This window comes from Budorcas taxicolor, chromosome 15, assembly GCF_023091745.1.
Source record: "Budorcas taxicolor isolate Tak-1 chromosome 15, Takin1.1, whole genome shotgun sequence".
Lineage (NCBI taxonomy): Eukaryota > Metazoa > Chordata > Mammalia > Artiodactyla > Bovidae > Budorcas > Budorcas taxicolor.
This window is the reverse complement of record NC_068924.1, coordinates 47,263,003-47,335,091: the sequence shown is the minus strand read 5'-3', so window position 1 is coordinate 47,335,091 and position 72,089 is coordinate 47,263,003. Positions and strand designations below refer to the sequence as shown.

Below are 72,089 nucleotides of genomic sequence, written 5' to 3'. Positions count from 1 at the left end.
TGCACGGGGATGATGCAGAGAGATGATATGGGGTGGGAGGTGGGAGGGGGGTTCATGTTTGGGAACTCATGTACACCCATGGTGGATTTATGTCAATGTATGCCAAAACCAATACAGTATTGTAAAGTAAAATTAAAATTAAAATTAAAAAAAAAAAAGAAACTTACAGAAAAAGAAAAAGAAACTAAGATAGGTAGTAACAGAGTGGCATTTTGAGCAAAACTAATATGAGTTTCTTTATATAAAATAACTAAAATATATTGTGGAAAGTTATAAGGAGGCACATTTTTAGATCAATATAGGAAAGACTTTTCAACAATCAGAGCTGTACACAAAGGGAACAGACTATCTCGAAGATTGCCCAGTGCTAAAAATATCTGAAAAAAAGCAACACATCTATTTACTAGCATTTTAAATATCCAGGTAAAATGCAGATGATTGTATAAAGCCTCTAAATGTTCTATGAACTTTGAAATTCTCAAATCGTTCATTACTTAACTTGCAACGTTTTTATATATTAGCATATGTTGTACTCCAGTCAGAAATCTCTGTACATTACTGGGAACTTCCCTTTAGTGACTTAATTCTTTCTGGAACCAAGAAGATTTTTAGATAATGCTAAATGCTAGTGACCAGTGTGGCAGAGACAGTGTGCTGCTGCTGCTGCTGCTGCTGCTAAGTCGCTTCAGTCGTGTCTGACTCTGTGCGACCCCATAGACGGCAGCCCACCAGGCTCCCCCGTCCCTGGGATTCTCCAGGCAAGAACACTGGAGTGGGTTGCCTTTTCCTTCAGGGTCCTGAAATCTATGTGCTCTCTATCAGATCCATCAGCCCTTTGATTAAGCTGGCCCTGTGACTGGTTTGGATAAAGGAATATGAAGGTAATAGTGTGTTCCTGGCAAAATCAGGGGTGTCATCACATCATTTGTCCCCATACCTCTCTCCTCCCATTGGGAGGAATAAAGGAATTCTGAGGTAGAGAATTCAAATACTGTGTCTCTGCTTGGAGGTGAGCACCCAGGAGAACTACCTAATAATCAGTATCTGCCTGTGACATAAGCAATGAATAAACACTAATTTATGAGAAACTGCCCAAAATTATTGAGGCAAATTGTGTGCCAGATATTGTGCATTTGTATTTGTTTATGCCTTTTTTGTTTGCTTTTACTGCAATCCTACTTTTTATTACAATGCCATTTAAAGTTCTCACTTAGGATAAAATGACCATCACTTCCAGACCTCCAAAAATGAAAAAAATTTTCTTAGTTTCTTAGTTTTCCCCCACATTTGCCCATTTTCTCAAGTTCACCTAAATTGATCAACATTCATAGAATGTAAGGAACCAATGAGCTTTATCTAAATCCATTGTTCCATTCTTATGCATCTGAGATTTGAACTATGGCCCAGATTTCTGAGTGACTTTAAGGCAAAGGCCTCTGTGGTTCCTTTACCAGTCACATCCACAGTGACTAACACTAAGAAGCTCCTAGTCAGTCTCACAGGCATACTTAGCCCTCTCTGCCAGCATCTCTATCTCATTCTGTTAGCTCATTCTGTTACATGTCCCAGTGGGCAGTGCTGCAGTTTTGGCCAACATCAGGAAACACTTTTTTAGTGAGCCTATATTTCTCTCCATGTGAGATAGATGCATCTGGTCATTATCTTCACCTGAGAAAATTATATGAGAATCAATAAGTAACAGTTAGAACCTTATGTGGAACAACTTAATGATTCACAATTGGGAAAGAAGTATGACAAGGCCGTATATTGGCACCCTGCCCTTTTAATGTATATGCAGAGTACATCTTGTGAAATACCAGGCTGGATGAATCACAAGCTGGAATTGAGATTGCCAGGAGAAATATCAGCAACTTCAGATATGCAAATGATACTGCTCTAATGGGAGAAAATTACGAGGAACTTAAGCTCTTGATGAGGGTGAAAGAGGAGAATGAAAAAGCTAGCTTAAAACTCAACATTCAAAAAACTAAAATCATGGCATCCACTCCCATCTCTTCATGGCAAATAGAAGGGGGCAGGGGGGAAGTAGAAGCAGTGAGAAATTTTATTTCTCCAAAATCATTGTTGATGTTGACTACAGCCATGAAGTTAAAAGGTGCTATCCCCTTGGAAGGAAAGCTATGACATATCCAGACAATGTATTAAAAAGCAGAGACATCACTCTGCCAACAAAGGTCCATATAGTAAAAGCTATGGTTTGTCCAGTAGTCATTTAGGGATGTGAGAGTTGGATCTTAAAGAAAGCTGAGCATTGAAGAATTGATGCTTTTGAATTGTGATGCTGGAGAAGGCTCTTGAGAGTCCCTGGGACTGCAAGGATATCAAACTACTCAGTCCTAAAGGAAATCAGCCCTGGATATTCACTAAAGGACTGATGCTGAAGCTGAAGCTCCAATACTTTGGCCACCTGATGTGAAGAGTCAACTCATTGGAAAAGACCCTGGTTCTGGGAAAGATTGAAGGCAAAGGAGAAGAGGGTTGCAGAAGATGAGATGGTTGGATAGCATCACCAACTCAATGGACATGAATTTGAGTAAACTCTGGGAGATAGTGAAGGACAGGTAACCCTGGTATGCTTTAGTCCCTGGGGTTGCAAAGAGTAGGGCATGGCTTAGCGACTGAAAAACAGCTTAACCTAACCATCCTCCCCACAGTCATGGAATCCTGTGTTTTAATGCCTCTGAGTTTATCTTCTAAGCCTAAGTCTAATATTGCTCCATCCTTAGATTACTCTTTATGGGATCCTTTTCCTGACGGCCAAGTCCTTTGACTACCACGTGGTTGTCTGCTACTCCCTGCCTTAGGCCTCCATCTCTTTACCAGGATCTCCTTTGCACTGTTAGCTCACAATCAGCTGTTGTTATGTTCTTCTCTACTATTCCAGATCAAACGGCTTTTTGTTTCTTGCTCCCATCAATTCTCCCCTCTTGCCTCCATGACATGATCCACATAGCCTGTCTTTGTGTCTGGACTAAAAATTGGTGTAGGTTTATGCTAGAGTTGCTTATCCTAATATGGGGTCCACTGTCCACTATTCTTCTCTATGCACTAATTTGGAGAAGACTTATTTCACACTTTCTGAAAAATATTTGTAAGAGATGGGAGTGGATGCCATGATTTTAATTCACTCTGCTTAACTGTTTCAGCTTAAATCTGTAAGCATGAGGTTACCTTTTCTCTGATTTAATGTTTCACAGCTGATGACCTTCAGTGTAACCAGAGTGACCACAAGAAAGACAGAATATCTGTGGTAATCATGATGATAAAAAAGGACAAACGATATATTTTTATCTCATCAGGGTGTTAATACTCTCCAATATATATCTGGAAGATTTGTTTAGAAAAGTAGGCTGCTGCTGTTGCTATGGCCATCAGAGGGACGGACATACTGACGTAGTTACCAGGTTATGATGGGTGGAGCCTCCTATGAAGCAACTGTTGAAGAGGTCTCTTGACTGGAGGTAGGTGCCCCCACCTTGCAGAGACAAGGTATTTGAGTGCCTCTTTCAGCTTCCTTTTGCCCGGTAATGTCCCCTGAGGAAATGGCTACACTCTCTTTCCCATTTCTAATAGTAAAGCAAAGGATAGTAAAATATCAAATTACATTTTCACAATGTCACAGACTCTCAAATGATTTTAGATATTAATCTGTCTCTATTTATTCCAGATTTCAAAAAGGAAATATTACCTTCAATTTAACATAATAGGAAGAGCTTTTTCAAGAGATAAACAAATATTGAATCTCTTTCCTAACCCCTCTGTTCCTCTTTCTCTCTCTCTCCCTCTCTCCCACACCCATCCCCATGAATCAGAAATACATTCTGGAAGGATTCACACCAGACTGCTAAGGCTGGTTTCCTGTAGGAAGAGGAATGAGATTAGGACTGTAGGAGAAGAACTATCAATTTTCAGTTTCTGAGTGTTTGTATTGTTGGAGTATTCTATAAATAAAATTATTTTCTAGCTATATAATGTTTAAATATTTTCTTACATATTTTGATTTATACTTTAGTCACTTAGAAAATGGGGATAAATGATTTCTGCATAGTGTATTAATGACTAAGAGAAATATTGCGTGTAAAACTCAAATCATTAAAATGACATACTCAGTTGTGTCTGACGCTTTGCAGTCCCATGGACTGTAGCCTGCCAAGTCCTCTGTCCATGGAATTCTCCAGGCATGCCCTTCTCAAGGGGATCCTCTTGACCCAGGGGACAAACCTGGATCTTCTGCTTTGCAGGCAGGTTCTTTACCATTTGAGCCACCAGGGAAGCCCAAATAATATGCTAAAGGTGCTTAAAATATATATATTAAAAGATAATATTTATAGGGGTCTTAGTTTATGCTAGGAACTACAGGAAGTATGTAAATGCATCAGAAATTAAGATTTAATTTGTATAATAGGATCTCCCAAGATCCTATTATACAAATCTCATCCTGAAGACTTCTGGACTCATACATGTTAATTAAATTTCTATGTGCCATAAATTTGTTTCAAAGACTGAACTCAAACTGAAGTTCATCTAATTTTTTAAAATTCCCTCCTACATATGATATGATTATTCTATTTTGAAAGTTATTATCCTGAGGAAATTTAAACACAGAGACGGCAGGTTTTACCTAGCATCTCAAAATCAAGCTAAGCAGTTGGCAGAGACTTGCAGGATAGTTTGAAGACCACAGGGGGGCAGCAGAGTTGTACTTTCACCTAAGTTAAACCCAGACACAAAAGCACACACACACAAGGACCTGAGCACTTTCATACTATCTGCTAAGTGTTTTGCTTACATTTATGAATGAATGAATATTATAGATAGATAGGTGGCGAATAGATGAATAGATAGATGAATTAAATCTTCCCTTCATGATTGTCTCCTTACCCTGTTTGAAAAGTCCCAGCGTTATATTTACCTGGCAGGAGATATACCATGATCACTGAGGTGGTTTTCCAAGGGCAAGCCTTATCCATCGCACTCTGGATGCAATGTGGGAAACTAGACTGCATAGTCTGTGGTAGTGGGGACAGGGATGAAGGGAGGGGACTGAAAGACTAGGTCTCAGATCTGAGATATTGGGCCTTAATTCATTAGTGCCTAGGTTAAATTCTGGTGTCAAAGGAAGCCAAAATATTTTTTTTTTAATTTGATTTGCTGTGTGACTCAGGGAACTCAAACAGAGGCTCTATGACAGACTGAAGGGTGGGATGGGGAGGGAGATGGGAGGAAGGTCTGGGAGGGAGGGACATGGGTGTACCTATGGCTGATTCTTGTTGATGCATGACAGAAAGAACACAAAATTCTGTAAGTCAATTACGCTTCAATTAAAAAATTAGAAACAATTTCTGACCCAAAACTCATACTTCCAAGATAATTGGACTAAAAAGTTTCAGGAGCATGTTAATAATGTCAATAGGGAATGAATGACTGGTATGAGATCACTTATATGTGAAATATAAAATGTAATACAAATGAGTACATATACAAGAAAGAAACAGACTCACAGATACAGAAAGGGAAGGTAACTCACAGGTTACCAAAGGGAAGAGGGAAGGGAGGGATGAATTAAGGAAGTAGGATTATGAGATAACTGCATTAGCAAAAACTTACTTTGGGTTTTTCCATTAGATTTTATAGCAAAACATGAACAAACTTTTAGTCAACCCAATATAAACTATTTTGTATAAAATAGACAAGCAGCAAGGACATATAGTATAGCACAGGGAAATATAGCCACTCTCTTGCAATAATTTTGAATAGACATGACTTGTAACAATACTGAATCACTATGCTCTACACCTGAAAGTGATATAATACTGTAAATCAATTAGTTCAATTTTTAAAAAAGAAGAAATAGGGAATGAACACTAATATCTCCTCTTTCCTACATCTGAGATCCCAGGATCTCAGCACTTTCAGTCTCTCACCTACTGTGTTAGCTGTGGAAGTAGACAGGAGTGTTAAACTTGTTGGACAAAGAAGATTGTGAACCCCCAAAGTCACCATCTCAAACCCCTCAAATCTTCCCTTTCCCTGAAGGTGGGCCAGAGTCATTGTCTGCTGATTTCAGGAAATAGGAAAAGGACTTGCTTGGACGTTTTGCATAAGGAAAAATATTATCTTAGGGCACGGTTTGGGGGACCACTAGTTCTCTGCAGAGATTTCTACCTGAGGGTAGCTAAACAGGAAATACAAGGCCTCAGATGACTCATTCTAGTCCAGTGCCAACTGTCAGAAAACTTGAAGTCTTAATCTTTAAGTTCCTTTTGATTTGTTGTTATTATTCAGCCACTCAGTCATGTTTGACTCTTTGTGACCCCGCAGATTGCAACACAGCAGCCCTGTGCTCATAGTCTCCCAGAGCTTGCTCAAACTCACTGAGTTGGTGATGCCATCCAACTGTCTGATCCTCTGTCATCCCCTTCCCCTCCTTCCTTCAATTTTTCCTAGTATCAAGGTCTTTTCCAATGGGTCAGCTCTTTGCATCAGGTGTCCAAACTGTTGGAGCTTCAGTTCCAGCATCAGGCCTTCCAGTGAATATCCAGGGTTGATTTCCTTTAGGATTGACTCGTTTGATCTCCTCGCTGTCCAGGGGACTCTTAGGAGTCTTCTCCAAAATCACAATTCAAAAGGATCAGTTCTTCGGTGCTCAGCCTTCTTTATGTCTCCAACTCTCACATCCATACATGACTACTGGAAAAGTCATAACTTTGATTATATGGACCTTTGTTGGCAAAGTAGTGTCTCTGCTTTTTAATATTTTCATAGCTTTTCTCCAAGAAGCAAGCATCTTCAAATGTCATGGCTGCAGTCATCATCAGCAGTGATTTTGGAGCCCAAGAAAGAAAAACCTATCTTTTTATTATTGAAAATTAAATTCTGACCTTCATCCTAAGGCTGCATCCATCACTTTTGTTGGATTGGAAAGTGTTAGTGGTATCTGACTCTTTGGGACTTCATGGCCTGTAGCCTGCCAGGCTCCTCTGTCCATGGGCTGTCCCAGGCAAGAATGCTGGAGTGGTAGCCATTCCCTTCTCCAGGGGATCTTCTCCACTCAGGGGTCAAATCTGGGCCTCCTGCACTGAAGGCAGATTCTTTACCATCTGAGTCACCAGGGAAGATTAACTATATATTGTCTATATTTACTATCCTACAGTCAGGGTCCGCATGTTGTCATTGAAATAGTCTGCAAACTACCGCACAGTTGTACTCATCTCACACGCTGGAAAAGTAATGCTCAAAATCCTCCAAACCAGGCTTAAACAGTATGTGAACTGTGAACTTCTGGATGTTCAAGCCGGATTTACAAAAAGCAGAGGAACCAGAGATCAAATTGCCAACATCCGCAATCATTGAAAAAGCAAGAGTTACAGAAAAACATCTACTTTTGTTTTATTTTTACACCAAAGCCTTTGACTGTGTGGATCACAACAAACTGTGGAATATTCTGAAAGAGATGGAAATGCCAGACCACCTGACCTGCCTCTTGATAAATCTGTATGCAGGTCAGGAAGCAACAGTTAGAACTGGACATGGAACAAGACTGGTTCCAGATTGGGAAAGGAGTATGTAAAGGCTGTATATTGTCACCCTGCTTATTTAACTTACATGCAGAGTACGTTATGAGAAACGCTGGGCGGGAGGAAGCACAAGCTGGAATCAAGACTGCCAGGAGAAATAACAATAACCTCAGATATGCAGATGACACCACCCTTATGGCAGAAAGAAAGAGGAGCTAAAGAGCCTCTTGATGAAAGTAAAAGAGGAGAGTGAGAAGGTTGGCTTAAAGCTCAACATACAGAAAAGTAAGGTCATGGCATCAGGTCCCATCACTTCATGGCAAATAGATGAGGAAACAATGGAAACAGTGAGAGATTTTATTTTGGGGCTCCAAAATTACTGTAGATGGTTACTGCAGTGATGAAACTAAAAGACCCTTTCTCCTTGGAAAAAAAGCTGTGACCAACATAGACAGCACATTAAAAAGAAGAGACATTACTTTACCAACAATGGTCCATCTAGTCAAAGCTATGGCTCTTCCTGTAGTCATGTATGGATGTGAGAGTTGGACTATAAAGAAAGCTCAGCATTGAAGAACTGATCCTTTTGAACTGTGCTGTTTGAGAAGACTCTTGAGAGTCCCTTACCCTGCAAGGAGATCCAACTAGTCAATCCTGAAGGAAACCAGTCCTAAATATTCATTGGAAGGACTGATGCTGAAGCTGAAACTCCAATATTTTGGCCACCTGATGCAGAGTCAACTTGTTGGAAAAGACTCTGATGATGGAAAAGATTGAAAGCAGGAGAAGAAGAGGACAATGGAGGATGAGATGGTTGGAGGGTATCACCGACGCAATGGACATGATTTTGTGCAGGCTCCGGGAGTTGGTGATGGACAGAGAAGTCTGGCGTGCTGCAGTCCGTGGGGTCTCAAAGAGTTGAACACAAATGGGCAACTGAACTGAACTGAACCACTGATCCCACACAGCCTGGCTGTAGCATGGAAGCTACCCTAAGATGAGGCTTGATCACACCTTTGCGTATGCCAAGCCTCCTTCCTCAGGAACTCCGCCCATGGCACTAAACTACCCTAAGATATTTTAGGTTCCATTTATTCCTTCTCTCAGAAAGAGAACAGTTCAAGGCCAAGGACCTTAGGGAAAATGCCCTGGAGAGCAAGTCAGGAGCTTTGATTCCTAGCCTGGGCAATTCCATGACAAATTACATCACACTGAGAAAGTCCTCATCTTTCCCTGTGCTTCAGATTTCTCTTTTGGACACGGACAAAGTCACTTAGTGCACAGTGCAGATAAAATTGTTATTCTACCAACAGAGAATTTCTGCTGGTTAAATTTGTAAGTTCCCTCAACACTTTAACCAGGAGTGTTATTGAACCCTATACTTCTCAACTAGCAAGACTCCCTCAGGTCCTCTCATTCAGCTAGGAAATTCTCCTAAGCAAACCCTCTGGTACTAGTGTGTGTGTGCTGGTTGCTGAGGGGAGAAGAGAGCATGCTCTTCTTCCATTCTCTGCTCACACATCTAGGAAAGAACTTGACACCCTCCCCACTTAGCTGCCTCCACTAACTCACTTCAGAGATTGAACCATTTACTTCAAGGAAGTCTTAGAGGGTAGAGAGCTGTGATTAAGAGCACGGATTATCGAGTCAGGTGGTCTGAGTGGCTGAACTCAGCACCAGTTACTAGCTGTATGACCCAATCCTCACACCTGTAAAATGGGGTTTTAACATCCTCAGAAGATTGTTGTGACATTGAGAGAGTAAATATGTTCAAAGTTTGTGGCTTATATATGCTAAGTGCTCTAGAGTCTTTTGCTGTCTTTATTGAGCCAGCCACTGTTTTATTCTGCACTTCACACCAGTGCATTTGTAACAGTAATAATAAGACAACTGGCATTTATTGAAAGCTTACTAATGTGCCAGACATTTCAGCAAGGATTTTGTGTAACTTACATCATTTAACGTATTTCCCTGAGTATACTAAGAGAGAAGGAAGAGTATACTAGAAAGAAGAGTATACAAGTGGAGGAAGGGTGGTGGTTATGATTATTGTCTTCATTTAAGTAGCTGGCTTTGTGAAGTCAAGGACTGTGACTCTCTGGGTCACTGGTATGTCACCATATTGCAATGCATGCAATTTTGGTTTAAAAATATTGACTAATATTTTTGACAATAGTAAAAAATGACTATTCCAATATGGGAAGGTTATCTTCTGAAACAGGGATTTGAGTATTATTATGTGACACGGGATTGAAGAATTTTCATTTGCATAAGAACTTTGTAAATATTATGTTTTTTAACAAAAACAAGGGCTCAGTGGAAAAGCCATGAGTGCCTCTCCCTGTAAGAGGAAGTGCTTCACCATGACTGTATGAAACAGGGTAAGCTGAAGATTGTCCTTGATGAATTCTTAGAGTCGCATAGCTCTATGAAGGTCTGGGCTGTTATATTTTATTCTCTTCTTCCCTATCATACACACAGTGATGGACACACATGAGAGAAGGCTTTCCCCTCACTTCTTCATTGGATGAATCAAATTATCAAGTGGATATGCTGAGGAAAAGAGGGAACCAGAGCAAAAAATGACTTCCAAGTGAAAACCAGAATATTTTCTTCCGGTTCAGGGGTCCAGCTGATGGGAAGTTACGGCTTTGTGAAGCCTGACCTAAAATCAGGAGCCCCATAGGATATGCACAGGAAAGAGACAAGTGCCCACAAGGAGCAGGTTTTCTTAGTGTGACAAGGATCCCTTTGCTCCAAACCTCTAGAGACCCTCTCTTGAGTCAGTCCTATCAAAATGTCCTTATCTCCAGTCTGAAACTACTTTTCTCAGTCTGTGTCCCATTTCCCTAAAGCAGTTTCCTACGAGCCCAGCATCCAGAGACTGGTCCTGAGCTTCCTACTCTCAGTTCCTTGAGTACAGCTGCCTGGGGTTCCCTCCTGGGCTCCTGCTATTGACTTTCATCCCCTCTCCTCCCCTTGAATGCTGCTGAGATGACCCATTTGATGAGTATGGATCCTTCAAGAAATAATTCACTTGTTAATGGCTTATCCCCAAAATCCCATTTTAAACATCTGAAATCACTATAAGTAAGAGAGAATGAAGAGGAATGTGGGGAAATAAGGAGATGGGGAATGAGTAGGAGAGTTGTACAAGAAGGTAGACAGGATTAATGGATGATAAAGGCTACTATTTTTTGAGAACTTCTATATTCTAAAGTCTAATTAAATAAGCTGCTGCTTCAGAGTGTGTCATATTTTATTCTAATCCCACATAAACTCTGTAAAATGGATAAGATCATCATCTTTATTTTGAGATGAGGAGACTAAGACTAACCTAAGAGGAGTCAAGGCATGTTGCCTGAAGTCAGACATGTAAGATGCATCACTAGTTCTAGGACCCAAATCAGACTTTGAATCCACTGCTCACAAGCCCTTTGCTGCACTGCTGAGGAGCGTGAGATGGATAGGCCTAGAAGAGCAGAGGAATGGGGCTCTGGATGCAGGAGGAAGGCCTGGAGAAGTCTGGGACTATAACTCTGGGAGCAGGAACTGCTCTGGGTTTGAACTTCAGCAAACTTTACTCAGCAAACCTGAGGTCTCCGCAGGGACTCTGGGAGCTGGGATGCAAGATGTGTCTATCAGAGGTCACAGAGAGGGCAGGGCCAGGACTAGTTGCTGGCTATCATAGCCCAGAAGGGCTACAGGTCTGTTGGGTCAGATAGGTGGTCAGGTCAGGTTGGCGGCTCTGGGTGGAGTTGCGAGTCTCAGGGCAGATAGACCGTGAGAACAGAAGTGAGCAGGGGAAAGGGGAGTGAGGCCCAGCACCACAGCATTTTACTTTTTACCACCATGTGAGACACTCCAGCCAAATAAGGGGGCCTTGGTGCCTCTGAACACAGTCTTGAAATCTGTAAAATAAGGATAATAATTATATCTATCTTATGGGGTTATTGAAGACACAGTGTCAGGACCAATGACAGCAGTTCAGGCTAGAGCTATGGGCTCACTAGGGACCAGACGTCTCAAAGCAACAGGTAAGTTCTTGAAAATAACACCAACCACATGTAAAGATGCGCAGACTGTCTCAAGGCCCAAGACATCATTGAACAATGGCCTGAGATTCTGTATAAGCAGAGACTTCCCCTTCCCCAGTCAGGCCATCTTCCCAGGTACTGTGGTCAAAGTCCAGAGCTTAGCTTTCAGGCTGAAACTCCTGAAGGCATAGGTGCGGACGAAGGCAGCTAACAGCAACTTTGCTCTTTAAGAAAGTAATTAGCCTCCAATTAAAATAAATAAATTTATATTAAAAATAAATAAAATAAAGCATACCTGTATAATAGCAAAAAAAAAAAAAGAAAGAATATCTCACTTCACATGGAGCATATACAGCCCTAGATCCTGAAGCATAAGAGGTCCACTAAGAATCTGACCAGAAGCTGAACAGGAAACAGGATGATTAAGGAAGTAGAGACCACAGGAAGAAACAGAAGAGGTTTAGACTAGGGGAAAATTAAAAGAGGATGGGAGTTAACACTTACTGAAATCTTTCTACAAGTCAGGTACTATTCTAGGTATTTAAATAGTCTCATTTAATATGGTACTTCTGTAAAGTATATATCCTGAAATATGTTGTCATTGTTCAGTTGCTAAGTCATGTCTGACTCTTCACGACCCCATAATTCATGCTAATGATAAGTGATACTTCTTGAGTTTTTCATATATGCTAAGATATAACTTCAGTTCATTATATGAATTAACTTAGTTTATCCTCTACCAATATTCAGAAGTGCACTAATGTTTCTCAGCTGATGAGGAAACCAAGGCACAGAAAATGTAAGAAACTGTCTTGAATAAGTAGCCAATTTTTAATCTGAACCCAGGTGTTCTGGGCTCACCTATTGTCTATATGACATTGTCTTTTTTAAAGTGTGGGTGACTTGAAGATCAAAGAGATGAAATAAACTGTCCAAGCTCATAGAGCTGGTAAGTAGTGAGGTTAAGATGCAGGCCCAGTTCTCTTGCTGCTAAAGACTCTGCTCTTTCTACAATGAAACATCAACGTGGACATCCACTGTGGACCCAAGGAATAGAAGCAGGCTAAACTGACCCTATTCCCTACCATTTTTACCATGGAGACTGAAGATTAGGGTTCAAGCCATAGTTGCAGACCATATCTTCTCCACATGGGTGTATCTCTCTGTAGGAAAGTTTGAAAGGAAAGAAGAAAAAGAATTGGAAACAGGTTCAATTTAAAAAGAGGCCCTAGCTTGGACTGCAGAGATTATTGGATTGTAGGTTAAGTCCATACGCGTCCAAATGACCTCTTGACCCCTTGGCCAAGCAGCAAGTTTGGTTAAGGATGAGAGTGTATTAAAGTCAATGAACCTAAAAGACAGGCATGTCTATTTATTCAGGTCTTTGTGACATCTTAATTAGTGCCAAGCACTCAGGACACTAAACCACACCAGGGGCAGCACTGTGGTGATGAGCTAAGAGAACAAAAAGTGAGGAGGTCTGCAAGCTCCCTGAAACTCCCTTTGCAGAGCTCTGACAAGGAGTCCTCACAAATGTTACCAGGGCAGGACCCTGCTTTATATGTAACTTCTCCAAGGTCAGTTTGGGCTTCATGCTGTCTTTATTTTGGGAGAGTAAATAATGTACCAAAAGATCTTACAGGATTAAAAAAATGTAAGGTGAGCATTGAGAGATGAATGGGTTTCTCGTAATGGAGAATACCCATTCTCCATCATGCTTCATGCATGATACATAGAACCTGCTACCATGCAGCATTGTTGTTTATGACTAAGTCATGTCCCACTCCTTGTGACTCCATGGACTATAGCCTGCCAGGCTCCTCTGTCCATGGAATTTTCCAAACAAGAATACTGGAATGGGTTGTCATTTCCTTCTTCAGGGGATCTTCCTGACCCAGGGATCAAGCTCACATTTCTTGCATTGGCAGGCATTACCACTGAGCCACCAGGGAAGCCCATACATATACATAGCAAAATGATAACAACAGAAAAGTTAATTAACTATTATTCTGCTTGCAGAGAAGAAAATTAGAGAGTCATAATTTTCCCCTCCCACATATATCTCTCTTGAATACATAAAATATTGTAATATTATATACTATTTCTGACCAGGACTCCTGGAAAGCAAGATACATGTCTTCCTTATTATTCAAGCACTGAAAATAGTTTCTACCACATAACAGCTTCGCTGAAAACGTTTACTAAATGACTCTTCTGCCTACAAGCCCAGGCCCCTCTATCCCCTCCAACTGTCTCATCTCCAATAAGCTCCAATTTCCCTTTAATTCATAATTCATTTTATCTAAACCTCCACTGCTGCCTTCCCATAGGCATTCATGCTCGGGGCCACCTCTAGATCTGAGTCAATGCCCTGCTCCCTATCTTCTCAGTCTGCTTAGCCTTAAGGGCGAGGGTCTACTCCTGCCTCTAACACAGCCATCTGAGTCATGCTGAGTCATGCTGAGGCTTAGGGTGTGTGGCCAGATGTTCTCAACCCTGCCTGTTGACTGCTATCTGTGTTCCCAGCAGGAGGCTTACAGAACAGATGACAAAAAAGGAGAAGTACACTGCCTGACTGTAACGCCACCCGAGACAGCATCAGGGGGAAAGAGGGATACTGAGGCAGAATGTGAGGTGTCCTGGAATATGTTCCCTTTGGATTTAAAGTGTATTTCTGGTTGTCCAACAGATGCCATTGAATGATCAGTCATTGTTCATCAAATATTCATCTTGCAGATAGTCTCCCAAAGCCAGAAGCAGAAAAAGAAAAGAAAAAAAAAAAAAAAAAAAACACACGAAAGTAAACCTTAAAAGTTCATGCATATGGATTTATAATTTACAAAATAAATCAAATGTGATCAGAGTAATTTAAAGCATGAAGCCTTTGCTAGTGAAGTCCTGATTCTTTCTCATGTACTGTACAACCCAGGACAGAGCCTTTCTAAACCGTTGCCTCCAGTATATAAAGATGTGGCAGGGCTGGATGACTAAATAATTTTTCCAGATCTCACCTTTTAAAATTTTCTTAAATTTTTCTTGTGGTTGCACTAGGATCTTCTCACTGCCTGGGGGTTTTCTCTAGTTGCAGTGAGTGGGGCCACTCTTCACTGCAGTGTGCTGGCTTCTCATTGTGTGGCCTCTCTTGGTGGTGGAGTGCACCCTCTAGGGACACGGGTTTCAGGAGCAGCAGCGTGCAGGCTCAGTAGTAGCGGTGTGTGGGCTTCATTAGTTGCGGCGCAGGCTCAGTAGCTGCAGAACAGAGGCTTAGTTGCTTTGCAGCATGCGGAATCTTCCCAGACAAGGGATCAAACCCATGTCCTCTGCATTGGAAGATGAATTCTTACCCACTGTACCACCAGAGGAGTCCTAGGTCTCACGTTTTTAAGATTCCACATACTGCGCATCCACTTTGCAGGGTTCTGTGGTTATAACTGAGATATGAGGATGAAAGAGAGGGGCATGAAACAGGAAAAGGAAAACATTGTTCACCATTTTAGGGCACCACGAATCTGCTGACAAAGGGCCTGTGACATGCTGGGCAGATCTGACTGGGGATGACACCAGGGAACGCCCGACTTTAGGACATCTCAGGCCCGTCTTGGCGCTGCTGCTCTCAGGGGAAATGGTCTTACCTTCTAGGCCTCTGATCAGCAGCCGCGAAGTGCTGTCACTCTCATGTCTCTTTGGCTAAAATTTGGATGTGTGAACATGCTCCAGAGGTATTTTCTGATTTTCCTACCTACCCATCCACCATCTTCATTTAATTTTATCTGTTTAACTTTGGTTGCCCTAGTCCTTCATTGATGCATGTGGGCTTTCTCTAGTAGCAAGCAAGGACTACTTTCCAGCTGTGGTGCTTAGGCCTCTCACTGTGATTTCTCTTGCTGTGGAGCACGGACTCCAGAGTACATAGACTTCAGCAGCTGTGATGCTCAGCAGTCGTGGCCCATGGACTTAATTGCTCAGTGGCATGGAATCTTCCTGGATTTATCATGGATTAAACCTGTATCCCTTACATTGGCATGTGCTTTCTTAACCACAGGACCACCAGGGAAGTACCACTATCCTCATTTTAATGGAAGAATTCTGAGGCAGTTAGTGTGATGAACAAAGGATTGACAAAACTCAACATAAAGACTCTCCTTGTCCAGTTTTCACATGCTCCCACACAGATACTCACACTCAGAAATTAGCAAGTACAAGAGCATGTGCAGGCATGCATGCACACACACATACAAACACCTCACAAATTCCACATCCAGTTCGAAAATCCACTTGATGTTACTTTAAATATTTATTCACAGGTTGGCCCCTTGCTACCACCTCCCTGGTGTAAGGCAATATAATCTCCACCTGGATGCTTACTGCACACTCCTAACTGATCTTTCTTCTAACAGTGGCTTCCCAATATGGCAGTCAAAGCACAATGGTAAAAATGGAAATCGTGTATGGTAATCTCTTTGCCTAAAGTTCCCTGATAGTTTCCTGCATCACTCATAATAAAGCCTAATTTCCTAAAATAACAATTGCTAATATTTATATTGGCACCTACAGACTTCCTTGATGGCTCAGTGGTAAAGAATTTACCTTCAATGCAGGAGTCACAGGAGAATCTGGTACGATCCCTAGGTCAGGAAGATCCCCTGGAGGAGGGCATGGCAACCCACTCCAGTAGTCTTGTCTGGAGAATCTCATGGAAAGAGGAGCTTGGCAGGCTACAGTCCAGGTTGCAAAGAGTTGGACACAACTGAAGCAACTTAGCATGCATGAACGCAGACATATGCAGCCACCACTACGTGCATACCAAGACATCAGTGGAGTAATGCCAAAATAGTTAATGCCAACCAGCACTGTTTAGACCTCAGCAAACAGGACCTTGATTGAATTAGTTTCAGAATGTGGCCCATTTGTTTGTAGGTTGAGGTTGACTCTTGAAGACTTATTCTGGTCAAAATAAAAGGCACACAAACCTAAAAATAGAAATCAATGTACTTATTTATTAATTTACATTGGGATTTATAACTTGAATTTTCACTTCTTTGTGAGTAATACATGCTTTCCTTTTATCAATCAAGTAAATGTAGAGGAAGCAAACTGTTGCAAGGCAAGTAGCTGGATTCCGCCATGCCAAGAAAGCATGTTGACACGAAGTTTAGCCATGACTTATTCATCCTCTTCATGGGAAAGATAGATATGGACTGAACATAAATGTTAAGTGATCAACATCTCTAGATTCTAAGCCAACAGAGCAACCTTCTTTTACCTATACTTCCCTTGTTGGTCAGTTCTCTAATGATTAACAAACTTTTACACATCAGAACATTCCATAGATTATAGTTAAGAGTTTCTGGCCTGGGAAGCATTCTTTTTCTTTCAGGTGATTTTGCATCTGTCTTTTGTATTCAAATTAGTTTTCATCACTTTTTAAATTAAATTTAGTTTTAATTGAAATTAAAATTAGAGTGAAATTTTCCCCCTGGCTTTCAAGGTCTTGCATGCTATCTAGTCACTGCAGCCTTCGTATTTTGAAGTACTCACATATTTATAAACATGCACACATACATATATTTTACACAGGGCATACTGACCAGGCGTTTCTGAACAGTTAACCATGCAAGACCCCCAAGCACAAACCCATAATCTCTTTCACTTATCTACTTGTATGGAAACGAAAGACAGAGTCTTTGAAAGAAGTAAGAGAAGCACCCTGGCTTTCATTGTCTTTAGCTGGTCCTCTCTTTGTGTACTCCTGAGCCCTTATCTATGTTCACAGTTTCTGACCCATCCAGCTATCACCAGCCCAAGACCCCAGAAGGAGAAAGACACTGGATCTCCCTACCTCTGTTAATTGAAAACAAAACAAAATAAAATAAATGCCACCCCCCACCAAAGTCCCAGAAAACAAGTGAACACATGGAAGGAGAAGGAGATGGAGGAGGAGAAGGAGATAGAAGAGAAGGAGAAGGAGGAGAGGGGTAGAGGAGGGAAAAGAAGAAGGGGAAGAAAGGAAGGGAAAGAAAAAAAAAAAAAAACAAAACAGGTGCAAGAAATAATTGGTGACACTAATGCCTGAATGGGGCTAGAGTAGAGTGAAGGGCTACAGCAGCTTGTTGGTCTAGGGACCTAAGAAATTTTCCTTTCCCTCACAGACTCAGTAAGACAGGGGTTGTGATAATTTGGTTTCAGAAAGAGCCCTTCTGGGGCTAGAATTAGCAAACGTTGAAAGGGGCTTGGGGCTTCCCATGTGGTACTAGAGGTAAAAGAACCCACCTTCAATGCAGGAGACTTAAGAGATACGCATTCTGTCCCTGGGTTGGGAAGATTCCCCCGGAGGAGGGCATGGCAACTCAGTCAAGTATTCTTGCCTGGAGAATCCCATGGACAGAGGAGCCTGGCAGGCTACAGTCCATAGAGTCTCATAGGCTCAGACATGACTAAAGCAACTTAGCAAGGCACAGCACAGTATGGAAAGGGACTTGGGAGAGCAGCAATCACTAACGGCCCTCACTAGACCATATAGTACAAAGGATCCTAGTTTCTCACAATTCCTCATAGTAGATGATCTTGTTAATGGGTGGGATATAACCATAGTCATCACTGCTTCCATTTAAGCCCTGCTGAGTTTCAAAACCTCAAGTCTATCCTGTTTCAGATATGTGTAGATTTCTTATTCAAGAGACATGCTGGGCTATAGATTCAGTACCAAGTATCTGAAATATTGAAGATAATGTGACTAGGAAAAAACTTTAGTCATTAATCTTTTAGAATTCAAAGTCACCAAGTCAAGGACTTTCCAATCTTAGGACATAGAATTCTAAACCCTATACCTAGAAGAATCCCACATGAATCAACTCTAGATAGAAATTTAAATTTTGATTTTATGTATGCTTCAAAGCTACTATCAATACATTTGAACAAAGCTGGAAAATTAGTACTTGGCTAAAACCTTGAGTAATATCCATGAGATATGAGACCAATGAGTTATGTTAGTGCAGCAGCAAAAAGGAAGATTAGCAAGTACTGGCTCCATTGAGGGTTTCCCTTGTGGTTCTGATGGTAAAGAATCTGCCTGCAATGCAGGAGACCAGGGTTCGATTTCTGGGTTGGGAAGATACCCTGAAGAAAGGAATGGCTACCCACTCCATTATTCTTGCCTGGAGAATTACATGGACAGAGGAGCCTAGAAAGCTACAATTCATTGGTTCCAGTGATAGTCTCATTCCTTCTAACTATTCAGAGTTGCTTAGTTAATCGAATACATTAGGTAATAATATTTAAATTGGACATAAAAACCCTGGAATTTCTCAAAAATTTAATCATAAATGTAAATGAAGGCAATTTTGCATAAGGTCAAAAAAACATTAGTGGAGCCAAGAAAGTAACATTATAAAATGGGAAAATGAGAGGTTTGTGATTTTTATAAGTTGTCGGATTCCAGCTCTTTACCTTCAAAGTTCATTGCATAGACAAGTGTGTAATAACTTGCTGGTTCTGCTTTCCATTCCCTCTTCCTAGTAAAGTTTCCTCTTGCTTAAGTAACATACACAGGCTTCTCTGGCTATGCCTTAGTCACAGTGTTCCCAGAGGTCCATCAAACCATCAATGCCTGTGCTGTCAGCCACCAACATAAAGGAATCCCTCTAGGAATGGACCCAGCTGGGGTTCAGAGTCACCCTCAATCTTTGTGGGAGCTGATGCAGAGCCCCTGTGTTTACAAAGCAGGAGTGTTGCCTGGCTAGGAGTTGTGCCTATTCTCTCCTTCATCGCAATTATTACTATAGCAGAAGGTATACATTGGCTTGCTGTCTGGCAGCCATTAGAATTTCCAGCTATTATTGGTACCCAATTTATTTTAGGCTAATGCATCACTTAATAGGAACTTGGATCCTATGTATTTCTACTATAATAAGATAAATTCAGATTATAATGAAAGCAGACTAATTTATAGCCTCTCTAATCAAGAATACTAAGCAGCTTTTTTTGTATCTTCAATGGTTTATAAACTGTGTTCATAATTTTCCAATTTTAAAACTGAAAATTAAAAAAACACATTTGTGATGAATAGTAACTTCTGCAGTATTTTTTTCTCAGCTAATACTATGAACAAATTTACTGGAATCAAAGATCTATTTTTATCTATTAAAATTTATAGTTTACATAATTCTCCATACTAATAGCACCTAAAGATAATACATAATTTGACTTACAGGATTAGTATATATGTCATAGTTAGCTAGAAAGTTTTAATAAAATATTTTACTTTTCCTTGGTTAAAACCAGTGTCTTATATTTCTTAGCATCCTGCAAAGAGTTTACCAAAGTACAAGTGCTACAAAATTCCCTAAGAGGCAAGAGCTGCTGCTGCTGCTACTGCTGCTAAGTCGCTTCAGTCATGTCTGACTCTGTGCGATCCCATGGACGGCAGCCCATCAGGCTCCCCCATCCCTGGGATTCTCCAGGCAAGAACACTGGAGTGGGTTGCCATTTCTTTCTCCAATGCGTGAAAGTGAAGTCGTTCAGTCGTGTACGACTCTTAGCAACCCCATGGACTGCAGCCTACCAGGCTCCTCTGCCCATGGGATTTTCCAGGCAAGAATACTGGAGTGGGGTGCCATTGCCTTCTCCAAAGAGGCAAGAGCTAGTCTTTATCAAATTTTGGAATTTCTTTTAAAATGTCCTTTTAATTTAAATATCTTTAGAAATAACATTTTTATTTTATTAATTTTAATTTATAGCCAATAAATGAATAATCTTAGTTTTTTCTGACCATTTATTCTTCCTGATGTATCATGGATAATCACATCACTTATCTCTCTAAACTTTGGGTTTTTCATCTGGGAGAAAGAGACAATTATCATGGTATTTCATAGGAGAAATAAATAAAATATTTAAAAATCTGCAGCTGAGATAATGGAGCTTGAATGAACAAGCACCTAAGTAAAAATGAAACTCTATTCAGGCTACCTACTTCAGAATCAGAATTCATAAACCTTGTACTAAGCTACAGACATGCCGTCTTTCAACCCTATAACCTTTCCGAGAAAATTTTTCAACAATGTTTAGTAATAAGAAGGCAAGAGATGGGCCAGATCCCTGGAGGGAGGCCAGGTCTGTTCTGCAAGGTGTTTCTAGAGAAGGATGTACCTGAAGTGGGTATGAGGGAGAAGAAGAGGGCCCAACTCTACATTCTGAAATTAAGGGAAGACTGGTGTCCACACTCTGGAAGGAGAATGGGAAGTACTCATACTATCTGCTGCAGGTGGGATTTGTTTCCTAAACTTTTGGTCTAATGGGGCCTGGTTCTTACTCCCTGGACTTCGACAATGTCTGATCCTCATACCCAAGGTCTAAGGAAAGAGTCACTGTCCTCACAGTGTATATCTATAGAAATTTGCCTTGGAAATCAAGAGCCCTAAGTCTACTGATTAATATAACAAACATAATTCAAAAAGATACATGCACCCCTATGTTTGAAGTAGCACTATTTACAATAGACAAGACATGTAAGCAATCTAAATGTCCATCAACAGATGAATGGATAAAGAAGATGTGTGTGTGTGTGTGTGTGTGTTGTTGTTGTTTACTCACTAAGTTGTCCGATTCTTTTGCAACCCTATGGACTGTAGCCACCAGGCTCCTCTGTCCATGGGATTTCCCAGGCAAGAACACTGGAGTGAGTAGTCATCTCCTTCTCCAGGGGATCTTCCCGATCCACTCATGTCTCCTGCACTGGCAGGTGGATTCTTTACTACTGAGCCACCAGGGAAGCCCCCAAAAGATCATACAAATGAGCTGATATGCAAAACAGTAATAGACCCACAGATATAATAAACATATGGTTATCAAAGGGGAAAAGTAGGGGAGGGATAAATTAGAAGGTTGGGATTAGCATAAACACACTGCTGCTGCTGTTGCTGCTAAGTCGCTTCAGTCGTGTCCGACTCTGTGCAACCCCAGAGACGGCAGCCCACCAGGCTCCCCCAACCGTGGGATTCTCCAGGCAAGAACACTGGAGTGGGTTGCCATTTCCTTCTCCAATGCAGGAAAGTGAAAAGTGAAAGGGAAGTTTCTCAGTTGTGTCCAACTTTTAGCAACCCCATGGACTCCAGCCAACCAGGCTCCTCGGTACGTGGGATTTTCCAGGCAAGAGTACTGGAGTGGGTTGCCATTGCCTTCTCTGAGCATAAACACACTAGTATATATTAAATAGATAAACTTACTGTATAGCACAAGGAATTATGCTCAATATTTTGTAATAGACTACAAGAGAAAACAATCTGAAAAAAAAAATATATATATATATACATTAAGTTCCATACATATGAATGAGTTCAATTCTGAGAGCATGTATAAGTCTAATTTGTTCCTAGGTCCAACAAAGTTAGCCTAGTTAACCAACTAATGAGGCTTCCCTTATGGTTCAAGCAGTAAAGAATTCACCTGCAATGTAGGAGATGCAGGAGACATGGGTTTAGTCCCTGGGTTCAGAAGATTCCTGGAGAAGGAAATGGCAACCCACTCCAGTATTCTTGCCTGGAAAATCTCATGGACAGAGGAGCCTGGTAGGTTACAGTCCGTAGGGTCACAGAGAGTTGGGCATGACTGAGCACACACTCAGTCAACTGACATAAGCAGCTATAAAGTACTGTACTACAATATGTTTACAATAGTTTTTACACAGATAACACACAAAAAGCAAATACAAAAAATAAAGAAAACCTTTTAAATCTTAAAGCATACTATCTTGAAAACTACAGTAGTACAGCACAGCAGCTGGCATCCAGGGGCTGGCATCGAGTGAACAGGCAAGAGGAGTTACTGGCTGGAGGAAGAAGAGGTGGGAGATGGTAGAGCTGGAGGATCATCAGCAATAGGAGATGGAGAGCAAGCCACAATTTCACTCACATCTGAAGTCGATGGAACACAAATTCACATCTTTGAAAGTCTGCAACTTGAAAGTTCATATATGGGGGCTTACTGTATAACTGAATCAATTTGCTGAACACCTGAAACTAAATATAGAAATACAGAATTTGCTGAACACTTACAAACCAAATATAGATAAAAAGATGTTCTTATTCACTCAAGGGCTATTTCTTCACAGTGTAGCCAGACATTTCTTGTCCTTTCATTGGTCTTCTACTTTAGTGATAAAATATCTGCTCTCTTAAGCTTAAATTGTGTCATCCTAGGTTATGTAGTCTAGCCCAGGGAGTCTTTTCTTATTTTTCTTAAGGTGGGGGATGGAGGGGGGGAGGGGGAGGGGAAGCTAAGAAATACTTGTGAAGGTCACAGCCCAGGAAAACTGATCCACTAAAGGCTGATTTTTTAATTATGCAATTAAAGGCTGCTTCTCCTCCACCATTCCTTACCATCATATAACAGGACTCCAGTATAATAACAGCAGATTGCAGCTGAAAAAGTTGCCTACTTCATTTCATGATGATGTGTTCTTAGGGAAGCCTACAGACAACAGGGACATCAAAATTCAAAACAAAAAAAGAGCACTAGAGAAACCTGAAGTCTCCATCACTGATGGCATCAACAAACATTAAACATATTCCAACTCCTAGCCTCTCTTATCAATTCATGTATTCTTCAGTGTGATCACAAATCATGGTTTTAAATAATTTCAGACTTCTTATCTGCCTCTCTGGTATAAATAAGTAGAGAAAATCAAGAAGAACACTCAGGGCAATGTATCCAGAGTAGACAGTTTCCCTTGTTGTCACAGAGAAATGGACAGAGTTCCCTGGAAGCACAAGATGCAAGCTTATTCTGCCTGTTCTCTCTATGAAATAACCTTTGGATATTTTAATTTGGATTGAGCTCTTATTTCTGTTGCAGATCCCTTGCATTTCCATTCAGCTTCCTGAAGTAATCATATATGTGTGTGTTGTTTTGTTTTTTTCATCCCTGGAAAACTATAATCCAGAGCTTGGCTATAATCCACTCCTCAAGAGAGCTAGAACTGATTGAGTTTCTTGTCTAGTATTTTTATCTTGAGCATGTTTTTGTCCTTGTCACCATCTCACTACCTTTAATCAATACTAAAATGGTTTGAATAGAACTCCTTCCTTGTCTGGTGCTTAGCTACACTCCATGGATCATTCTGGGTGAAAGAGAATGGAAGAGATGGATGCCATTTTGGAGAAAAACATGGGAAGAGCAGAGGGTAAAAATGGGGAATGAGTGGAAAATAGTGTTAAGGATGGAGGAGGACCTAACAAAGGAAAAATGTCTCAGGAACCAACATGTTATCACACACTCAATATACATCTTTCTTGCTGACCATAAGCTGACCTGACTCCACCCCTAAGGGACACAGCCGAACCTTGACCAATGACTTCTAAGACAAGAGGGAGCAAGGAAGCAGAAGTTCAGCAGTAAAGAATAAAAGGCCACAGCATCCAGCAGCAGCACAGACTTGCTTCTGATGCTTCTGTGATCACCTGTAAGCTCCAAAACTTGACATCATGGTGCATTTTACTGCCAAGAAGAAAGCTGCTATCACTAGCTTGTGGGGCAAAGTGAATGTGGAAGAGGCTGGAGGCGAGGCTCTGGGCAGGTAGGAAGTGGACTTCATGGGGGAGGATGGTGCTCACCACCACTGCTTCTGTTTCTGCTAACTGGCTTCCCAGGTATGGAGAAGGCACATCGCTGGATCTCCATTCCTTTGTTGATGGTTTATGTCTCCATACTTCTTGGTAGTGGAACCCTTCTCTTTCCAATTAGGGATTACCATAACCTCCATGAGCCCATGTACTATTTCTTAGCTATGTTGGCAGCCACCAACCTTGGAGTGACACTGGACATGATGCCCACAGTTTCGGGCATCCTGTGGTTGAATCACAGAGAGATTAGCCACAGGGCCTGCTTCTCTCAGGCCTACTTTATTCATACTCTTTCTATCGTAGAGTCTGGTGTTTTGCTTGCCATGGCCTATGACGGCTTCATTGCCATCTGCAACCCCTTGAGATATACCTCCATCTTGACCAACAGCGGGGTAATAAAGATTGGGATGGGGGTATTGACAAGGGCCAGGCTGTCAATTAAACTAATAATTCTTCACCTTCCCTGGTTCTCCTATTGTTGATCCCATGTACTGTCTCATGCTTTCTGTCTACACCAAGATGTCATCAATTTACCGTGTGCCAATATCATCGTCAATCGTCTCTATCCTGTTGTGGTTGTATTGGCAATGGTCTTTTTGAACTTCCTTGTCATCTTTTGCTCCTACATTTTGATCCTCGAGACTGTCACGGGCATTGCTTCTGGAGAAGAAAGGGCCAAGGACCTCAACACACCTGCTGCCTCCCAGTATTCTATGCCACTGTTGGTGGTCTGACATTTATTCATAGGTTTGGAAGATATGCTCCTCATGTGGTCCACATCACGATGAGCATTACATGCTTCCTTTTCCCACATTTTATGAATCCTGTCCCTTACAGCATTAAAACCAAGCAGATCCAGACTGGTAGAATTCATTTTTTCTCTCTGCTTCATTCTAGAGCATAACTTTGACACACTGTTCTCTGAAGAATAATTCAGGCAACTTGGGCAAGATGACAGCTTTGTTAATGGTAGCAACTAAGGAAAACCAAGTTAATATAACCAACCTCTCTGCTATTTAGAGGATCATATCACACTATCCATTTGTAGCTGAATTGCATATTATATAATATGCATATACTAAACATATATCTCAGTTGCCCAACTGATCTTTGCTCTTTTCCCAGATAACTCGTTCTGTTGAATGAACCTACGGCACCCAATATATGATTCTTGGATTTACAGTATGGGCCACTAGTATTTAAATCAAAGCTCATTGTTTTTCAATATGTTTAGTATGTATAGGCTTTGATATATTTAGGAAAAACTCACTCAACTCCAGACATGTAGTTGCTGAAAATTTTCTCATATGGAACTAGTTTCTAGAAAATTGCACTAAGTGAAGCAATGATACTTATTCTCCTCAGTTTAAAATGACAACTCTAGGAAAAGTATATCTAATTATATCTAAGTCTGTTCAGTTAAAATTTTAATAAACATTTATTAAATATTATTATTATCACTGTTAATATATGTGGTAGTGGTGGTTTATTCACGAAGTTGTGCCAGACTCCTGCCACCCTATGGACTGTAGTCCATCAGGCTCCTCTCTCCATGGGATTTCCATAGAAAAAATAAGGTTAGGGTTAGGTTTAGGGTTAGGCAAGAATACTGGATTGGGTAGCCATTTCCTTCTCCAGGGGACTTTCCTGACTCAGAGATCGAACCCAGGTCTCTTACTTTGCAGACAATATCCAGCATTACAGGTGGATTCTTTACCTACTGACTTACCAGTGTATGTACATATAGATAAATAATACAACAGATATATAATTATATTATTATTTTTACCAACAACATTACTTGACTGGAGATAGAGCTGGTTATATGTGTAAAGTGGGGAGAAAAAGAGAGGATGGAGGCAATGCTGATAAGTAGAAGAAAAAAAATTACCGTTTCTAGCTTCAAATATTGATCAAAGTTGATTTTGAGGCTTAAGGAGAGTAGGTTCATGATTCTATGCCCAGTTGAAGAGCCAGGACCTATGACTAAAATGACAAGTATTAAAGTGAACCGAAATATGTTCTTGTGAACAAAAGATAGACAATGAAACACAAGGGTTTTGGAAAGGTGGAAGTGACCACCAGTTGACTGGTGAGCTGGACGTGGGCAATCAGAGGCTCCTTTTCCCTGTACTTGGACTGTGCACTCTACTAGAAGCTGCCTCAAGGACACAGCCTCAGAATGATAATGTGGCTTGAGACCACCTAGACAGAATATACGATTTAATCCAGTTAAGCCCTCTATAGATGGGTGCAGAGATCTACTTGTTTCACCACATAGGTGCTCGATGTGTGTTGACTTGCTGACAGGATGAAGTTTATGTCCCTAACCATTCATAGAGGACCTCTGCCTGCCTCTCTGGGGGAATCTGAGCAGTCTGAAGGTGGCCATAGGAGGCATGAGTGCAAGATGGAGAGGGGAGTACCAGCACCGTCCTCTGCTCCGGTTAACATACAAACTGAAGCACTGCAAGGAGCTTGTTAGAGGGGTGCTTAGCATGCTTAGAATCAATCTACCACCTTGTGGGGAAGCATGACCACGGGGCAGTTGATAACTCAAGAACTCCTTAGGGGCATAAATTGCTTGTCCAGCTTTGTGCTGATGCTAAAGTTTAGATGCCTTAGAGATGAGCCCAAGTGGGCAAGATAAGCAGTGAGTAAAGAAACCAGAACAGGCCTTAGGTGGTCAGTTAAAGGTCAGTGGAGTAAAGGGAAAGGAAAATGAGCAAAAGGAGTATAGAAGACAAAGGAGAAACAGCTGGAAAACTGAAGTGAGCCCCAGAAAGGAGTCTAGGGGAAGGTCTCTCTGTCAATAGGACGCTAAAGGAAGAAAGGAAATCAGGGTGTTCCTCTGGGACTTGAAATCTCTGGAATAAAATTTTAAACTCAAGAAAACAACTCTTCACCAATGACTAACCCCTATCCAGTCCCAAAAGGAGTTCCTGTGAATGCAAGTTGAGGTGGAGCTGTTATCAGAGCCAAGCGACACAGGCCCAAACTTCTAGCTCCTTCCAGCACTTGGGGTCTAATCTCTTAGGCACAGACCTTATGGTCTCTAACTACTCCCCTCCCACGCTTTGCAAATACTCCCCCTCCCCTACAGTGAATGACCCAGAAGGAAAGACTCTAGGAAAGGGGGAAGGAATAGTCTCTGAGGTCTCAATGTGGTTCAGATGGAAGAGAAGCTATGATGAGTACTGCCATGTGAACTTCCAAAGTCCTTTAACCACTGGGTTTTAGTCATTTCACTTTTAACTGGAATAAAGATACTTTAAACAGAGGTTTTTGAAGTTAAAATGAAAAATCATGTTTCTGATTCCCTGGTTCATCACAACAGAGACACTAGCAAAATATATACATCCAGATGTATTCTTCTTTTAATACCGTCTGTCCTTTTACATTCTATCGGCACAGTTTTCAGTGTTACCATAATTTTTTATTGGAGTATAGTTAACAATGTTGTGTTAGTTTCTGCTGTAGAATGAAGCCAGTCAATATATGTATACATATATCCCCTCCTGCTTAGATCTCCCTCATACACCCGCCCTCCCCATCTCATCCATCTAGGAAGCTGAGCTCCCTGTGCTCTACAGCAGGTCCCACTAGCTATTTTTTCACATGGTAGCATATATATGTCAGTGCTACCCTCCCAATTCATCTTACTTCCCCTTCCCCACTCCTCGAGAAAGAAGATGTGTACATATATACAATGGCATATTATTCAACCATAAGAAGAAATGAAATTGGGTCATTTGTAGAGATGTGGATGCACCGAGAGTCTGCCATACATAGCTAAGTAAGTCAGAAAAAGGAAAATAAGTATCACATATTAATGCATATAATGTAGAATCTAAAAAATGGCACAGATGAATCTATTTGCAGAGCAGAAATTGTGAATGGGCTTGTCTAATGTATTCTTTTCCTTAAGCGTTATTCCTGTATCTCTTCTCATTGTCTCAGGTCTCATATCCAAATCTTGATCAAGATGAGGTATTTGCCGTCCTGACTCAGCAGTTAGTAAAGAGTCAGACATTCTTCAAAAGTTTTACTTTTCTACCAAAGCGAAACCACTCCCTCTTCCAATTATACCTTATAAGTAACCCAAGCTTCGCTTGGCTCTTTGCTTCTGTGGAGCCCCCAGCTTGATCATATTTGGTGCACCTTCAAGCATTAATATGTCTCAGAATGGATAATCCAGTTATATGTGTGTGCATGCTAAGTTGCCTCAGTCATATCCTACTCTTTGTGACCCTATGGACTATAGCCCACCAGGCTCCTCTGTCCATGGGATTCTCCAGGCAAGAATGCTGGAGTGGCTTACCATACCCTCCTCCAGGGGATCTTCTCGACCTAGGGATCAAATCCAAGTCTGTTATATCTCCTGCGTTGGCAGGTGACTTCTTTAACACTAGTGCCATCTGAGAAGCCCCAGTCCAGTTACAACCTCTCTGGCTTTCGAAAATTTATCCTTTCATGATTCTTCATACATATGTTTCCCAGGGGAAGCTAATGGTAAAGAATCTGCCTGCCAATGTAGGAGACACAAGAGACTTGGGTTTGATCCCTGGATCGAGAAGATCCCCTGGAGTAGGAAATGGCACCGCAGTCTAATATTCTGGCCTGGAAAATTTCATGGAGAGAGGAACCTGGTGGGCTACAGTCCATGGGGCGTGAAGATTCGGACACAACTGAGCGACTGAGCATATACATTCGTTGTTGTTCAGCCACTCAGTCTTGTCCGACTCTTTGCGACCCCATGGACTGCAACACGCCAGGCTTCCCTGTCCTTCACCATCTCCTGAAGCTTGCTCAGACTCAGGTTCAACGAATTGATAATGCCATTCAACCATCTTGTCATCTGTCATTGCCTTCTCCTCCTGCCTTCAATCTTTCCCATCAGCAGGGTCTTTTCTAATGAGTTGACTCGTCACATCAGGTGGCCAAAGTACTGGAGCTTCAGCTTCAGTTTCAGTCCTTCCAATGAATATTCAGGACTGATTTCCTTGAGGACTGACTAAGCTAGTGCAATAGTTTTGAAATCAGATGGTATGGTGTAGAATGCCATTTTTCACTTTCTGGCTGTACTCCAGCAAATCACTTAATCTGTTTGGTCTCTTTCACGTGTTGGATTGTTTTCATGATTAAATGCACTAATACATGTAATGCGCCTAATCATTCCTGGCTCATAGTAAATGTTATAGATGGTTTAGTTATTATTATTACTATAACTAGAAATTTTGTGAAAATGGGATCGTTTGATATTCGGGATGAAGAGACACCTGGTCTGATCTGTCAAAGAAAGCCAAGACTTTTTCAAAACTTGATTATAAGCACAATTCTTGATAGTGAGATATTTTAATGGAAAGACTTGCATTCTATTCTTACAAGGACGCTGTGAGAAAATAGGAGCTGGTGGAGGTTTTAGCTCAATTTTTCGGAAGATTTTTTTTTTAATGTTTATGTATTTATTTGGCTGCACTAGGTCTAAGTTGCAGCACATGGGATCTTCAGTCTTCCTTGGGGCGTGTGGGATCTCTAGTTGCAGCACACAAAGTCTTATCTGCAGCATGTGGCATCTAGTACCCTCATCAGGGATTGAACCTGGTTCCTTTGCATTGAGAGCACAGAGTCTCATCCACTGGACTACTAGGGAAGCCCCTATGAGAAGGTCTCTGAGGTTCCCGACACTGAGTGATTTAAGCTGTTAATGCTTAGAAACAGGAAGAACCAAGATTATAGATCTAGTGGTGGCTTTCTTCTGTAGGCCAAAGTGTTCCTGAGAGTAGAATGCTGGATTTGCACATTTTCACGAGGAATCAGAGGGACTCTCTTCTGAGGATGTTGAAAGAAAAACATTTTTTTTTTCTTCTCAAAAACATGTCTTTCTTGTGACGCTCACATATCTAGCATATAGACTTCCAAGAAACCTAGGTCATGTGTCAGTTATGTGGACCAGATTAGACAGACCCTCGTTTATCAACATTTGTTACGTGACTTTGAAGTAGAATCTGTGCTAGAATATTTGGATATCATTATATATATAGCTATATGGTCAGGATCTAGAATTAGACATGTAAGAAGGATGAAGTTTTTAAAGGTAGGTATTTAGGACATAGCAACTCACTAAGTATTTTCGCCTGGAGAATCCCACAGACAGAAGAGCCTGGAGGGCTACAGTCCATGGGGTCACAATGAATTGGACACAACTGAAGTGACTTAGCACACATTTGCACATTCATTCATTCACAAATGTAACTTAAGCACCTGCTTATTATCTAGCACTATGAGGCCAGCATGAGAGATGTAAGTGCTTATGTGTGAGATGGTAGGCAAAGAATGATGATTAATAGTTAGAAGTCCATGAGCCATGGTATTTTAGCAGCCATTATGAGCCACACGTAGCACTATTAGATTCATTATTAAGAAAAGATTTTTTACATCTTATTTTTACTTAAAAAAATCTGGTAATTTAAAAAATCTTTAAGATCATGTAACGAGTAAATAATTGAATCTTTTAAAATTTCCAAGAATAATTTAAATAGTTCTATGATACAAATATAACATAATAGATATACTTCATACACATTAAAAATAAATTGAAAGACCCCTGACTTCTACCTTCATTCCTTCCTTAGAGAGAATTCCTTCTTTTAATCCCCCTGCCCTTTTTTCTTCACACTTAGATACACGTATATAAAAAACTCAAACATACAGTCTTGTTGGTTGGAGGCAGGAGTTGTGTGGGGCTGTTTCCATCTTGCTACACTAAGAGCAGTGCTGGCTGTGTGCATTCTTGGGTTAAAGTGAATATAGACTAAGATCCCCAAAGAAGGCCATGGTTTTAGTGATGCGCTTGTTCTCTTTTCTGTCAACAATGGAAAGAAAAGCGACTTTTTTTTTTTTTTTTTTTTTAGCATTACCATTGGGAAAAAGAAGTGGGGAAAAAGACCTTACTTTCTCATCTATCTCCAACCCTCCTTGTATCCGGTCTGCAAGTTCTTCCTTCAAAGCGGCTCCTGGATGGCCCCAGGTGAGTCAGGTGTTCCATAAAACACTCCTGCCACCTTGTGGCTGGTAGAGCACTTACAGGTGATTCTTGGAGAAAAACAGAAAATATTTAAGAAAATGCTGCTGCTGCTGCTGCTGCTAAGTCACTTCAGTCGTGTCTGACTCTGTACGACCCCATAGATGGGAGCCCACCAGGCTCCCCTGTCCCTGGGATTCTCCAGGCAAGAACGCTGGAGTGGGTTGCCGTTTCCTTCTCCAATTCAGGAAAGTGAAAAGTGAAAGTGAAGTCACTCAGTCATGTCTGACTCTTAACGACCCCATGGACTGCAGCCCACGAGGCTCCTCCATCCAGGCAAGAGTACTGGAGTGGGGTGCCATTGCCTTCTCTGGAAGAAAATGCTACAGGCTACCAAATCATGACTTAAAAGCAACCATGATAATAATCATTCAGTTCAGTTCAGTCACTTATTTATGTCTGACTTTTTGCTAAACCGTGTACTGCAGCACACCAGACTTCCCTGTCCATCACCAATTCCCAGAGCGTACTCCAACTCATGTCTGTTGAGTAGGTGATGCCATCCAAAAATCTCATCCACTGTAATCCCCTTCTCTTCCTGCCTTCAATCTTACCCAGCATCGGGGGCTTTTCAAATGAGTCAGTTATTCGTATCAGGTGGCCAAAGTATTGGAGTCTAAGCTTCAGCATCAGTCCTTCCAATGAATATTCAAGACTGATTTCCTTTAGGATGGACTGGTTGGATCTCCTTGCAGTCCAAGGGACTCTCAAGAGTCTTCTTCTACACAACAGTTTAAAAGCATCAGTTCTTCGGTGCTCAGCTTTCTTTATAGTCCAACTCTCACATCCATACATGACCACTAGAAAAACCATAGCTTTGACTAGACAGATCTTTGTCTGCAAAGTAATGTCACTGCTTTTGAATATGCTGTCTAGGTTGGTCATAGCTTTTCTTCCAAAGAGCAAACGTCTTTTAATTTCATGGCTGCAGTCACCATCTGCAGTGATTTTGGAGCCCCCCAAAATAAAGTCTCTCACTGTTTCCATTGTTTCCTCATCTACATGTCATGAAGTGATGGGACCGGATGCCATGATTTCAGTTTTCTGAATGTTGAGCTTTAAGTCAACTTTTTCACTCTCCTCTTTCACTTTCATCAAGAGGTTCTTTAGTTCTTCCTCACTTTCTGCCATAAGGATGTCAAGCTTCCTTGGTGGCTCAGAGGTTAAAGTGTCTGCCTGCAATGCAGGAGAACTGGGTTTGATCCCTGGATCGGGAAGATCCCCTGGAGAAGGAAATGGCAACCCACTCCAGTATTCTTGCCTGGAGAATCTCATGGACAGAGGAGCCTAGTGGGCTACAGTCCATGGCGTCACAAAGAGTCGGACACGACTGAGTGACTTCACTTTCACTTTCATCTACATATCTGAGGTTATTGATATTTCTCCCGGCAATCTTGATTCCAGCTTGTGCTTCATCCAGCCCAGCATTTCTCATAATGTGCTCTGCATATAAGTTAAATAAATAGGATGACAATATAAAGCCTTGACATACTCCTTTCCTGATTTGGAACCAGTCTGTTGTTCCATGTCCAGTTCTAAATGTTGCTTCTTGACCTGCATACAGATTTCTCATAAGGTCGGTCAGGTGGTTTGGTATTCCTATCTCTTTAAGACTTTTCCAGAATTCATTGTTATCCACACAGTCAAAGGCTTTAGCATAAAAATAAAGCAAAAGTAGATGTTTTTCTGGAACTCTCTTGCTTTTTCAATGATCCAACGGATGTTGACAATTTGATCTCTCTGGTTCCTCTGCCTTTTCTAAAACCAGCTTGAACACCTGGAAGTTCACGGTTCATGAACCGTTGAAGCCTGGCTTGGAAGATTTTGAGCATTACTTTGCTAGCATGTGAGATGAGTACAATTGTATGGTAGTTTAAGCATTCTTTGGCATTGCCTTTCTTTGGGATTGGAATGAAAACTGACCTTTTCCAGTCCTGTGGCCACTGCTGAGTTTTCCAAATTTGCTACCATATTGTGTGCAGCATTTTCACAGCATCATCTTTTAGGATCTGAAATAGCTCAACTGGAATTCCATCATCTCCACTAGCTTTGTTCATAGTGATGCTTCCTAAGGGCCACTTGACTTCGCATTCTAGGATGTCTGGCTCTAGGTGAGTGGTCACACTGTCGTGATTATCTGGGTCGTGAAGATCTTATTTTGTATAGTTCTCCTGTGTATTCTTGCCACTTCTTAATATCTTCTGCTTCTGCTAGGTCCATACCATTTCTGTCCTGTATTTTGTCCATCATTGCATGAAATGTTCCTTTGGTATCTCTAATTTTCTTGAAGAGATCTCTAGTCTTTCCCATTCTATTGTTTTCCTCTATTTCTTTGCATTGATCACTGAGGAAGGCTTTCTTATCTCTCCTTGCTATTCTTGGGAACTCTGCATTCAAATGAGTATATCTTTCCTTTTCTCCTTTGCCTTTAGTGTCTTTTCTTTTCTGAGCTATTTGTAAGGCCTCCTCAGACAATCATTTTGCCTTTTTGCATTTCTTTTTCTTAGGGATGGTCTTGATCACTGCCTCCTGTAAATGTCATGAACCTCTGTCCATAGTTCTTCAGACTCTCTATCAGATATAATCCCTTGAATCTATTTGTCATTTGAATCTATTTGTCTACGGTATAATCATAAGGGATTTGATTTAGGTCATATGTGAATGGTCTAATGGTTTTCCCTACTTTCTTCAATTTAAGTCTGAATCTGGCAAAAAGGAGTTCAGGTTCTGAGCCACTGTCAGCTCCCGGTCTTGTTTTCGCTGACTGTATAGAACTTCTCCATCTTTGGCTGCAAAGAGTATAATCAATCTGATTTCAGTATTGATCATCTGGTGATGTCCATATGTAGAGTCTTCTCTTGTGTTATTGGAAGAGGGTGTTTGCTATGACCAGTGTGTTCTCTTGGCAAAACTCTGTTAGCCTTTGATCTGCTTTGTTTTGTACTCCAAGGCCAAGTGTGTCTGTTACTCCAGGTATCTTTTGACTTCTTACTTTTGCATTCTAGTCCCCTGTGAGGAAAAGGACATCTTTTTTGGGTGTTAGTTCTAAAAGGTTCTTGTAGGTCTTCGTAGAACCATTCAACTTCAACTTCTTCAGCATTACTGGTTGGGGCATAGACTTGGATTACTGTGATATTGAGTGGTTTGCCTTGGAAACGAACGAAGTTCATCCTGTCGTTTTTGAGACTGCATCCAAGTACTGCATTTTAGACTCTGTTGTTGACTGTGAGAGCTACTGCATTTCTTCTAAGGGATTCTTGCCCACAGTAGCAGATACCATGGTCATCTGAATTAAATTCATCATTCCAGTCCATTTTAGTTCACTGATTCCTAAAATGTCGATGTTCACTCTTACGATCTCCTGTTTGACTATTTCCAATTTGCTTTGATTCGTGGACTTAACATTCCAGGTTCCTATGCAGTATTGCTCTTTACAGCATTGGACTTTACTTCCATCACCAGTCACATCTACAACTGGGTGTTATTTTGGCTCTGTTTCTTCATTCTCTCTGGAGTTATTTCTCCACTGATCTCCAGTAGCATATTGGGCACCTACCAACCTGGGGAATTCATCTTTCAATATCGTATCTTTTTGCCTTTTCATACTTATTGTTTCTATCACTGACAGTCTTGATCTTTTAAGTAAATCCTAAATTTCAGACTTTGGATTATTAATCCTATGAGACATCACATAGGTGAAGAACACATCTACCTCTTATACAAACAGGCCAAGGCAGGAACTGCTATGGAAAAGTGAGCAGAAACACATATGTTATCTATATAGACTTAAGTGGCAGGAACATCAGGTCAGTGTCATTTATAGAGAAAATTAAACTCAAATCTCCAGAGGGGCACATTTCTTGATATGTTACTGTTCCATTATTGGGCATTGAGATTTAATGACAGAAACATCCATTCTGCTTTATTCAATTAGTCAATGAAAATTATTCATTCATTTATTTATTTAACAGAAACCCCCTATATTTTAATAAGTACTAGTTACCAAGGATCTACCACTGCAAGTAGGCTTTGCCTCTATGATGCTTATATTTTAACAAGGAAGGCAAATTTTAAAAACACAAATACAATAATAAATGATTACAACTTTAGGCTGGTGTCCAAGAATTTCTCCTCACAAAGTGCAATTGGATGCTGCTACTGCTGCTGCTGCTAAATCACTTCATTCATGTCCGACTCTGTGCAACCCCATAGAGGGCAGCCCACCAGGCTCCTGCGTCCCCGAGATTCTCCAGGCAAGAACACTGGAGTGGCTTGCCATTTCCTTCTCCAATGCATGAAAGTGAAACGCAAAAGTGAAGTCACTCAGTCGTGCCCTACTCTTAGCAACCTCATGGACTGCAGCCTACCAGGCTCCTCTGTCCATGGGATTTTCCAGGCAAGAGTACTGGAGAGGGGTGCCATTGCCTTCTCTGCAATTGGATGACAGAAACCAAAATAAGAGAAAGTTTTAGAAAACAAAACTTGAGGAAAATCTATGGGCTAATGCTTTATTGGAGGAAACAGTCTGAAGACAGTGAAAACACAAGAGGGAAAAGATAAAAGTATGGAAAAAGAGAAGGTAGACACAAAGTGTTATTTATATTACTAGGCTAGCAACAGCTTTGCATGCAAATAAAACTACTTGCTTGGTAATGAGGGATTTGATTATTATTAAATAATCCAATATAATGCAAAATCATTTAGGCCAGTTACAGAACTGAGCACTATTTTATACTGTTTGATCATTTCTTAGCTAGTTCTTTTTCATGTTAGATCTGTACAAAATACTATTAAGCCTTAAACAACACGGGATTTAAGGGCATCATCCACCATGCAGTTAAAATCCATGTATAACTTTAAGTCATCTCTACATATCCTCAGTTCCCTATCCATAGATTCAACCAATCCTGGATCGTGTACTACTATTATATGTATTTACTGAAATAATTTCATGAATAAGTAGATCCATGCAACTGAAACTTGTGTTGTTTAAGGGTCAACTGCATGTATGGCAGATGAGCAGAATTTACCATGCCATAATATGTTTCTTTGGCATACGATTTTTTAAGAAACAACAGGCTTGAGAGAAATTCTGAAAACCAACTAGAAATTCCTATTTTGTAAGAAACATTTACATTTGTAAGGGAAAGCTTCATTTGTAAAGGTATCTCCCTAGCTGAGGATGACTAAATAACCAGAAACTCTTGTCAATGCAGAAGGCAATGACTTAAACCCCCATAACAATCACAACCACAACCTTACTAACTGTGCTTTTTCTGGTAATCTTCTATATTTGACTTTTCCTACCCTCAAAATCCTCTTTCATCTTTTGTTGAGGATGGCATTTAAGTTGAGGGCTTTGGCCACTTCAAAGAGTTGCTCAGTTTTCCTGCTCTCTCCCATACATGAAATTAAATTTTCACATGATTTTTACCTGATAATCTGTCTCATATCAATTTAATTTTTACACCAACCATAAAAACCTGAAGGGAAGAGGAGAATTTTTTCCTCCTTGTTAATTAAAATGAGTCTTTTTATCCAGAGAGAGCAGAAGATGATGAAGTCAGAATCTATATGAGGAATCCTGAATAAGATGCTATGGTTATAATCATGGATGCCAAGAAGTAACAATAGTTAACAGATAAGAATAGTATCAACAGTATTCTACAGCTCTTAAATAGTTTAAGACCTGTGGAAAATTCTTCAAGAGGTGGGAATACAGACTACCTGACTTGCCTCCTGAGAAGTCTGTATGCAGGTTAAGAAGCAAGTTAGAACCAAACAAGGAAAAATAGACTTGTTGAAAATTGGGAAAGGAGTATGTTAAGGCTGTATATTGTCACCCTGCTTATTTAACTTATATGCAGAGTACATCCTATGAAATGCAGGGTTGGATGAAGCACAAGATGCAGTCAAGATTGCTAGGAGAAACAGTAATAACCTCAGATACACAGATGATACCACCCTATGGCAGAAAGTGAAGGGGAACTAAAGAGCCTCTTGATGAAAGTGAAAGAAGAGAGTTAAAAAGTTGGCTTGAAACTCAACATTCAGAAAACTAAGATCATGGCATCTGGTCCCATTACTTCATGACATGTATATGGGAAACAATGGAAACAGTGACAGACTTTAGTTTCTTGGGCTCCAAAATCACTGCAGATGGTGACTGCAGCCATGAAATTAAAAGACACTTGCTCCTTGGAAGAAAAGTTATGACCAAGCTAGACAGCATGTTCAAAAGCAGAGACATTACTTTGCTGACAAAGGTCTGTCTAGTCAAAGCTATGGTTTTTCTAGTAGTCATGTATGGATGTGAGAGTTGGACTATAAAGAAAGCTGAGCACTTAAGAATTGATGCTTTTGAAGTGTGGTGTTGGAGAAGACTCTTGAGAGTCCCTTGGACTGCAAGGAGATCAAACTAGTCAATCCTAAAGGAAATCAATTCTGAATATTAATTAGAGAGACTATTGGTGATGCTGAAGCTCCAGTATTTTGGCTGAGGAGCAACTCAGTGAAAAACACCCTGATGTTAGGAAAGATTGAAGGCAGGAGAAGTAGGGGATGATGGAGGATGAGATGGTTGGATGGCATCACTGACTTAATGGACATGGGTTTGAGGAAGCTCCGGGCACTGGTGAAGGATAGGGAAGTTTAGTGTGCTGCAGTCTATGGGGTCACAAAGAGTCGGACATGACTGGGCAACTGAACAACAACAAGAATAGTATTAGCCAGGTGGAATTAAGGACAGAAATATGATGAGTAAATGTAAGCAAAAAGAAAAAGTTGAGAATTATACCTTTGAGGAACTTAGTATTTAAAAATATTGTATAAATCAAGTTGTTATGGTATCTGGTCCCATCACTTCATGGGAAATAGATGGGGAAACAGTGGAAACAGTGTCAGTGGAAACAGATTTTGGGGGGCTCCAAAATCACTGCAGATGGTGACGGCAGCCATGAAATTAAAAGGTGCTTACTCCTTGGAAGAAAAGTTATGACCAACCTAGATGGCATATTCAAAAGCAGAGACATTACTTTGCCAACTAAGGTCCGTCTAGTCAAGGCTATGGTTTTTCCAGTGGTCATGTATGGGTGTGAGAGTTGGACTGTGAAGAAGGCTGTGCTTTTGAACTGTGGTGTTGGAGATGACCCTTGAGCGTCCCTTGGACTGCAATGAGATTCAACCAGTCCATCCTAAATGACATCAGCCCTGAGTGTTCTTTAGAAGGACTGATGCTGAAGCTGAAACTCCAATACTCTGGCCACCTCATGTGAAGAGTTGACTCATTGGAAAAGACCCTGTAGCTGGGAGGGATTGGGAGCAGGAGGAGAAGGGGACGACAGAGGATGAGATGGCTGGATGGCATCACTGACTCGATGGACATGAATTTGGGTAAACTCCAGGAGTTGGTGATGGACAGGGAGCCTGGCGTGCTGCGATTCATGGGGTCACAAAGAGTCAGACACGACTGAGTGACTGAAATGAACTGAACTGAACTGAACTGAAAATAAGACGGTTTCATCTACAATGAAACTCTGTTGTTTTATGTAGCCACCTTCGTTTATTATCTTAGCTAGACCTTCTGAATAACTTACTGCAGCTTCTACTTCAGCACTTGCTGCTTCATCTTGCACTTTCACGTTATAGAAATGGTTTTTTCTTTAAACCTCATTAACCAACCACCGCTTGCTTCAAGCTTTTCTTTTGCAGCTTCCTCACCTCTCTCAGCCTTGATGAAATTGAAGTGAATTAATGCCTTGCTCTGGATTTGGTTTTAGCTTAAGGGAATGTCAAAGTTGGTTTGATCTTCTATCTAGCCCATGGAAACTTTCTCCATATCAGCAATACGGCTGTTTTGCTTTCTCATCATTCATGTGTTCACTGGAGCAGCACTTTTACTTTCCTTCTAGAACTTTTCTTTTACAAAGTGGCTAATTTTTGGCACAAACAGACTGTCTTCAGCCTATCTTGGCTTTTACACACCTCTCTCACTAAGGTTAATCTTTTCTAGATTTTTATTTAAAGTGAGAGATGTGTGACTCTTCTTTTTGCTTAGACAATTAGTGATGACTGTAGGCTTATTTTTTGAGATCTAACTTCAATATTGTTGAATCTTAGAGAATAGGGAGGCTAAATGAGAGGGAGAGAAATGGAGAATCAGCCTGTAGGTGGAGCAGTCAGAATGCGGTTATCAGAGCATTTACTGATAAAGTTTTGTCATCTTGTATCAGAGTGGTTGGCAGCAGCCCAAAATAATTATAATAGTAACATCAAAGATCATTGATTACAGATCCCCATAGAAAATATAGTAATAATATAAAAGTGTGAAATATGGGGAGAATTACCAAAATGTGACATAGACACGAGCAAATGCTTTGGGGAAAAATGGTGTTAGATTTGCTTCATGCAGGGTTGCCATGCACTTTTAATTTGCAAATAAACATGACCTTTGAAGTGCAATATAGAAAAGCACAAAATAATGAGGTAGTCTGAAAACTCTTTTCCAACAGATAATATGAAGGACTGAAAAATTAAGACCTTGTCTAACACATCACTGACTTGCATTTTTGTAAAGAGTTGAGTTCTGATTCAGATTCTGACCCTTTCTATCAGCTATGAGACCTTAAGAGATTTATAAAACATGCTGTGCTTTGATATCTCAGCTCTCGAGTATTTCTCCAGTTATGAAAGAATTTCACTCTCTCACAATGAACACATGAGAATTCCAGGTGCTCCATGTCTATAACAACACAGTGTGTCATTTTCTGTTGTTTCAATTGTAGTTGCTCTGGTGTGAAAAGAGTGGCATTTTATGATGGTTTTAATTTGCAGTTCCCTAATGATGAATAATTTGATTATGTTTCTCAGCCAGTTAACTATCTTCTTTTGTGAAAATTAAAGATTTGTTTGCTTTATTGGATTTTTAAAAAATTTTTTGAGTTGTAAGTGTTGTTTACATAATTTGGATGCAAGTTCTTTTTCAAGTGTGTATATTGTAAAGAATATCTGCCCAATCTCTGAATTTAATTTTTATTTCAACAGTTTTTTGAAGAGCAGAGCAGATGTTAATATTAATGAAATTGAGTTTATTGAATACTTTTTCTTTATATTTTTTTGATATTTTGTCTTAAAAAAGGTCACAAATATTTTATCGTATATTTTATTCCTGAATAAAGAGCCTTGGAAAAGCCTGAGACACTGGCCTGGACAGGTATTTGGGTGGGAATAAATGTAAAAGGTTTTCTGACTGGCCACTAAACTCAAAGACACTGTCCATGGTAGAGGTAAAGGGGAAGTTAATGATCATGTAAAAGGAAACACAGAAATGGGTAGAAAAATGAGGGTAAGAGTGAGAGCACTTTGGGTCAGAGGTAGGTGTGGCCCTGCAAGGAAGATGAGCAATTTATAGCTGATGTGGAAGCTGCATGGATAATCATATATTATGTACAACCACTCTAGCAAACTGTAGGCTTATTCTAATGAACAAAGGAAAGGAATAAATGAGGTGGCAGGTGACTGGGATTGGTTTCTTCATAAAGCAGAATTGGTGGGTAAAGTAAGAGAGCACCAGGCTTCCTGCAGCGATACCTGTCAGCAGCTGAAGCCTGGAGACTGACTCCTATAAAGTTCGGGCTCTCCACCCTCAGGTGAGCCCATGGAAGGAGTGCGGAATAAAGGCAAAGGAGAGGAGAATCATGACGACTCCTGCCCATGGGCCCCCAGCCCCGGGGACTGTTTGTTTCTCCTCAGCTTCCCCCAGGTGGAGCCTTGGTGTTTCACACACACAGAGGAAGGAGCAGGATAAATTCTTCCATGACAGACCCAGCCTGATGCCCCTCAGTGACACTGGTGCCATCCTGCATACCCTCATCCTTTTTCAGTACAGATAACCTGGCTTCTCTTTTTAAAAGTTAGCAGCTGCTGGTGAGTCTCTACTGCTGTCCTGTGTCAGGGTCTCAGGGGTGGGTATTAAGGGGTCATAGGAAAAGAAAGGGAGAAAATACAGGGAGAACGAAGTGTAGAGATTTCCAAGAAAGCAATGATCCTGGAAGGAGGTAGTCTGAGTTCTCATCCTCACTCCTCTCCTAACACTTAAATGACTTTAGACAGGTTTATTCCCTATATTGGAACTTGCTTATCTTTTTTCATTTGCAAAATGAAATTTTGGAATCCAGGCTGTCACAGAAGCGCTTTCACTTCTGATATTCAGTGTTTGCATAGACCCAGAGCCAGAGAGGGATCAAGGCTTGCTCACTCTAGAGAAGTGGGGGTGGCTATCTGCACTATAATGTTTCTTGGGTCGGAGAGAAAGGTGCCTCTCTCTTCCTGACCATAGTCTCCATGGCCAGGCCAATTCCTTCCTGGCTCCTGTCTGGAATCAGCTTTCAAATGCCATTAGAATGTCACAAACCCTCAGGTCTCCATAGACTCTTCTCTGGTAAAGCTGGCTATTACATATAGCCTTCCCTTTTCCTCTTATCCACCAAACAGCTATTCACTTAACAGCGTGCACATTAAGTGCATTTTGTGTGCCAGACCAATTAAGCATAGAAGCTTCTGCCCTGTACTAATAATACAGGTACCCCTGTGACTTCTCTAGCACCTGGGATACACTCTCCCTTCTTCACAGCCCTCTGCCACTCTAGCCACAAGTGGTGTGTTGACAGGAAATTGACCACTGTGGGAAGGTTCTCCTTGGTTCAAGGGCAAGGTGTTTGATTCATATCCTTGTGCTCAGGGTTGGTTCCATCTGCATCTTCTCCTATGCATAAGAAACTGCAGTCTCCAGCACAAGCTCATTTTTTAAAATAAGGTATATCAAATTGAAACAGAAGATTATTTACAACATACAGAAGAGATAGAGGTCTAGCCACACACTGCATAGTGAAAATCTCTCTTTTCAGGAATTTCCACTTTAGTCTCACCCGTAACTCTTGCGCTATGAATATTGTAAAAGGATTGCCACTAGCCATGACTATGTGCTGTCGAATGGACTTCCGTTTTCCTAGTAGAAGTGGAGAAATATCTCTTGGTCCCTTAGCATAGAGAATAATCTTTCATTTCCTGGAGAAACTCACTAGAACTCCCTTTCCAGGGAAAATAATTTTAGCCCTGTCATGGTCTCTCTATAAAATTCTCATTTCCCACAGATCACACTCCTTGTCTTGCCTAATCTGAAGTAAAAACAAGACTTAATTCTAAACTTCAGGCACAACTAATCAGGACAAGAGGTGAGCCCTCGGTCACTCATTCATTTAATTTTTTCATGCAAAAACAGAGAGGTGCCCACTATGCATTATACAATGCATGGGGCTCCATGGGTCTAGTTGGTACAAAAAAGTGGGTTAAAATCATAAGTTATAAACACACATAAAAAGACTATATGTAATGTACATGTAATATATACATTGTATATGATACACTTTGTATATAAGATAAACATATGTAAGAATATGTTTAAGCATACATTTATGCTGATTTATACTTTTATAGATTCTTATATAAAAGAATAACTGTATACTATATAAAGAATATATGTATATAAAGAACAAATATTATATTATATATCAGTTTACATTATAGAAATAGTGTACATAGGTAAATACATTATATGTTATTTATATTTATACATATTTCTATTTATATATATTTACATAATCATTAGTGCACACTGTATGTAAGTATATATGTATGTGTATACATATGATGTATGTGTGTGCTTTTATACTCCAATAGTACTGCAGCAAATGTATTAAGGGAGTACAGAGAAGAATTTGCCTAGCTCTACACAAAGAAGTCAAGAGAGATTTGTTAGAAGAAATGTTTGTGCTATCTTAAAGGATCAGCAAATGTTCACTGGCGAAAAAAGCAAGTGATTTCTGTTAAAAAAAAGCAAGTTATAAAGCAATATAAAGAATAGAAACAAGAAATGTATATACGGGGAACTGTAGGAGAAAAACAATATGGGCTTTTTGTCTATAGCAGAAAAAAGATGCATTTAGAAGGATATCAAAGCAGAAAGGGCTGGGTAAATACAGAGTAGTACATCGTACTAGGACTGCCCCCTTTGGATCCAGGTGGTGCAGTGGCTAAAAACACAGCTAAGCACTAGCTGGTCCCACTTTGGACTCATGAAGCTCAAATGTGCCTTCATCACTGCCTGGGTCCTACTACACTGCTCTCATCTTTCTGTCCTCTGTCTCTTCCCCTTGAGCTCATAAACATCTAGACATACTTTTTCCCTAAGAAATGTTTTATTGATACTACATGGCTGTCCACTTCAAGTCACCCTGTGGAAAATACTTGGGAACTGTGATCATTCAAGCCCAGAAGCAGCTTCGACTACAGCAGAAGGAAGTAGGAATATCAACAAGGTCATAGTCTTTCTGGAGTAGGCGAGGGTGATTTTATTTCCAACCCCTCCTCTGAAACTTCTCTTCTCAAGGTCAGCTGTAACTTCCATGTTGCTTCAATCCTTTAGTCATGCCCCAGTCCTTGTGAATCTGACCCCTTGGTAACATCATGTATGAATGATTAATACCCTTTGAAACTTCATACAAGACCACAGTCTCCTGTTCATTTGCTTTCTAGATGGCTGTTATGTTCCTCCTTCACTTTTAGTGGAGGCTTTTCTTCTCCAACTCTAAATTTCAGTTTTGCCCAGGACTCAAAACTAGAAACTTCTCTCTATCCTCACTTCTTTGGTTTCCTCCTCTGTATATTAATACCTCCCAAATGTATATCTCTTCTCCAACTTAGTTCTACTACTGAGTTAGTGAAAATGAATACATGAAAAGCTTGTTGGTGGAACTGACTATAAGTTAAATTTCAACATGTTTTTAAAATAACTATGAATTTCCTAGATACAGAATCTTAGCCTACTGTAAGATCTATGAGTCTGCAAACCAAAAGAAGAGAATTATAGCTATTTGATATTTGTGAACATAAAGATCTTAAGTAAAGTCCTGAGGATGATGTTGTTTGAGGAAGAAACGATACAGCATGGACCGAAAATTGTTGAGGTTGAGGATGATCATATTTAAGGGCTCATCAATTAAAAGAGGCCAGCCAAGAAGATTGAGTAGAAATAAAAATACAGAGAAAAACTGATGAAGGTGTGGTACTTTCAAAGGAAGTTTCAATCAGGTAGTTGGATGATGGAAACAGTAGTGAAGTAGAAGATGCCAAAGCTGATGATGGTGATGATTCTGTTTATAATGGTGTGCATGTTTATGAAACTGAAGAATTAATAACCAGAACTTCCATTTATTCTCAGCTCAGCCCCTGAAGAATGACAGCCCAATATCCCCTCCATCCTCACATCGTGCTCCTGCCCAACCTCACGCAGCTCAGCCCCACGCTCTACCTCACTGGCTTTCCCGGATTGGAAACCGTCGAGCACTGGATCTTCGTCTTCTTCTTCCTGATGTACCTCGTGGCCATCTCGGGCAACTGCTTCATCCTGATAATTGTTAAGACCAACCCTCGCTTGCACACACCCATGTACTATCTACTCTCCTTCCTGGCCTTCACTGACCTGGGCCTGTCAGTGTCCACCTTGCCCACTACTATGGGCATCTTTTGGTTCAAGTCCCATGGCATCTACTTTGGAGCCTGCCAAGTCCAGATGTTCTGCATCCACTCCTTTTCCTTCATGGAGTCCTCAGTGCTCCTTGTCATGTCCTTTGATCGGTTTGTGGCCATCTGTTATCCCCTGAGGTACTCAGTCATCATCACTGGCCAGCGAGTACTCAGGGCAGCCTTGGTTGTCATCCTGCGGGGACCTATAGCCACTGTACCCATTGTTTTTCTCCTGAAGACTTTCCCTTACTGTGGGTCTAGAGTCCTCTCCCACTCTTTCTGTCTGCACCAGGAGGTGATACACTTGGCCTGCACAGACACCACCTTCAACAACCTGTACGGGCTGATACTGGTGATGTTCACTGTGGTGCTGGACCTGGTGCTCATTGCACTGTCCTACGGGGTCATCCTGCACACAGTGGCAAGGCTGGCCTCCAAAGAGGAGCGGCTCCGAGCCTTCCAAACATGCACCTCACACCTCTGTGCTGTGCTGGTATTCTTTGTGCCCATGGTGGGACTGTCCCTGATACATCGCTTTGGGAAGCATGCCCCACTTGCTGTCCACCTTCTGATGGCCAATGTCTACCTCTTTGTGCCTCCCATGCTTAATCCAATCATATACAGTATTAAAACCAAGGAGATCCGCCATGACATCAGCAAGCTCCTGGGTCTTAGAAAGGCCAATGCTGAGTCATGAGCCTAAAAATTCCACTGGGTGCCCTGAAGAAGGTCCCAAATCAGACCAAAGATCTACAGCATTTAGTACCAATTATGTTTCCCAAGATTTTTACTCACTTCCCTAAATAAAGTATGGATGAATTTCTCTCTTGAATTATGAGTTAGCAATGTTGACTTTCTCTTGCTTAAATTATAATGGTCTTCTATGTATATATAAGACCTAGATGTTTTGGCAACATCAAAAAATGCCCCAAGGAAGACCCTCTTGAGCCTTGGGCAAAAACTAAAACTAAAGGAAACTGAAGAAAAACTTAAAAGGAGCAATAAATTAAAAAGCAACCAGAACAGAAACTAGCAAAGCACAGATACATGTCAGTTGTGTGAATACACTTGAGTAACATACTTCCTTCCATGGTTCCTTGGGACTGTTTCCCTCTTCTCTCCCTGGGCAACATATTACCCTTCAGTTCCTATTCTGGATAAGCATATCCTTCACCCTCTGGAATAATACTGGAAGAATCAGAACTCCTGCACTCTTTCCTAATGGCTCATTCAGGTTGAACTCCTCTAAATGTTTCTCATGATGTGCTCCCTCTGGCTTTGTTTATCTAATAGACACCCTGGATCCCACCCCTGACTCTTCTCATCTCTGATTTTATCTTTCCTATGGATTTGCTGACAGTAACTGAAGACAGTCTTTGCTTCTGGGCATTCTAGTTGTGAGATCTTGTTTAATGACCTGAAATGCAATAAAGCTCCAATGAAGGAAATTATCTAAGTCATAATTCCACTGTTCAAGAGGTTGTGAAGCTAAAATTGGCAGAGAAGATTGCCCCTACTATGACTAAACAAAATTCATGTTGGAGTCAGTGCTGAAGTGGCTTTCTCATGGACACTTATCAAGACAGTTTCTCTCTAAAACTAGAGCAGATTTTCCATCTATCTTCTCCTTCAGAAGGAGAAGATAGCATTTCCAGTTGTAACATTTGTTTCATAGTAATAGACTGTTCTGTGTCTTAGTTCAGTTTCTTTCTTGGTCCTTCACACTAGATTCCTAAATTAAGCTCTTTAGAAGGATTATTCATGCCTTGTTTATCAGTAAATCTCCATAAATGCAACAATTGTCTCAGATACTCAAGGAATAATTATTTAAATGCATTCCTCAATATATTAATATACGCATAAAGTGAGATTCAGGGCTTCCCTGGTGGCTCAGGTGGTAAAGAATCTTCCTGCAATGTGGAAGACTCGGGTTCGATCCCTGGGTTGGGAAGATCCCCTGGAGAAGGGAAAGGCTACCCACTCCAGTATTCTCGGCTGGAGAATTCCACGGACAGAGGAGCCTGATGGGGGGTCCATGGGGTTGCAATGAGTCAGACACAACTGAGTGACTAACACACTCAGAGAGAGATTCAAAGCTAAGAGAGAGAACGTCTCTTATTTTCCAAGGAAATTTTCTGTCTTCACATCCAGAAATCCTAAGGAAACTCTTTCATGGTATCCATACAAGAGGTTCCCCATCTTTTTCCTAGTTGTGCTCTATTTGGGCTCATGGTCCTTGAAGCCCCCTCTGCCACAGATCAAAATTACAATGAACAGGAAGTCCTCCCAAGAGTTGCTCTTCACAGGTTTGGAGCATGAAACACCTTGTAAAAATGTGATTTACTACTCCTCCTGCCTGACCTAGCATCCAACAGGAAACTTGTTGACTCAGTTTAATCAAACTCAGCAGTTCTCTCTTTCTTACCATGAACTTAGGAATTTAAATGTTCCCAGGCTCTGAACAGCCATATCCCTGCCTCTACACAAGGCAACTTTCCTTGCCTCTATGTTGTAGCCTCCCCCTCTCTCTTTCCTTAGCTGATACACTCTGAGAGAATTTCTTAAAGTGGTATACAAATGGTTGATATTTGATTCTGATTCAAATTTTGTGTGTGTTTGTTTGTTTGTTTTTCTGTATGTCTGACCAAAATAAGAGGAGACATGCTGGTAGCAGATAGTGTTGGTGGTGATTTAAAATAGAAACTAGTCTATATATTTAGAATATGTGTAAGGAAATGCAACCCACTCCACTACTCTTGCCTAGAAAATTCCATGGATGAAGGAGCCTGGCGGGCTATAGTCCATGGGATCGCAAAGGGTCGGACATGACTGAGCGATTTCACGATTTCACATGAAGATGTAGAGAATAGGGGTGAAAGTAACCTCTTTGTACAGTCCTGGAGTCATCACAGCCCTGTGCCAACTCATGTTCTTGCTCAGACAACAAAGAGTGACCTGAGTGCCATAAAATAAACAAATAACCCTGGTAGGGTTAGACACATTAGACACCACTGTAACCTACTGTACTTCCCAATGTTCCCAATTCATATTATGGTCCTGGTTATTTTAGTTTCTGGTTGTCCAGGATCTAGGCATCCTTTGGCTTCCATATTTCTTGAATCTTGATGGAAGACAACACTTTTTCCAGATATGGTATCCGATAAATAGTTTTTCTAATAATAAACTTAAAGTATTTCCCTTGTAGCTCAGGTAAAGAATCTGCCTGCAATGCAGGACACCCAGGTTTTATCCCTAGTTCTGAAAGATCCCCTGGAGAAGGAAATGGCAACCCACTCCAGTATTCTTGCCTGGGAAATCCCACGGACAGAGGAGCCTGGTGGGCTATAGTCCACGGTGTCACAAAGAGCTGGACATAACTGAGTGACTAAACAACAAACTAAAAAGTTGAAAAATAGACAAAAATATAAGATATTTCAGAATAAATTTAACAAAAGATGAACAAGTTTTCTGTAACTATGTCATTGAAACAAAATATACAGGCATAAGTAAGTAGAGAGAAATATTTTCTTAATGATTAAGAAGATTAATTATTTTATTTAATGTGTCAGTTTATTCAAAATTAACCTGCAAATCAATCTACTTCTAAGAGAAATTCCAACTGATCATCCTGTAGAACTTGATAGGTGATCCTGAAATTCATAAGACAGTGAAAATAGCCAAAGATAACCACAACAATTTAAAAATAAACTGTGAATGAGAGCAACCCCTAACAGACTCAGAGAGTTTTTGCAAAGCTATACCATGTTGTAGTGTAGTGCTCGTGTGGAATTAAATACATAAACAGAATAAGAAATGAATCACCAATCTAGCTTCGATCAGGAATCAGGATGCTTGGGGCTGGTGCACTGGGATGACCCAGAGAGATGGTATGGGGAGGGAGGTGGGAGGGAGGATCAGGATTGGGAACATGTGTACACCCATAGCAGATTCATATTGATGTATAGCAAAACAAAAACAATATTGTAAAGTAAAAAAATAATAATAATAAAATAAAATATGAAAAAAAGAAAATAATAAAAAGGCACAGACTCATAATAATATTTAAAAGAAGTAACATTGAAATAGTTGAAAAAGATTGGCTTATTCAAGAAATAGTGCTAACCTAATTGGTTATCCATATGGAAAATAAAGATCTTCCCTTGTGGCTCAGCTGGTAAAGAATCTGCCTGCAATGTGGAAGACTTGGGTTCGATCCCTGGGTTGGGAAGATCCTCTGGAGAAGGGAAAGGCTAGCCACTCTAGTATTCTGGCCTGGAGTCCATGGAGTCATAAAGAGTCAAAAACGGCTGAGCGACTTTCACTTTTATTTTTTAATGGAAAATAAAATTTTATCATTATTGTTGAGTACAAAAAAAACAAAACAAAATAAAACACATTCAATTAAAGACATGAATGTTGAAAAGAAAACCTGAACATGTTTAAAGGAAATACAGAAGAATGAAGAGACACATGGACAAATAGGTAGATAGATAGACAGACAGATAAATAGGTAGTTATACTACTGTAAGACAGAAGATACCAAAAAAACAGAGACAATGATAGCCACAGACTAAAAGATGACATTTATAATATATATCTATGAGTAACTGTGATTTAATATCCAGAACTTCTAGAGTGTCCGTTAAGTTAGTAAAAATTAAAAAAAAAAGAGAAAATCCAAATGAGATTGAACATGTGACAACAGAGATATGAAAACCTTTTTATCTTCACTATAAAATTTGAAAACAAAATAAACAACAGAGATACCATATTTTACCAATAAAAATAGCAAAAATGGTAAAAGCCTGATAATACCAAATATTGGTGCAGTTGTGAAATAGTGATTCATAATTTATGGTCAGTGTAGATTAGTGTAATCTATGCAGATCTATTTGAGAATATCTATTAGAGATGAAAGATGCACCTGCTTTATGATACAGCTACTGACTTTTATCTAAATGTTCTTACCTCTTGTGCAAGGAAATATGTACAAGAATGTTACTGCTGCTCCATTTTTAAACAATGAAAATAACCTAACTGTCCATCAATAAAAGAAAAAGCAGGTGAAAGTAAATAGACTAATAAATTAATATATACTAATATACACTATTAAAACCAATGAACTTTAGCAAAATGATAAACATGAATAAATCATAATGCAAATACATATTTACATTATAACTTTTATAGAGTATTTTAAGTATGCAATGCCATGTCTCTGATGTGTTTGTGTGTGTATATGTGCATTAAGGTATTAAAAACCATGTTGAAAATGATAAATAGGAACTCTGGACAGCTCCTCTTGGGGAAAAAGGGAAGCAAACTGAAGTGAAAAATGTTACATGAATGGTGTCAATTCTGTCTGGAAAAAAATCTGAGGCAAATAGGCAAAATGTTAAAACATTAACATTTAGTCAAGTGATCATTATATCATCCTCTTTATTTTACAACTGAAGCCCTTTCTTCTGGAAAAAATAAAAGTTCAAAGTGAAATTAAAAAAAAAAAACAGATTCTAAAACTGGATATGAAAGCATTTGTGTTTGTGTGCTATCTTGCGTGTCAGGTGGTGAGGGTGGGAAGGAATGTTTGAATCTCAGAGCCCAGAGACAGGTTCCACTCAACTTTATTTGAAACTCACAGGGTAGAACACAATTTTGAATAGCAACTCTGAGATTCAGAATGCTCTTTACCATATTGAGTGGAAATTTACTGTATAAATCCTATGGTATAATGAAGTATAAATAAAATAGGATTCAGATTGAGATGAGAGTTGGAGTACCATTTCTGCCACTTACTAGCAAATAGGCCACTAACATCTAAATTTCCTTATTTTCAAAATAAGGAAATCCATATAGATAATAACATATTTGAAAAGGTTTACCTTACTGGAATTTAAAATGCAAATATATTAACATCTTGTCAATAATCAAATATTGAAAAAATAGTTAATAATCAAGATCTGTGCTGACCAGTATGTCGTGAAAGAGGGATTTTCATACACTGATGTGAAAGCATAATCTGATTTGTTTTCTGTAGAAAGCAAAATACATCAAAAGACTTAAAAATATTCATACACTGTGTCTCAGAAATACCACACTTGGAATTCTATTTTAATCAAGTAATTGTAAATGGAAAATAAAGGTTTTAGGATGCAAGCTCTTTATGGACAAATATTTGTTATCCTGTTTTGTCACAGAGTTAACTTCAATATCTACCTTAAGGCTCAATAAATATTGTTGAAATAACAGATATATTAATATTACAAGTTAGTTGTATTATTATTCATAATAATAAAAAACTATAAGCATTCCAGATATCTAGGAAGATTATATAGATTTTAGCATTTTCATTTGATAAATTATTGTTGCTTTTAAAAATAATATTTAAATACTTAGAAAACCATTTTCAACACTAATATTAAGTGAAAAAATTAAAAATATCTATTTAAAAACACCTGCTGGATAAAAGCTTTAAAATATACCCATAGAAAAACATATTATACATAACTTATTGTTGTGCATTTCTCCATCTTTGCATTACTCAAGTTTTCCAAAGAACACATTCAGTTTTGTAACTTAAAGAGGGTTTTCTGCAGCAGATGTCTGGAGCTAAAGCCTAGAGACTGAATCCTATAAATTTAGGGCTCTCCAGCCTCAGGTGAGCCCATGGAAGGAGCAAAGAATGAAGGCAAGGGAGAGGAGAGTCATGACAGCTCCTGCCCATGGGCTTCCAGCCCTGGGGACTCTTTTGTTTGTCCTCAGCTTCTCCCAGGTGGAGCCCTGGTGTTCCACATGCACAGAAGTTGAGGAGGATAAATTCTTCCATGAGAGACCCAGCCTGATGCCCCTCAGTGACACTGGTGCCATCCTGCCTACCCTCATCCTTTTTCAGTACTGATGACCTGGCTTCTCTTTTTAAAAGTTAGCAGCTGCTGGTGAGTCTCCACTGCTGTTCTGTGCCAGGGTCTCAGGGGTGGGTAATAGGGGGTCATGGGAGAAGAAAGGGAGAAACTACAAGGAGAAGGGAATGTAGAGATTTCCAAGAAAGCAATGATCCTGAAAGGAGGTAGTCTGAGTTCTGGCTCTTCTCCAAACACTTAAAAGACTTTAGACAGGTATATTCTCTATCTTGGACCTTGCTTAATTTTTCAAATGCAAAATGAAGTCTTGGAATCAAGCCTCTCACAGCTCTTTCACTTCTGATATTCAGTGTGTTTGGACAGACCCAGAGCCAGAGAGGGGATCAGGACTTGTTCCCCCTAGAGAAGTGGGGGTGACCATCTGCACTATCATATTACTTGGATTGGAGAGAGGGCTGCCTCTCTCCTCCTGACCATGGTCTTCATGGCCAGGCCAGTTCCTTCCTGGCTCCTGTCTGCAATCAACCTCCAAATGCCTTCAGGATGTCACAAGCCCTTTAGTCTCCACAGACTCCTCTCTGGTGAGCTGGCTGGTACATATAGCCTTCCCTTTTCCTCTTATCCATCAAATTGCCATTTATTTAACAATACACCTATTAAGTGCATTTTATGTCCCAAATCAGTTAAAGCAGAGATAGTCCTGCCTCAGCCTTTGTGAATTGGTAGAGACACCCCCTGTGACTGACTTCCCCAGCACTTGGGATCCACCCTCTCTCTTTCATAGTCCTCTGCTACCCCAGTCATAAGAGGTATGTTGACAGGAGTTTGACAACTGTGGGAAGGTTCTTCCTCATTCAAAGGTGAGATGTCTGATCTACGTCCTTGTGATTAGGCATGACTCCATCTGTATCTTCTCCTACACATAAGGAGCAACAGTCTCCACCACTAATTTATTTTTTAAAATAGAATATATGGAGTTGAAACATGAATATTTAGAACATACAGATGAGATGGAGATCTAATTGCTCACTTCATAGTGAATATCACTGTTTTCATGAATTTCCTCTTTAGGTCTCTCCTACATCTCTTTTGTTGTGAATATTTAAAACGGATTACTGTGAGCCATGACTATGTAATGACAAATGGACTCTGTGGGTGTCATAACATAGAGAACAATCTTTCATTTCTAGGGGAAACTCATTGGAACTTCCTTTCCAGGAAGAATAATCCCAGCCCCATCATGGTCTGTGTATAAAATTTTCATTTCCCCCAGATCTTCAAACTTATTTTAAAGTCTATGAAAACAAGACCCAACCCCAAACTCTAGACACAGCTAATCAGGACATGAGGTAAGCAGTCGCTTAGTTTTTCACATAAAAACAAAGTGGTGTCCCCTTGTGTTAGACACTGCAGTGGGCCCCAATGGTCTGGTTGAAATTTTTTTTTAAGTGGGTAAAAATAAGGTTATAAAAAGACACACATATATAGGGACTGTATTCTATGCTATGCTATACTAAGTTGCTTCATTTGTGTCCGACTCTTTGCAACCCCATATTCTGTAGCCTGCCAAGTTCCTCTGTCCATGGGTTTTCCCAGGTTAAAATACTGGAGTGGGTTGCCAATTCCTTCTCCAGGGGATATTCCCATTCCAGGGCTGCGTCTGCATTGAACCTGCGTCTGCATTGACAGGCAGATTCTTCACCAATGAACCACCTGAAAAGCCCTTATAAACTAATAATATATATATATATAATGTATAAGATGTATATCTACGCATTTACAACTTTAATGGTGCTATAGCAAAGGAACTATGTGCATACAGACAGGGATTTGCTTAAAGCCTACATGTGAAAGTGAAGACATTTGTCAGAGAAATGATATCTGTACTGTCTTAAAGGATCAGCAAATATTCACTGGTCACAAAAACAAGGTGCTTTCTGTTAGGAAAGTAAAATATAAAGCAATAGCAACATGGGCTTGTCAACTGTGGGAGATAAAAGATAAATTTGGAAAGATGCCAAAGAAAGAAAGGACTGGGCAATGATGGAATATTATTAACACATCCTATTAAGACTGCTCACTTTGAAATTAGATAATGTAGTGATTAAGAACACACTTAAAAGCACTGACTGGTTCCACTTTGAACTTATAAAACTCAAATATTCTTTTGTCACTGCCTGGAATCCTACTATATTGAGAGAAAATACACCTATTTTCTCTCTTCTTATTTTTTTTCCTCTTTATCTTATGAAGATATGAATATACTTTTCCTCCCTAAGAACTGCTTTACTGATACTGTGCAGCTGTCCACTCAAGGGTTCCTGTGGAAAATAACTGAGAACTGTGATTGTTCAGGATCAGAAGCAGACATGCTCACAGCAGAGGGAAGTAGCAATATTGACAAGGTCATAGTCCTTCTGGAGTAGGCAGGGATGATTTTATTCCCAAGTATTCTTGCCTGGAAAAATCCCATGGACAGAGGAGCTTGGCGGGCTCCAGTCTATGGGGTCACAAGAGTCAGACACGACTTAGTGACTACACCACCATCACCACTCTGAAACTGTTCTCAAGGTCAGCTGTAACTTCCACCTTGCTCAGTCCCTTAGTCAGTTCTCAGTCCTTATGACCCTGACCCCTTGGCAACATCATATATAATTAATCCCTCTTAAAACGGATATAAGATCACATTCTTCTGATTTTATTCTGACTAGCATTTTCCCCACAGTCTCTTTCAGTGCAGTCTTTTCTTCTCCAACTCTAAATATCAGATGTGTACAGTCAATACTGGAAACTTCTCCCTACACAAAAATTTTAGATTTCTGTATCCTGCCCATATACTAATACCTCTCAAACATGTATCTCTTCTTCAACTTATTTCTGAAGTCCACATTTCTATTACCCACATTTCTCATTTCTATTAATGAGTCAGTGAAAATGAATAGATGAAAACCCTGTTGGGGGATGTGACTATAATTAAAATTTTCAGCATGCTTTTGAAATAACAGTGAAACACCTAGATGCAGATGCTCAGTCTACTGCTGGACATATAAAATAAGAGGAGAATTATAGTTTCGTATTTGACATTCATCAGCTTAAGTATGGTAAATAATTATGGAAATGATGATGTATGAGAAGGAATAATAGAGTAAGGCCAGAAAATTTCCAAGGATAAAAGCAGCTATATTTCAGCATTGTACTCATTGGAAAAGACTCTGATGCTGGGAGGAATTGGGGGCAGGAGGAAAAGGGGACGGCAGAGGATGAGATGGCTGGATGGCATCACAGACTCGATGGACATGAGTTTGAGTGAACTCCAGGAGTTGGTGATGGACAGGGAGGCCTGGAGTGTTGCAATTCATGGGGTCGCAAAGAGTCAGACGCAACTGAGCGACTGAAATGAACTGAACTGAAATAAAGAGAAGTCAGGAAAGAAGACTAAGAAATATAAATGTAGAGGAAATCTGCTATATTCAAAGAAAGTTTTAAGCAGATAGTTTGGTATTATAAGTGATAACAGTGAAGTAGAGGATATCAAAGCTGATGATGGTCATTATCTGTTTATGATGGTGTGTTTGTGAAACTGAAGAATTAATAACCAGAACTTCCATTTATTCTCAGCTCAGCCCCTGAAGAATGACAGCCCAATATCCCCTCCATCCTCACATCGTGCTCCTGCCCAACCTCACGCAGCTCAGCCCCACGCTCTACCTCACTGCCTTTCCCGGATTGGAAACCGCCGAGCACTGGATCTTCGTCTTCTTCTTCCTGATGTACCTCGTGGCCATCTCGGGCAACTGCTTCATCCTGATAATTGTTAAGACCAACCCTCGCTTGCACACACCCATGTACTATCTACTCTCCTTCCTGGCCTTCACTGACCTGGGCCTGTCAGTGTCCACCTTGCCCACTACTATGGGCATCTTTTGGTTCAAGTCCCATGGCATCTACTTTGGAGCCTGCCAAGTCCAGATGTCCTGCATCCACTCCTTTTCCTTCATGGAGTCCTCAGTGCTCCTTGTCATGTCCTTTGATCGGTTTGTGGCCATCTGTTATCCCCTGAGGTACTCAGTCATCATCACTGGCCAAAGAGTGGTCAGGGTAGGCCTCATTGTCATTTTGCGGGGCCCCGTGGCCCTCATTCCCATTGTTCTCCTCCTGAAGACTTTCCCTTACTGTGGGTCTAGAGTCCTCTCCCACTCTTTCTGTCTGCACCAGGAGGTGATACACTTGGCCTGCACAGACACCACCCTCAACAACCTGTACGGGCTGTCATTGGTGGTCTTTACTGTGATGCTGGATCTGGTGCTCATTGCACTGTCCTACGGGGTCATCCTGCACACAGTGGCAAGACTGGCCTCCAAAGAAGAGCAGCTCCGAGCCTTCCAAACGTGCACCTCACACCTCTGTGCTGTGCTGGTATTCTTTGTGCCCATGATGGGGCTGTCCTTGGTTCACCGCTTTGGGAAGAATGCTCCACCTGCTGTCCACCTTCTGATGGCCAATGTCTACCTCTTTGTGCCTCCCATGCTTAATCCAATCATATACAGTATTAAGACCAAGGAGATTCGCCGTGTCATCAGCAAGCTCCTAGGTTAAAAATTCCACTGAGTGCCCAGAAGAAAGTCCCAAATCAGGCCAAAGATTGAAAGTATTTAGTACCTGTTATTACCAAAATCACTGCAGATGGTGATTGCAGCCATGAAATTAAAAGACGCTTACTCCTTGGAAGAAAAGTTATGACCAACCTAGATAGTATATTCAAAAGCAGAGACATTACTTTGCCAACTAAGGTCCATCTAGTCAAGGCTATGGTTTTTCCTGTGGTCATGTATGGAAGTGAGCGTTGGACTGTGAAGAAGGCTGAGTGCTGAAGAACTGATGCTTTTGAACTGTGGTGTTGGAGAAGACTCTTGAGAGTCCCTTGGACTGCAAGGAGATCCAACCAATCCATTCTGAAAGAGATCAGCCCTGGGATTTCTTTGGAAGGGATGATGCTAAAGCTGAAACTCCAGTACTTTGGCCACCTCATGAGACGAGTTGACTCATTGGAAAAGACTCTGATACTGGGAGGGATTGGGGCAGGAGGAGAAGGGGACGACAGAGGATGAGATGGCTGGATGGCATCACCAACTCGATGGATGTGAGTCTGAGTGAACTACAGGAGTTGGTGATGGACAGGGAGGCCTGGCGTGCTGCAATTCATGGGGTCACAAAGAGTCAGAAACGACTGAGTGACTGAACTGAAATGAACTGAACTGAACTGATTACACCCTTTGTTTTCCCAGGCTTTTTTCCACTGCCCTAAATAAAATATGGGTGAATTTCTTTCTTGAGTTATGAGTTGGTGATGCTGACCTTCTCTTGCTTGAATTATAATGCCTTCTTCTCTATATAAGACTTAGATATTTCGGTAGCAGCAAAAACTGCCCAGAGGAAGGTTGCTATCAAAGTGTAAAAACTAAAATGAAACTAAGCAAATACTGAAGAAGAGTAATCAACAAATAAGCACATAGAACAGAACTTATGAGAGAACAGGTAAGTGTCAGTTGTTTAAATTCACTTCACAAAATGTACCTTCTTCCTTGGCTCCTTGGGAGTGCCTCCTTTCTTGGCTGGCCAATCCTTCTCTTAAATTTCTGTCCTACATAACCCATATCCTTTGGACTCTTGAGTCACATTGGAAGAATCAGAACTCCTGCACTCTTTTCTAATTTAACTTCTCCAAATGTTTCTGATGATGTACTTTCTTCTAGCCTTATTCATCTAGTAGACACCCTGGACCCCACCCCTGGCTCTTATCATTTCTGATTTTATCTTTCATATGGATTTACTGACATTGACTGAAGTCAATGTTTGCTTCTGGGTATTCTAATCATGAGATCTCCACAATGACCTGAAATGCAACAAAGCTCTAATAAAGGAAATTACCACAAATACATCTAAAGTCATGCTCCTGTTGCTTATGATATTGTGAACCTAAAAATGGCAGCGATTTCCCCTACTGTTGACTAAACAAAATTCACGTTGGAGTCTCAGCATTGAGGTTGCTTCCTCATGGACATTTTTCAGGGCAGATCTTCTGCACAAACAGATTCCACTCTGAACTTCAATTGAAATCTACACTGTAGGCCACACTATTGAAGAGCAGCTCTAAGACTCAGAATGTTCTTCTCCAGATTGAGTGGAACTTTACTGTCTATGGATCCCATTAGTAGAATGAGGTCTAAAGAATAGAATTCAGATTTAGAGTTGGAGTTCAATTTCTGTCAGTTACTAGCAAATAGGCCACTAACGCTGAAGTTTTCTTACTTTTGAACTTAGGAAATATGTATACAAAATAACATTTTAAAATTTCTACTTTGCTGAAATTTAAAATGCAAATTAACATATTTACATCATGCTAATAAGTAAGTATTGAAGAAAACAGTTAATAATGAAGGTCTGTGCAGACAAATATATGGTAAAAGAAGGATTTTCATACACTGGTGTGAAAACATAATATGATTTGGCTTCCCTGGTGGCTCAGACAATAAATAATCTTCCTGCAATATGGGATACCTGGGTTCAATCCCTGGATTGGGAAGATCCCCTGGAGAAGGGAATGACTACCCACTCCAGTATTCTGACCTGGAGAATTCCATGGACAGAGGAGCCTGCAGGCTACAGTCCATGGTGTAGCAAAGAGTGGGACATGACAGTGACTTTCACTTTCCATAGGAAAAAAAATGCATTAAAAGATTTTTTAAAATATTCATACACCCTGTCTCAGAAATACCACTCCTTGAATCTATCTTAATAAAACAACTAAAAATGGAAAAATAAAGATATTACAGTGTCAGCTCCTTGGAAACAAATATTTCTTTTTCTTTTCTTTAGAAACCATGAGCTCTGAGTTTTTTGAGAAGATTAAGTTTAGAGAGAAGCAAGATACCATTTCTCCTGATCGCATGGACATGCAGAGAGGTTCACATCATGGCAATAAAGAGATAGAGAGGAGAGCAGATTGCATGAGGAAACTCTATGGGCATCTTTACTTCACTCTGAAAATTTAGAGATCACTTCTTCCATAGGTAAAGCTTGAAGTGGTAAAGTCAAACGAAGGCAATTTGGGAGTAACGATATTTCTGAGAAACTGAGCATTCTGTTAAGGTTGAGCTATGTAGAATTTTGTAAGGGTGGTTAAAAAAATAAACTGGCTTTCACTAGCTGGTTTAGAATAAGAATACAGAAAACCCTTGCTGAGATTTGATGTCATCAAAGTAAAAGATTACATGGGAATAAGAGAAAGATGGGAAAAAACAGGAAAAGGACAGGCTGTCTGTGAGGGCAGGGGTTTACTGCAAGGTCATTGAATTCCAGGGAGAGCAGAGGCCAGACCAGCCAGCAGGGCATTATTCTCCTATGACAGCATAACAGCTCATGCTTCCTGGCCTAGTAAACTTGAACCCATGGCCACCTTTCACAGAACAAAGAGGACTCTTGAGAATGACGATGTGCCCACCTTGCCAAGCTCCAATCTGAGTTTCTACGTTCCTGTTGACGGGCTTCCCAGGCCTGGAGTGGGCTCACCCCTGGAACTCCCTGCCCATTTGTGTGCGTTACCTTGTGGCCCTCCTGGGCAATGCCACCATCTTGGATCGGGTACGACCCTTGCCTCCACCAGCCCATGTACTACTTCCTGGCCATCCTGGCTGTGACAGATTTGGGCCTGTGCTCGTCCTCAGTGCTGGGTGCGCTGTGGTTAGAGACCCAGATGGTGGGCCTGGTTCCGTGTGTTGTGCAGCAGCGCTTCCTACACTCCTCCTTCATGGAATCTGCCGTGCTCTTCTCTATGGTTCTGGACAGCCTGGAGGCCATCCGTTTCTCACTGCACTACACATCTGTGCTCACAGGGCCTCGTGTGGCATTGGTCGGGGTCCTGCTGGGCCTGCAGAGCGCTGCCGTCACAGCCGCACCTTCATTGCATCTCTTGAAATTTGACTACTGTCACCATGGGGCACTGTCCTATGCTTACTGCATTCAGCAGGACGTGATCCACCTGACCTGCTCAGATACACATTTCAACAGACTCTATGGACTGTGCATCATCATGCTGGCCATGGGCTCTGATGTTCTTTTCATCCTGCTCTCGTATACAATCATTCTCTGTACTGTGCTGGCCATGGCCTCTGCTGGGGAGAGGCTCAAGGCCTTCAATGCTTGTGTCTCCCACCTCCTGGCCGTGCTCTGCTTCTACGTGCCTATGCTAGATCTGTCCATCGTACACAGGTTTGGGAGCCACACTTCACCCCTGGTGCACATCGTTATGGGCAGTGTCTCTGTGTTCTTCCCACCCTTGATGAACCCTGTTATTTACAGCATCAAGACCCAGCAGATCCACAGAGCCATCCTCAAGGTGCTCTACCTAGGGAAGATACAGTGAGACAGAAGAAATCGACCAGGGCAATTTAAAATGAGATATGCAGTAAAGCTTCTTTCTAGAGTCTTCCTATCACAAAACAATTTCTGTTCGTTTAGTTTGATCTGTTGACTGTACATCATTAATTCACTCTAATGTTAAGATAACATGTATCTTTATTGCTACTTGTATGTACTTATATTGCTACTTGTATATATAGTTACAAATATAGAGTAAAACATTTTCTTACATAAAAATGATTGTCTTTTACATAAATGTCTGCAAGTTTAAAGTGACTTCTTTTTCTCCTTTTTTATAAACTGCATGAGATATTAACACTTTATTTTTTATAATTTTATTTATTTATTTTTGGCTGTGCTGGGTCTTCATTGCTGTTCAGGGTTTTCTCTAGTTGCAGTGAGCAAGGGCTACTCTCTAGTTGTGGAGCACAGATTTCTCATTGTGGTGACTTTTCTTGTTGTGGAGCATGGGCTCTAATAGTTGCAGCTCCTGAGTTCTAGAGTACAAGCTCTGTAGTTGGGTTCACCAGCTTAATAGCTCCATGGCACATGTGATCTTCCCTGATTAGGGAGTGAACCTGTGTCTCTTGCATTGGCAGATAGATTCTCTACCACTGAGCCACCAGAGAAGCCCTTAGAGTGATTTTTTTTTTAATCTTCTATTGATTTATTAGAATATTAATTCTATAATAATGGCATTAATGATAAATTACTATGATGATGTGGAAAGTTGAATCATCATTTCACATTCCTTGGATTAACTAATGGATATACCACAATTCCTCATAATGTAATAGTTCTATTTTATCCTTTCATCAAAGTAACCTTGTTGTAGATTTAAATGAAGCACCGAAATCAGATTGATTATATTCTCTGCAGCAAAAGATGGAGAAGCTCTATGCAGTCAAGAAAAACAAGACCAGGAGCTGACTGTGGCTCAGATCATGAACTCCTTATTATCAAATTCAGATTTAAATTGAAGAAAGTAGGGAAAACTGCTAGACCATTCAGGTATGACCTCAATCAAATCCCTTATGATCATACAGTGGAAGTGAGAAATAGATTTAAGGGCCTCGATCTGATAGATAGAGTGCCTGATGAACTATGGAATGAGGTTCGTGACATTGTACAGGAGACAGGGATCAAGACCATTCCCATGGAAAAGAAATGCAAAAAAGCAAAATGGCTGTCTGGGGAAGCCTTACAAATAGCTGTGAAAAGAAGAGAGGTGAAAAGCAAAGGAGAAAAGGAAAGATATAAGCGTCTGAATGCAGAGTTCCAAACAATAGCAAGAAGAGATAAGAAAGCCTTCTTCAGTGATCAATGCAAATAAATAGAGGAAAAGAACAGAATGGGAAAGACTAGATATCTCTTCAAGAAGATTAGAGATACCAAGGGAACATTTCATGCAAAGATGGGCTCGATAAAGGACAGAAATGGTATGGACCTAACAGAAGCAGAAGATATTAAGAAGAGGTGGCAAGAATACATGGAAGAACTGTACAAAAGGGATCTTCATGACCCGGCTAATCACGATGGTGTGATCACTCATCTAGAGCCAGACATCTTGGAATGTGAAGTCAAGTGGGCCTTAGAAAGCATCACTACAAACAAAGCTGGTGAAGGTGATGGAATTCCAGTTGAGCTATTTCAAATCCTGAAAGATAATGCTGTGAAAGTGCTGCACTCAATATGCCAGCAAATTTGGAAAACACAGCATTGGCCACAGGACTGGAAAAGGTCAGTTTTCATTCCAATCCCAAAGAAAGGCAATGCCAAAGAATGCTCAAACTACCATGCAATCGCACTCATCTCACACGCTAGTAAAGTAATGCTCAAAATTCTCCAAGCCAGGCTTCAGCACTACGTAAACCGTGAACTCCCTGATGTTCAAGCTGGTTTTAGAAAAGGCAGAGGAACCAGAGATCAAATTGCCAACATCCGCTGGATCATGGAAAAAGCAAGAAAGTTCCAGAAAAACATTTATTTCTGCTTTATTGACTATGCCAAAGCCTTTGACTCTGTGGATCACAATAAACTGTGGAAAATTCTGAGAGAGATGGGAATACCAGACCACCTGACCTGCCTCTTGAGAAATCTGTATGCAGGCCAGGAAGCAACAGTTAGAACTGGACATGGAACAACAGACTGGTACCAAATAGGAAAAGGAGTACGTCAAGGCTGTATATTGTCACCCTGCTTATTTAACTTCTATGCAGAGTACATCATGAGAAACGCTGGACTGGAAGAAACACAAGGTGGAATCTAGATTGCTGGGAGAAATCTCAATAACCTCAGATATGCAGATGACACCACCCTTATGGCAGAAAGTGAAGAGGAGCTAAAAAGCCTCTTGATGAAAGTAAAAGAGGAGAGTGAAAAAGTTGGCTTAAAGCTCAACATTCAGAAAACGAAGATCATGGAATCCGGTCCCATCACTCCATGCGAAATAGATGGAGAAACAGTGGAAACAGTGTCAGACTTTATTTTTTTGGGCTCCAAAATCACTGCAGATGGTGACTGCAGCCATGAAATTAAAATACACTTTCCCCTTTGGAAGAAAAGTTATGACCAACCTAGATAGCATATTCAAAAGCAGAGACATTACTTTGCCAACTAAGGTCCGTCTAATCAAGGCTATGGTTTTCCCAGTAGTCATGTATGGATGTGAGAGTTGGACTGTGAAGAAGGCTGAGCACCGAAGAATTGATGCTTTTGAACTGTGGTGTTGGAGAAGACTCTTGAGAGTCCCTTGGACTACAGGGAGATCCAACCAGTCCATTCTGAAGGAGATCAACCCTGGGATTTCTTTGGAAGGAATGATGCTAAAGCTGAAACTCCAATACTTTGGCCACCTCATGCGAAGAGTTGACTTATTGGAAAAGACCCTGATGCTGGGAGGGATTGGGGGCAGGAGGAGAAGGAGACGACAGAGGATGAGATGGCTGGATGGCATCACTGACTCAATGGACGTGAGTCTGAGTGAACTCCAAGAGTTGGTGATGGACAAGGAGGCCTGGAGTGCTGCGATTCATGGGGTCGCAAAGAGTTAGACACGACTGAGAGACTGAACTGAACTGAACTGAACTTCCAACACTGCTTTTTTATCCTCATTATTCATATTTGAATGATTCATATTTGGACAGTTGAGTTTCAAGCTTGGAATTATAACTTTGTGAGTCATCAGCATATAGCTGGTATTGAAATTCATAAAAGTGGAAATGACCTTTAGGGAAAGTAAGTATAGGCAGCTGCAATAGTTTTCAACAGAATACTAATAGAACATAATATTTATTATGTTATTTAATAGAACCATAATATTTATGGTTTTGTTAGAATACAATCAAGCAAAGGAGACCAGAGGGAAGATTAATGAGACAAGAGGAACAATATAAGAATATGGGGTCACAAAATCCATAAGAGGAAAGTATTTTAAAAATGGAGAAAAGGATTATTGTTTTCTGATTCCACATGTATGGAGCTTGATTACATCACTCCATCCTAAAAAGTAAGATGCAAAGCAGACTGAAAAATATCAATAACTCTTCTTGGATCCATAAGACAGGGGAAGACACAGAGTAAAATGCTGTTCCCAAGAATGAAGAGATGGACAGATAAATAAGTCATGGCTTACCAGAGCAGAGATCCTCAAGCAGAAGCAAGTGCAGCCACCAGTGTCTGGACAAGAAAAATTGATCTGTAATTGAATATTGCTGAAGGCTCAGTGGGGACAACAGAATCAAAAATCTCCCAAATGATTAAGTCTTAGGAGAGATTTGCCCCCACTAGCTCTGTTTGAGTCCACAATAAATATCTGAGAAAAATTATCTCAGGCTTTTTCATCAGAAGAAGAGGAAAAGGAACCATGCTGTGATATGTTAGAACACTATTTATTCTTTAATAAAGCCTGTCCTCAAGAGAAACTAGTTAACCAAACCTGCTAAGGTATATTATCAATGTCTAACTAACTGGGGAAGGGACATAACAAACTTCACAGCTGGCTCAACCCATCCTGTCCCACCTAAGGGGAGAGAAAGAAAAAAAAAAAACAGAAGCACTTGTGAGGTTCACAGTCCAGAGGCACAGACCCACTAAAAGGCTGAGACCTAATCATAATGCTATAGAATGCTTTTCCCACCTTCACACCTCATCACCACATTACTAGTGGCTCAATTATGACAGTTCTTTTACCCGGTACATCATGAACAGTTATCAAGAAAAAAAGTTCAAGTCATACCAAAAGGCAAAAATCCCACAATTTTAAAAGACAGAACCAGAATCAGAATCAGATTTGACAAGAATGCTGAAAGTCTTGAATGGGAAATTTAAATGAGCTATGAATAATATGCCAAGGACTCTAAAGAATAAAGTGGACAGCATGTAAGAATAGGTGAGAAAAGTACAATAAAATAACTGTTTTGAAATGTGTTTGCTCTATCTCTTAGTTTTTCATCTATGAAGTATTTATCCTTCTTGATTCTCATTTATAAAAGTATGTTCTAGCTCTTGTTTGGCAGATTGTAATGTTTATGCAGAGTAGGAGGGTGGATGTATGATAGGATTCTAAGCTCTAGCTGGACCATAATAGGTGCTCCACATACATAAGCTGCTATCAAACAGAGACATTTAATCTATTTTATTTTTGGGAAAGAAGAATGGAACTCTCCTTAGGGTGTAAGTTGAGATAGCTATTGAGGAGGCATAGGAAAGCTTACCTCTAAACATTTTTTGGGAAACCTGAATGCTGCACAAGGTTTGGCCAAGACTTCCCCATCCCAACATAGCTGCTTAGTCATTCTCTCTATCCCTGGGGAACAAGGGATTATAGATGCCACAAAATATATAAAGGCACACTGAGAAGTACGATGGTTGCTATACCTAAATGAATCAAGGTTGATTATGAAGGGAAATCAAGGGTATATCTCCTTGCAACTATGCTGGGGTGGGAATCCTACCAAAGGAAACCCAAGGCATGAGCCTTAGAATACAACACGGCCTAGGACACTGCCATGAGATGAGTGTCTTATAAATCTAGATTTTCTATAATTTGGTGATAATTCAGAACACAGGAGAAAGTGAGCAGCTGAAAATGAGAAAATCATCCCAATAACTCTGGCTATAAATCCTTGCATAATCTGGATATGGGGGATTCTACCTCAGGCGAGGCTAAGTGAGGTGGTCATCTAAGAAGAATGCCATCAGGACCAGACCTCAGACTAGCAAAGTCAGCGCCTGATCCAAGAAAAAAAATTTCAATTGCAGTCCCTAGGGGCAAAGGTCAGAGAAAGAGGAGAATTAATGCAAGCCAAGGGTTAATTTTAGAGAGAACTGGGAATGATTTCTTTGGCAATGGGATTCGGCTGGTGATGAAAAAGAACAACCAAATAACATTTTGAGTACCTACTACTTTTAAACATTTAATTGAACTTAATTGTGTTTAATTAAGTTTTCAAAAACTAAAATACTAATATTGTGTTCTTTGAAACAAGCACAATCATTCACATTATTAAGGGGGAGGAAATAAGTGCAGAGACCATTCATACATTCTCAATGAAAAAGTAAAATTTTAAAAAATATTTATTTATTTATTTGGCTGCATAGGGTCTTAGTTGCAACATATGGGATCATTCATTGTGGTATGCGAACTCTTAGTTGCCTCATGTGGGATCTCGTTCCCTGACCAGGAATTGAACCTGGGCCCCCTGCACTGGGGGTGTGAAATCTTAGCCACTGGACCACTAGGGAAGTCCCATGAAAAAGTAACATTAAAGAGAGAAAACAGACAGTGAAATCAGGTGCTTTGACTTCAAGTTCTGTGGTTAATTCAGGAAATGTCAACTCCAGGTGCAAAATAACTTGGGCTCTGAAATAGACATCACAGTGAATGCATTCTCAGAGTCCAAACAACAGGTAAAATTCAGCCAGGAGAAACATAAAAGCCTAGATTATAACCAAAGTGAGAAAAATTGAGATTGAGGGGATCAAAATTACAGATGATACTATGACAGAGGTATGCCCTGGAGTTGCTAACCTAAGGAACAAACCTCCAGATTTGAATGAAAGGTACAAATTCAAAGGCCCGTCAGATCAGACTTTGCCAGTGGGATATATATGATCAGTAAGGTTTAGGCTAGGGACAATAATCATAGTATTTTAGAAGGTTCTTCAAGAAATCATATATTATTACATAAAGACATATCTAGAGAAATGCAACACATACATTCTCATCCATAGATGTGAATGTCTCACATCTGATGATAAAATATCTATGTGGAAAGATATTAGAGCTTATACAGCCATGAAAACTTGCAAATAAAATTCCACACATGATTATGGATATACCTGTATTCTTATGCATGTATAGAGATTTGTTCATATGTTCATCTACATAAATTTATATATGTGCCTATGGACATTAAAACATGTTTACACAGACAGGTATATACACATATGCATGACCCTACATACATCATCTCATTCTATATTTTCTCAGAATTTGACTTTGTTTTTGAATTTGTTCCCTCTGGGACTCTTCTCTCTTGGCCTACCTCTCTCTTACAGGTCCAGTGAGAGGAAGCATATTTTTCTGAGGCTGGTTTGTCTGAATATCCCAGGGGACAGACTAACAAAAATGGAGGAAGGAGAGGGCTAGTTCTGGAGTCACAGTAAATAAGAAGGCCAGCCTACTCCTGCCTCTAGCTAGCAACCTAGAGACCAGGCCTGAGACCAACCCCATTGAAAGTCTGAGACCAAACCACACTGGGTCTTCATAGATGAGTGAATTGTGCCTGGAAGTCCAGTCAATAGGAGCAAGAGGATGAGACATTTGTCCAAGTAAGCTCAACCTGGGGCTTTTGTTCTGACATGCAGTTCATTTCTAGTATACATTTTATTTTCTCTTTCCTCATGTCATGAAAGACCCTACCTTGGAGGACATAGACTTTTTGGTGTTTTTTAGTTTTTGTTTTTAACTTTTTATTTTGTATTGGAGTACAGCTGACAAGCAATGCTGTAATAGTTTGAGGCAAACAGCAAAGGGACTCAGCCATACATATACATGTATCCATTCTCCCCTAAACTCTCCTTTTATTCAGGCTGCCACATAACACTGAGCAGAGTTCCCTGTGCTATATAGTAGGACATTGTTGGTTATCCTTTTTAAATGTAGCAGTGTGTACATGTCCATTTCAAACTGCCTAACTATCCCTGCCCTCCCACCCTTCCCCCTCTGATAAACATAAGACACAGACTTTTGTCCAGAAAGTCAGTGTGACTGAGAAACATTTGGAGTCTGTGTTATTTATTTCCTCTCTGTTAATTCAGGAAACCTGGGACAAGGAAGCCTCCATTTTGTCCTCAAATCCATCTCTTTTAAATAGTCATGCAACTCTTTTTAAATCTATATTCCTTTCTTATGCCTATTTATCCTCCTCTTTTTCACCTTCCACACCCAATAAATAGGCCTTGTCCCCTCTAACCCTTGTAGGCAGCTGCATGACCTTTAAGGCATGGTCACTCTTAAACCCAACTCCATGGATGACCAGCGCTTCACCAGTTCATTTCTTTCTCTGGCTGACTGGCTTTATCTTCATCCCCTTCTTAGTCATTATCTCTATTTTCCTTGTATGGCTTTTCTTCTGTGTTTTTTTTTTCTTCTTTTCTTTCTGCTCTCCTAACTTTAAGTTTTGCAACAGTGATTTACCAAGTCAATTTAAATACCAATTTCTCACTCTCTCAAGTTGTAAATTGGGCGTGATTTGGTCGTTTTGAGCATTTAGATGATTAAAAAAAAGATGACATACATGAAGCTAACATACGGCTGCTTCCTTTTACTTGGCAGGTGACAGTACTGATGGTTCTAAGTAATGACTCTTTTTTCATGAAAACATTTTTCTACTTCTTTGTTATTAATGCACAGAGGAGCTATGGGAAGCAGCAGACTTTTTTAATATGTGTGAGATGAAGTGTCCCTGATGAATCAGGAAACAGGGTTAAATGATTTCTTAGAGACACTCCAGATACTCGTACTGTATCTTGGGGTAAAGATATAAAGTTGGTGTCATCAACCAGAAAAATTAAAGCAATTAAGAAATGGCTTCATTGCAAAAGAAAAACTGAATATTACTCATAAAAGAGGGAGGATAAAAGCCTACACAAAAACTAATTTTATAAAACTTAAGTGCCTGATTGGTATTGATATTATTATTGTCATTATTAATATTTCACCAACAATAGTAACATTTATTGAAAGTGCATCATACACTAGTGATCCACTTACATTGACTTATTTAAGCCTTAAAACAAGCCTATGGAGCTATATATTATAATTATCTCCATTTTGCAGCTCAAAGAATAACCTGCTAGAAACTATTAATAGAAATCAAAGGTTTAAAATCATGTTTGCAGATTCAACTGTAGCTCACCTTTCAATACCTGCAGCTTCTTTATCCCCAGTATATTTTCCCTTGTATCATGCAGTTTTTTGTTTCCTGTGGGGAATCAGATCTGTTTTCTTGACCTGAGAAGAGAGACATTTTATTCCTCTCATATTTTTTTCTAACACAGAGATTTTGATTGACCTTCTATCCTGAGGTGTTGATGTTTGTTTCCTCATAGATATGTCTCCTTGTTAGGCAGAGGTTGTTTTCCTCTGTCCTGAACAGATATCTTTCTCTTGGATAACTTAAACAGATAGAGATAGCCTTCCCAGGAAGGGTTTCAGAAGACAGCACACTATTAAGTTGGGCCATTATGGATAAAAATGTTTGTCATTATTCCTGTTTCAGAAACATGGTGTATTAGAAGACATCTAGCTCTTGTATTTCCAAATAAAAGCAAATATTGTATCAAAAAAAGGAAAAGAAACATGGTATAAAGGGAACATATTCCCGGACTTTTGTTTGCTGAACTCGTATACACAGCAAACATCGATTAACCATGCGCCAATGTGTAGACTGACAACAGGAGAAGAATTTTCCAATGAATAGAATATTTTCCCCACTAATAAGAATTCTAAGCGGTGAAAACGTCTTTCTATCAACTTTTATAACACTGTCATTTTTCTATACTCTCCCGATGATGTATAAGAAGCAGAGTAATCACAGGAGTTTCCGACCTTTTTGGCACCAGGGACAAGTTTTGTAGAAGACTATTTTTCCACAGACTGGAGAGGGGATGATTTGGGGATGATTCAAGAACATTACCTTTATTGTATACTTTATTTCTATTATTATGACATTAGCTTCACCTCAGATGATTAGACATTAGGTCCTGGAGATTGAGGACCCCTGAGAGCTTGTGAAATGAACATAGAGATTTGAGCCCCTTTCAAGGATGTTGAGTTGGGTAAAGGTAGATAATTCTCCAATGGAGGGCAGTTTCTGATGCTACTTGGAAGGGCAGGCATGGACATTTAGAATCTCTAGTATAGATTCTATATTAATGCCGAAGTAATTTTTTTCTTAACTCCTATTCCCATCAGTCACTTAAAATCCAACATACTCTAACCAGGATCTATAGAATATCTGATAGATTACAGCTTTCTTTATGTAAGTTTCTTTCTATTGGTACCTTCTTTAAACTATACAATATCATCTCTTCATAGAGACATGAGAAACATCCAATTTCTACCAAATATTCACAGTGACATCACTAAGGGGTTAATTTTAATTTTGAATTATAAAATATTCTACCAGATTTCCTTATTCTGGAGTTATATCTACTTGCAAAGATGACTCCACATTTTTATTTAGTATGGAAGACCAAATGGAGCTGGTCATGATAGGAGAAGTGGCATAGGTTTGCAGATAGTACTAGGCAGGTAATTCTCCGATCCTTCTCAGCCTTTCATAACCTTTCTGTGTCTCACCCCAGGCTACATCCTTGGCATCTTCCTAGGTCAAGCTCCCCAGACTCCAGACATAGGAAAATGTTCAACAGTAGTCAATTCACCCCAAAATATTTTCTGCTGACTGGTCTCCCTGGCCTGGAGACCCTATACCCTTGGTTTGTCTTTCCATTCTGTACCATGTATCTTGTGGCTCTTGTGGGCAATAGTCTGATTCTGACAGTGATCAAGAAAAATACGTCTCTCCACCAGCCAATGTATCTATTCCTAGCTATGCTAGCCTTCGCAGAGCTTGGTGTCTCTGCTTCTACCCTGCCCATTGTGCTGGGCATCTTCCTTTTTGGTGCCAGTGAGATCTGCTTTGAAGCCTGCCTTTTCCACATGTTCTCCATACATTCATTTTCCATCATGGAGTCAGGAGTTCTGCTGGCCATGTCTGTGGACCGCTTTGTGGCCATCTACAACCCTCTTCGGTACACCGCCATCCTCACCCTGCCCCGTATTGCTGGTTCTGCTGCTGTTCTCGGACTGAAGAGTGTGATGCTCATGTTTCCATTGCCTTTGCTCCTGAAACATCTGCCCTTCTGTGGCCACAATGTCCTCTCCCACTCCTATTGTCTTCACTCAGACCTAATCCAGCTGCCTTGTGGGAACACTCGCCCCAGCAGCATTCTGGGGCTCTGCATTGTGACTTCTACCTTTGGACTGGACTCATTGCTCATTGTCATCTCTTACATGCTGATCCTGCACACAGTGCTGGGCATTTCCTCAGGGGAGGGACGACGGAAGGCCCTTGGCACGTGTGTCTCACATATCTGTGCAGTCCTCGTGTACTACGTGCCCATGATCAGTGTGGCCCTGGTGCACCGCTTTGTGAAGCAGGCTGCCCCTGCTGTCCGTCTGTTCCTGGTCAACGTCTATCTCCTGGTGCCTCCTGTGCTCAATCCCATCATCTACAGTGTTAAAACCAAGCAGATTCGCCAGGGGCTAATCCGACTCTTTCTTCAAAGAAAATAAGAATGGAGTTGGGGCGATGAGAGGATTACCCTCAAAGCATTCAGTGTCATCATCCAAGGGGTCCAGGGAGGGAGGGAGTACTCATCACCTTCAAAGTTGGAAAGCATAAAAAACCTGCATGTTGATGAATATGTATTAGAGAGACTGTTCATTGTCCTGTACTCCATGCTGTCATCTAAAATAGTACTGTTTAGTGTTTTGTCAACTATTTATATGTCAACTTAAAAGGCACCTACTCTTTAAGACAGAAATTCCAAATCTTAGCACAGCCCTAGATTCATATTTTCATGCTTTTTCTATTTTGTTGTGTGTGTATATATATATATATATATATAACGTATCTATTATGTATGTACACAAGGCTTTCTTGGTGGCTCAGATGGTAAAGAATCTGTCTGCAACAGGAGGATTTTATTATGTTTATAACAAAAGAGAGTGTTGAATGTTATATTCTTTAAATTTTATAAACAATACACAGAGAGAATTCCTTTTGACTCCTTCAAAAGAGTTATTACTGTTATCAATTTAGTATGTGTTATTACATATACCAACAAATTGCTATTTTTATGTGGTCAAATTGTTGTACAAAAAGTATTATTAAACATATGTGTGTGTGTGTGTGATTTGTTCTTTCTTTCTTTCTTTTTTTTTTTACTTTATTTTCTTGCTTATATATCTGGATTTTTTTCCTGAGAATATTTCATAGTGTGGACAGATCCTATATCTGTGTTTATACTGGAAACCTGCTCAAACTTTGGGACAATTAGAATCAAGCTAGGTACTAAAACCAAAGTCCTATAACTGAGAATAAGTCTAGAGGGAAGAGTTTTGTGAATCAGGAGTCTGAAAACTTCTTGAGGAATACTGATTTTGGGGAATAAGACTAATTCTCCGTAAGGCTCGGAGGGCCGCACTCTGAAGGGGACACTCAGGGACAGCCTCTAGTGGACTGACAAATTTTATTATCCAGCTTTTGCAAATATATGGTCTCAGGGAACAGAGCATAAAGCAGACTTGCACGTAGCCTTTCTCAATAAAACATCAAAGCATTCAAGCAAAAAATACAGTTCCTACTGCCCAAGCCATAACATAG

General features: G+C 40.3%; 4 protein-coding genes and 1 pseudogene across 4 annotated transcripts; all 5 read left to right on the top strand.

The window, feature by feature from the left end:
* Positions 1-24,169: 24,169 nt before the first annotated feature.
* LOC128060785 (olfactory receptor 51B6-like) lies at positions 24,170-25,093 on the top strand (annotated as a pseudogene).
* A 19,471-nt stretch (positions 25,094-44,564) lies between these two features.
* LOC128060882 (olfactory receptor 51M1-like) lies at positions 44,565-45,551 on the top strand. The gene has a single exon (XM_052653241.1). The coding sequence runs from the start codon at positions 44,565-44,567 to the stop codon at positions 45,549-45,551; it is 987 nt and encodes a 328-aa protein (XP_052509201.1).
* Positions 45,552-55,347: 9,796 nt separating this feature from the next.
* On the top strand, positions 55,348-56,310 carry LOC128060883 (olfactory receptor 51M1-like). Its single transcript, XM_052653242.1, has one exon. It carries the CDS (start codon positions 55,348-55,350, stop codon positions 56,308-56,310), a length of 963 nt encoding a protein of 320 aa, XP_052509202.1.
* Positions 56,311-58,595: 2,285 nt separating this feature from the next.
* On the top strand, positions 58,596-60,136 carry LOC128059871 (olfactory receptor 51L1-like). Its single transcript, XM_052652144.1, is given in 3 exon segments — positions 58,596-58,677; positions 59,237-59,357; positions 59,359-60,136. Coding segments are annotated over 3 exon segments (981 nt in total).
* A 9,924-nt stretch (positions 60,137-70,060) lies between these two features.
* LOC128060939 (olfactory receptor 51I1-like) lies at positions 70,061-70,996 on the top strand. The gene has a single exon (XM_052653303.1). The coding sequence runs from the start codon at positions 70,061-70,063 to the stop codon at positions 70,994-70,996; it is 936 nt and encodes a 311-aa protein (XP_052509263.1).
* The last annotated feature ends 1,093 nt before the right edge of the window (positions 70,997-72,089 follow it).

Bases quoted from the DNA above. Each gene is read 5' to 3' on its own strand.
- LOC128060883 (XM_052653242.1), top strand. From the start codon at position 55,348: ATGACAGCCCAATATCCCCTCCATCCTCACATCGTGCTCCTGCCCAAC.
- LOC128060939 (XM_052653303.1), top strand. From the start codon at position 70,061: ATGTTCAACAGTAGTCAATTCACCCCAAAATATTTTCTGCTGACTGGT.
- LOC128060882 (XM_052653241.1), top strand. From the start codon at position 44,565: ATGACAGCCCAATATCCCCTCCATCCTCACATCGTGCTCCTGCCCAAC.